Genomic DNA, 72089 nt, shown 5'->3' on the forward strand with positions numbered 1-72089 from the left:
GGAAACTTCGCTGTTTCAATACACAGGATGCCTTGCCCGAATCGCCCCATTGCTAACCAGAAAACAGACCGACGGGTCAATACAACCAGAAGCAGCCGACGAAAGAGGCGTAAAAAAAAAAAAAAGCAGCTGATAAACAGCATACCACTGATCGGCGGGTCGCGACCAGGCGGCTGAGGGGCGCGGCTTTGCAGTGCCCCGCCGGAAGCGCCGTGCCGTGCGGCAGGCGGTGCAGCAGCTGCAAGGCGGAAGTGCAGCGGTCGGTGGCAGTTGGCATTTAAAGGTTCCGAGGCGGTAAAAGGGAGGTGAACGGCGGCAGGGCTGGTATAGCTTCTGTTGCCGTCTCGGCTCCGCCTCGATAGCGACTGCGCTTCCCGGCCGCCGCAGCAGCCCCGGGGCGGAACGGGGAGATGGTTTCCAGGGCCGTGGATCGGATGCTGATTGTTGTATCCGTGCTGGAAGGTAAGCGGAGGAGTTCGCGGGCTCCCAACTGCTTGTCGATGCTTCCGTCCTGGACGGAAAACTGGGGGGGCGGGAGGGGGGCAGTTCAGTGCCCGAGGATGCGTTTTATGTTATGGAATGAGCGGGCTGAGCCTCGCTGCATTTAGTGAACTGCTCAATTAATAACTTGGTGGGTGTGCATCTCTTGAAGCAGGATAGACTACCCCAGGTTTGTTTCTGGGGTACTTACCCAAAACATTATTTAAAATAATACGTAAAATAATATTTAAAATAAGTGACGTGGCCAGCAGGGCCAGGGCAGTGATCATCCCCCTGTACTACACTGGTGAGCCCGCACCTCAAGTCCTGTGTTCAGCTCTGGGCCCCTCACTACAAGAAAGTCACTGAGGTGCTGGAGCGGGTCCAGAGAAGGGCAACAGAGCTGGTGCAGGGCCTGGAACATAAGTGTGATGAGGAACGGCTGAGGGACCTGGGGAGGTTTAGTCTGGAGAAGAGAAGGCTCAGGGGGACTTTATCTACAACTGCCTGAAAGGAGGTTGTAGTGAGGTGGGAGTTGGTCTCTTCTCCCAAGTAACGGGTGATAGGACAAGAGGTGATGGCATCAAGCTGCACCAGGAGAGTGAAGTAAAAATACCTTCACTGAAAGAGTAATCCAGTATTGGAAGAGTCTGCCCAGGGTGCAGCCACTGTTGCTGGAAGTGTTCACAAACTGTGTGGATGAGGCCCTTAGTGACATGGTTTAGTGGTGATCTTGGTAGTTGCTGGGCTAATGGACTTGATGATCTGAAATGTCTTTTCAAACCTACCTGATTCTATGCTTCTATGAAAGCCTTCTCCCTTTTCTATACTACCGAACTCACCTGGCCTGTGTTGCTGTTTGACCTGGTGGATGCAGGCAGCTGCTCCCACCATAACTTTGCGATCAAGCCCAAGTGCAGGCAGAGACATCTGTGCTGTGCGGCCCTCCGGCCCCAACTGCGAGCAGCAGCAGCACAGCCTTGGTGCTCCCTGGCTGGCCGGATGCAAATGCAGTCAGGCAGCATACCTCAGGACAGTTTAGCATTGGGGTCAAAACGATGGAGTCCAGCCCATGTGTTGTGGTAATCCAAATCAGTTCATGTCCTCCTTTTACTTATTTCTAAGTAGTACTCTGGTGTCTCTAATCCCGTATTAGCAGTCTACTGTAAGCTTTTTAGTGTGTAGCTAGTCATGCTTCATATTGTATTTCTACTTACTGAGGTGTAATTAGTGTGCTAGTCTGTGAGGTTTGTTTTTTGGATTTCTTTTGGAGGGGTTTATTTTTTCCCCCTATGTTTTGGGTTGTTTGGTTTTTTTAGGGCCTGAGTGCTTTCTCCTTGTCAAGTAAATCCTCTCTGTTCATTTAGGTAGTTTGCCAAGGCAGGTTTAAAATATGATACTGTTCTCAAACATGTACATAGGCCACACTGATATGTATAAATTTTAAGTATTCATTTTGTCATTTAAATTATTAATCAGAACGTGAGAGGATACTAAGCGCAGGACAAATCCAGCACAACTTCAGTCACTCTCTTAATCTAGTGCTTCTTTTTCACAACAGCTGGAAAACCACCTCTCACTGCTTTCATTAGATGGTATTTTGTTGCGTTAGTGTGGGGCAGAGATAAAATCTGCAGTAGAGGAAAAATATTTGGTCTGTCTCTCACCTGTTCACTTGGCCTAAATCCAGTCACAATTTCTGAGAATTAAATCCTAGCAGTTGCCTAGTTTCTTACTCTCTTTGTTCTTTGCTAATTCCTTGTCTTGCTGTTTCTGTATGCTTCGCAAATATTCTGGTTTATGTGCTAGTGTGTTGGGTTTGGTGTCTCTTTTTTTTATTTTTTTGTTCCTACATAGTAGGAAGATTTTTTTATTTTTTTTTTTAATATAAAGAACAGAACTTTAGAGTAAGTGCAGGGAAGATGATGAAGGAAATAGGTTTTTATGTCATTGGTTTATGGCATAAATCTCAGCTGTTACTTCTTTTTTGGTGATGGCACATGGCAGTTACTCTCTTACAGGCCGCTATTTTCCAAAACGACCCAAGCACCTGCTTATAGTTGAGGCAAAGTTTAATGGTGAACAGTTGGCTACTGATCCTGTAGAGCACACGGATCAGCCAGAATTTGCTACAGAACTGGCTTGGGAACTTGACAGAAAAGCACTTCATCAGCACAGGTAATATTAGTCTTCAGTCTAATTCGGAAATAAAACTTAATTTTCTTTTCATTACAGCTACTGAAATACAGTTTTTCTGTTACTGTCATCTGAATTCTCTTTTTCTTTTTAGCTGTGCCCTGACCTACCATAATGTTGCCACAAGAAACAAAAGTAGTATGTAGCAAAATGAGTGATATAAGGGTATGTTTTACATTAATGAAAAAACCCAAGAGCTTATAGCAAATTAATAATTTTATAGTTAGCTTTGAATTCAAGTTTCTTATGTATATGGTGACAAAGAATTAACTTCAAGCCTGAAATGCCTATTTTTAAATGCTTCTGAAAATGTGAAAAATTTAATAAGTTTTCTATAACTCTTATTTAGACTGACAGATTTTAATATTACCTTTGTATTTTCGAAGAATTTAATAAAAGCCATGTGATATTTGAGGAAAGAAACGCCTAATGTACCTTGTGCTAGATAACTTATCTATGTCTCTAAGTATTGTTTGGTGCTGCCACAAAGATCTTTTGCATAAATCCTGTTTTTAAGATACCTTTACAAGTAGAATTCCACTTTCAGGTGAGGTGCAGTGCTTATTTTTCGTATGTGGGTGATCTTGCATTTATTTGTCACTAATGACTTTAATAGCACTTGGGGCTTGGTGAGACTCCAGTATACTTGTCTTACAAAATCAATCCACTTAATTTTGTCACTTAATGATGAAATTTAGACCTTTGGTATCAATTCACGTTCTGACCTACAGAAACTAGCTATTTAACAAATTTTGTGTCATTGGTACGCTTGAAACTTTAATTTGTGAACAGATAACTTTTACATTTTGGATTTCAACTGAGTTGTTGTTTCAGGCTGCAGCGTACACCTATCAAACTCCAGTGTTGTGTGTTGGATCCTGTATCTTCAACTAAGGATAACATAGGCTATATTATACTTGATTTAAGGGCTGTACAGGATAAGAAACAGGTATGTTATGGGGTCTAAAGCTTTAAAAGCTTACGTTTTGACACTGGTACCATTACAGATAGTAGAATTTCAATTAAGGCACAGGCAAAAATTGAGTTGTATTTCGGGGTATGACTCCTAAGTGATCATGCACTTCTCTTCTTGTTGTGTTTTGTTTTTTTTTTTTAATAGGCCTCGATGGAAGATAGAATCATGGAATCATAGAATGGTTAGGGTTGCAAAGGACCTTAATATCATCTAGTTCCCACCCCCTGCCATGGGCAGGGACACCTCACACTAAACCATCTCACCCAAGGCTTCGTACAACCTGGTCTTGGGTACTACCAGGGACGGAGCATTCACAACCTCCCTTGGCAGCCCATTCCAGTGCCTTGCCAAGCTAACATGAAATAATTTCCTCCTTAAATCCAATCTAAACTTCCCCTGTTTAAGCTTTAACCCATTACTCCTTGTCCTGTCACTACACTCCCTAATGAAGAGTCCCTCCCCAGCATCCCTATAGGCCCCCTTCAGATACTGGAAGGCTGCTATGAGGTCTCCACGCAGCCTTCTCTTCTCCAGCCTGAACAGCCCCAACTTTCTCAGCCTATCTTCATATGGGAGGTGCTCCAGTCCCCTGATCATCCTCGTGGCCCTTCTCTGGACTTGTTCCAACAGTTCCATGTCTTTTTTATGTTGAGGACACCAGAACTGCACACAATACTCCAGGTGAGGTCTTACAAGAGCAGAGTAGAGGGGCAGGACCACCTCCTTCGACCTGCTGATCACGTTCCTTTTGATGCAACCCAGGATACTGTCGGCTTTCCGGGATGCAGGCACATGCTGCCGGCTCATGTTCATTTTCTCATTGACCAGCACCTCCAAGTCCTTCACAGGGCAGCTCTGAATCTCTTCTTTGCCCAACCTGTAGCTGTGCCTGGGATTGCTCCAACCCAGGTGTAAGACCTTGCACTTGTCATGGTTAAACTTCATGAGGTTGGCATCAGCCCAGCTCACAAGCGTGTCAAGGTCCCTCTGGATGGCATTCCTTCCTTCCAGCGTGTCAACCGAGCCACACAGCTTGGTGTCATCGGCAAACTTGCTGAGGGCGCACTCAATCCCACTGTCCATGTCAGCAACAAAAGATGTTGAACAAGACCGGTCCCAGCACCGATCCCTGAGGGACACCACTCGTTACTGGTCTCCACCTGAACGTTGAGCCATTGACCACAACTCTTTGTGTGCGGCCATCCAGTCAGTTCTTTGTCCACTGAGTGGTCCATCCATCAAATTGATGTCTCTCCAATTTAGAGACAAGGATGTCGTGTGGGACAGTGTCGAACGCTTTGCACAAGTCCAGGTAGATGACATCAACTGCTCTACCCCTGTCCATCAGTTCGTAGCCCCATCATAGAAGGCCACCAAATTGGTGATGCAGGATTTCCCCTTAGTGAAGCCATGCTGGCTGTCACCAAGCACCTTGTTTTTCATGTGGTTTAGCATGCCTTCTAGAAGAATCTGCTTGAAGATTTTGCCAGGCACAGAGGTGAGACTGACTGCTCTGTAATTCCCTGGGTCATCCATTTTCCCCTTCTTGAAATGGGGGTTATATTTCCCTTCTTCCAGTCATTGGGAACTTCACCTGACTGCCATGATTTTTCAAATATGAAGGGCAGTGGCTTAGCAACTTCATTTGCCAGCTCCTTGAGGACCCGTGGATGGATTTCATCAGGACCCATGGACCTGTGCACGTTCAGATTTTTAAGATGGTCTTGAACCAAATCTTCTCCTCCAGTGGGCCCAAGGTCTTCATTCTCACAGTCCCTGCATCTGCCTTCCAAGACTTGGGTGGTGAGGTCAGAGCCATTGCCAGTGAAGTCGGAGGCAGAGAAGTCATTCGGAATCTCAGCCTTCTCCAAATACTATGTAGCCAGTTCTCCCGAGAGCTTCCAGAGGAGCCTACATTGTCCCTAGTCTGTTTTTTATTTGCTATGTACCTGGAGAATCCCTTCCTGTTAACATCCCTAGCCAAGTTTAATTCTAACTGGGCCTTGGCTTTCCTAACCTGCTCCCTAGCTTCCCGGACAACATCCCTATACTCTTCCCACGCCACCTGTCCTTGCTTCCACATTTTTTAAGCCTCTTTTTTCATTTGAATTTTCCTCAGCAGCTCCTTATCCATCCAAGGTCTCCTGGCCCTCCTGCTGCACTTCCTTCTAGTTGGGTCGTAACACTCCTGAGCTTGTTGCAGCTGATCCTTGACTGTCAACCAAGAGTCTTGTGCCCCCTGCCCTCTAAGGCTATATCCCATGGAACCTTACTAAGCAGGTTCCTGAAGAGACCAAAGTCTGCTCTTTTGAAGTCCAGTGCAGTGAGCTTGCTGCACACTTTTCTCACTGTCCTGAGGACCTTGAATTCGACCCTCTCGTGATCGCTGCATCCAAGGCTGACCTGAAGTGTCACGTTTCCAACGAGCCCTTCCCTGTTGGTGAGCATGAGGTCAAGCATGGCACCTCTCCTTGTTGGTTCCTCTATTACTTGCAGAAGGAAGTTGTCTTCCACACAATTGAGGAACCTCCTGGATTGCTTGTGCTGGGCCGTACCGTCATTCCAACAGATGTCAGGGTGTTTGAAGTCCCCCATGAGAGCAAGGGCCTGTGGGTGTAAGGCTTTTCCTGTCTATAGAGTGCTTCATCCACAGATTCTCCTTGATCAGGTGGTCTGTAACAGATCCCCACAGTAATGTCTCCCATCGCTCTTTTCCCTTTAACCCTGACCCACAAACTCTCTGTTAACTGCTCACCAGTCCCCAGACAGAGTTCGATAATCTTCAACCTATCCCTGACATAAAGGATAACTCCCACTCTGTGCCTGCCAGGCCTTTCTTTTCTAAAGAGCCTGTAACCTTCCATTCCAGCACTCCAGTCATAGGAGCCATCCCACCATGTTTCTGTGATGCCTGTTATATCATGCACCCATAGACGTGCACACATCTCTAATTCCTCTTGTTTGTTCTCCATGCTACAGGTGTTTGTATAGAGGCATCTGAGCTGAGCTCCAAATGAAGCCGGCTCATTGGCTGGAGTGGCTGTAATATCTCTGCATTGCTCTGAGCATTTATTATAGGTGCTGGCAACTGACTGGGTGTGTTGGGATTGAATGATGCCCCCCCCCCCAACACATCTAGTTTAAAGTTTTCATGACCAGTCTGGCAAGCCTCCTACCAAAACTGCTCTTTCCCTATCAGACCAGCTCCACTAGCCTGCGCTAGACCTTGCCTACAAACTTGGGTCCAGTGTTGCAAGACACCCAAACCCCTGACTATGACACCACCCTTTTAACCATTTATTAACCTGGCTAATCCTCCTAGCTTTTTTTTAGGTCCTCCCCTGTATCCTGGAGAATAGACAAAAAGACTATCTGAGCTCCAGAGCCCTTTACCACCTCTCCCAGTGCTCTGTAGTCCTTCTTTACGCTCCCCAGGCTACTACTATCTATATCCCTAGCACCCACATGTATCACCAGAAGTGGGTAATAGTCCGTGGGGCTTACTAGAGCAGGCAGCCTCCCTGCAACGTCCCTGATCTGTGTCCCTGGTAGGCAACACACCTTCCTTGAGACCAGGTCAGCCCGAGAGATGAGTGCTTCTGTCCTTTCAAAGTAGAGTTCCCTACTACTACAGCCAGCCACTTTTTCTGGCATCACCAGTAGAGATCTTCTTTACAAGTGCATCAGCCGTCTGTTTCTGGTGCAGGTGAGTTTCCTCATTAGCCTCTTGCAGGACAGCAAAGGAGTTCTGCGTGGGAACAACAGATTTAGGAGGAAGCCCCTTGCTTTTAATTGTCCAAATTTTCTCCCTTGTTTTGTTGGGGTTTTTTTTTGTCACTAATTCCCAGCTTCCCAGGTTAACAGCCTCCTTCTTTCCTCCATGAGCTACAGGGGAAGCTTGAGGACTCTGCACAGTTTGGGCAGGGAGCAAGCATTCCTGCTTCCTCTCATCTACCCTGACATCTTGCAGCCTGTTAATAGCATCCTGCAGCTCAGCCACCTGCTGCAGGAGGACCTCCACCAGGGAGCACCGAGTGCAGCCCTGCCCATTGTGCGCCTTTCCCTCACAAGACCAGTGCAGGCGCTTTCTGCGCTCCGAGCTCTGCACTGCAGCCTCCCCTGTTATCTGCTGTGTCTGGGATATGTTAGGCAATCAGAAGTTCTAGTCCCTTAGCACAGCATAGTATAAGCGTAATATATAAGTTCAATCAAAAGTGCTTGATCAAAGCATTACTGTGATACAAGTCATAACAGTGTCCTATTTTGTCCTTCATAAGATTCCTGGTGTCCTTAAGGCTTTGTGTTCCATATAAATTATTGTGCACTTTTCAGCTGAGAACCTGAAGTTTTATAGCATGCTTTTTCTTGCTAACTTGTTTACTGTACTAATTTGTGCAAAAGTATGTTCATCTAGTCTTCCAGACATCACTCTGTAGAATCTTTTAGTATAATATTGTACTCAAAATAGGCCAAACTTTTCGAAATAAAAGCTAAGGCATATTTCTGTAGATCATAGAACAGTTTGAGAGGGACCTTAAAGACCTTAAAGATCATCTAGTTCCAACCTCCCTGTGATGGGCAGGGACACCTTCCAGTAGACCATGTCACCCAAGGTTCTGTCCAGCCTGGCCTTGAACACTGCCAGGGATTTGGATACCCACAGCTTCTCTGCGTAATCTGTGCCAGTGCCTCACCACCATCACAGGGAAGAGCTTCCTAATATCCAATATAAGTCTGCCATCTAAGCTTTTCCCCATTGTCCTGTCACTACATGCCCTTGCATAAAGTTCTCTTCCACATTTCTTTTAGGCCCCTTTAGGTACTCAAAGGCTGCTCTGAAGTCTCCCCTGAGCCTTCTCTCCAGGCTGAGTAGCCCCAGTTCTCTCAACCTGTCTTCCCCCACTAGGCCCACATTTTCCCTAGGTTTTTTGGTTTTGTTTCTGGTTTTGGGTTTTTTTGAGGGGTGTTTTTTTTCTGTGTTTTTGTTTGTTTTGTTGTTTTTCTTTTTTACTTGTGGTTTTTTTAGCGGGGGTTTTTGTTTTGTTGTTGTTGGATTTTTTGTTGTTGGTGGTGGTTTTTTGTTTTTTTTTTTGTGGGTTTTTTTGTAATCACCAACATACCTACAGAAGCTTTTCCTGTTGCCCTTAATGTTCCTGGCCTGATTTAATCCTGTCAGGGCTTTAACTTTCCTAACCTGATCCCTTGCTGCTCTGACTATTTCTCTCTGTTCCTTCTAGCTTACCTGTACTCTGTAGGCTTCCTTTTTGTATTGGATTTTGTACAGGATTTCCTTGTTCATCCACAGAGGCCTCTTTGCTTCATCTTTGTCAGCATGCATTGCTCCTGAGCTTGGAGAGGTGATTCTAGAATAAACTTCTTGAGTTTGGAGAAGGTGATCTTTGAATATTGACCAGCTTACTTGGGCCCCTCTTCCCCCCAGGGCTTTATCCCCTGGTACTCCACCAAGCAGATCCCTCAAGAGACCAGTCAGTTCTCCTGAACTCCAGGTTAGCAAGCTCGCTGCACACTCTCCTTGCTCTAAAGATCTCAAATTCCACTGCTTCATGGTCATTGCAGCCAAGGCCGCCCTTGAGCTTCACGTGCCCCACCAGCCCCTCCTAGGGGTCTATCGTCTTAAGTAGCTAAGCCCATGTCTGAGGTATCAGTCCTGTAACAACCTGTTGGTTGGCCAGCTCTGACTGGCCCATTCCAACCCCTTCCCTTTGACCAGGAGGATTGATGGAAAAAACCCTGCCTGTGCTCCAGAGTCCCTTACTGCTGCTCCCAGGGCTGTAATCTTTCTTGATACTCCTCAGACTGCGCTTACTTGTACCACTGGTGTCCACATGAAACAGCAGCAGCGGATAATGGTCAGTCTACTATGTGAGGCTTGGCAGTCTCGGTTACATCCCTGATGTGAGCCCCTGGTAAGCAGCACATCTCTCTAAGGAGCATGTGAGGTCAGCAGATGAGTGCACCTGAACCTCTCAGGAGAGAGTTACCTACTACTATCAGGCACTGCCTTTCCTTAGTTGTGCTGGCTGTTACACAGGGAGTAGATAGAGCTGCCATATTCAGTTCCAGCGTATCTCCTGGTGTGATGGGTCTTACATCTTCAGTCTGCAGAATGACAAAGTGGTTCTGCAAGGGCACATCAAGCACTGGGAGAAGTCTTGTCCTCCTGCAGGTCCTTGCCATTGCAAGCATCCGTTCTTCTGCATTATTGTCCCCTTCTCCCTTCTATGTGTGCTGGTGGACAGTTTTTGGCTATAGGTCCGCTGCAGCCTACACTTGGAATCAGCTGTCCAACTCCTTGTTGCCCTTCCCTGATGTTACACAGCCTCCACCTGCTGCAGGAGGTCCTCTACCTCAGCACACTGTCTGCAGGCGGGTCTACTGCCTGTCCCTGCCCCAAAAGAAAGGGCAGGGAACTTCCTGCAGCCACAGGTCTGCACTGTAGCCTCTCCCTGTAGCAGCTCTGCCTGGGTGGAATCATCACCCACTACCAGGGTAGATGGTGCAGACCCCTGAACTGGTGCTGCAGCCTTTACTCTATGATGGGTGCCCACCATTACTGCCTTGAGGGGCAGATGAGTGCCCTTTAGCTGTGCAGATGGACACGGACTGGTGCCCAGTTGATGGGTTATGTGGACTTGAAGTCTCTGCAGTTGGCAGGTTGAATGTCCCTTTTCCAAAGAGGTGTCATCCGTGCACACCTTCCTGTGCAGACTGTCACACCACGCCCTGGCTGATGCACCATGCTCTCTTTGCAGCAAATGAAGTAGTGATGTAGTAGAAAAGCTAGAGTAATTTTTCCTGTGACAGTAGCATATTATTTTAATGTTTTTAAAGTACTTTTTGTTTTTAATCATGTAGGCACCCAAATGGTATCCTCTGCTTAGTAACAAGTACACTAAATTTAAATCTGAAATACAAGTAGGTGTTGTGTTGGAGACTGATTCAAAAGCACTGGTTGATGGTTTTAAAGCAAAGGAGGCATCTCCTAGAGAAGGGAAAGGTAAGTAACATAATATCACTCACTTTGAATTAAAAATATTCTCACTTTTGGATTCCCTTGTACATGCCTCTTGGGTAATTAATTAAGCGTGTCAAAAATATATCAGAACTCAGATACTAATGGTAGTAGGTGTCCTTATGTGCTGTGCTTTTCAGTCAATTTTTTAACTGGGATTTTTTGCATGCAAGTTAATAGTTTAAAAAAAGGAAAAAAAAATACAAAACCAAACCCGCAGAAAAGAGAAAATGAAAAAGAAAAAAAACAAACCAAAAAGCAACTCAAACCAGACTTACCTCCCCCTTATCCCCTGCCCAAAAAGCTTATATAGATAACTTCCAAAGGCTTGAGCCTCTGATGCAACTAGTGGATTTTCTACTACTTGTTTTGTGCTCTTGCCTTGAGGGTAAGTTTTTCCTAGTGCTAAATTCATCATGTGCTTATCATGATCCCTGGCTTTGTAAAAAACTCCCTTAGTTAGCTTACTTCCTCCTTTCAGGTTCACACCAAAGCACAGGGAATTTTGCATACTGTAAAAGAGCAAGGAATTGTTATAAATGATGTGTTAATCTGCATTTCCCTTGTGATCTTTCTGCCCACAATCTCTCCTCAAGACACTGGCAGAAAGTACAAAAAATCCCTTATACTTTCATCTAGCACTGACTTCTGCCTCATGCTTTCTGTGGAATAATTGATTCAAACAAGTTTGCCAGCTTTTCTGTTTCTTTTGCTATCTCAAGGTTATTTAGTGCCATATTTAGGTATTGGAGGAAAACTGATGTGCAGATTTTTTCACAGGCTTAATGTTACAAGTACTGGGTGTGTCAACACTAGACTACCCGGTCCTAGTGTACACAGATAGTTAAGGAGATGGTTTCCTTTGTATTTTTAATTTTTTTTTTTTTTTTCGCTTCACTGAGCTCAGCAGTCTAAAATTTCTAGTGTTTGAAATGGAACCTTTAGGTTAACTAGCCAAAGTGCTGTGTGATTATTACTGTTTGGTGTAATCTGAGATGCCTTGAATATACTGAATTACTAGCACTATAAACTAGTTTACCAGAATACAGTCAGTGTTTATGCACTGAAGTCTTCAATTGAAAAATCTTTAAATTAAACCTTCTACAGGTGTATGGAATGAGACATACTTTCAACAATTGAACAGGTTGCCTTATGCAGTTACTTTATTCCCTTTCATGAGTAAAATAAAGAAACAGCATGGTCACTGTAATGTTATTCACTGGAACAGTAAAAAAATATGCAGGGGCATTCTGTGTTCAAAATAACATCTGTGCGCACCAAATAAATTTTTTTTTCTTTTTTTCTTTTCTATTTTTTTAGCTATACTTATGTATACTTAGGGATTTCTTTGTGTTGAAATGCCTTGGAAGCATCAAGACCTTCTATTTGTAATTTTTCTTTTCACATGTACAATATCTAAAAATAAAATGATATGTAAGATTCTGCAGCAAGTTACTTAATTTGTTTCTTCTCTCTTAGCATCTGCCCTTCTTTCTGGGCTAGACCCTAAAAGTATTGTACCAGTCTTGAATGAAGAAGAAGGTTGTCATCAAATTGGACCAGAGGAACATTGCAGAGACTACTTTGTCTTGTCTGTGACCATTGTGTTTGCCACACAGTTGGAACAGGTTTGTTTTGTTGCTTTTAAGTTTTGTTTTATAGTTTTTAAGTAGTACTATCTCATGCTGGTATTTTTGCCATTACATGCTTTTTTCTAGTTAGAAGATTTGTATTTTAAGTTTCTGTACTAAGTAGCTTTGTCCCATGTTGAATCAATATACATGAGTTTGGAGTTTTAAACTTTTATGTAGCGCATGTGAAATTACAGATAAAAGATCAGAATGCTTTTGGAGAACTAAAATGGCATTTTCTTTAAATCATAAACTTCAATGAAATGCATACATTTATATTAGAATATAGTATTAAAAGTATGCTTATGGGTAATATCAGTCTTCAGTGTGGTAGCCACGTGCTGAAGTTCAACGAAGAAGAAGTACCTTTCAGATCTGTAAGATACATGAAACAGTAGAGCTTATATGTTGCCTAAGGAAGGACTTACTAGGTAGAATTAAGGGCCATGCTGATGTGATTATTTCAGCTTTAGGCTTCAGCTGCTGTGTTCATGCTGGACTGTACCACACCCATACACATTGTCTGATTTAAAAATATAGGTATGCCCAAATTACTGTGAAAGTCATGACTCCAAGCTGGTGTGATTTTAATTGATCTGTAACTTACAGTATATGAAAAACTCTCCTCAGTCTTGTCATATTTTTACATAGAAAGTATTTTCCATGGCAGAATTATAAGGCCTTGTAAAGTCAACTTATTAAGTCTGGGGTAGCTTGTTCCTTTCTAGGCATTGAATTCCCAGGTGCAGTGGCTACAGGATGAAGTAGCTGTTTCTGGCTCTTCCAGTCTTTTATTCAATCACATAAGCTATTACATAACTCAGTATCTAATCTGCATTGTTTATTTATACTATAAAGATACTGTGAAGGCACTGCTGATTTCTGAATATTTGTGCAGTACTTGGCATTATTGACTATATGTCAGTTACAGCCCTTAGTGCTGATAAATCTTAAAGGTAGCTCAGACTGGGGCATTTTGCAAGTTACTGGTATACTTGTACAGTAAGATATTTTTCTCTTCAGTTTGATTATTAATATTAAAGTTTTCATTTTGTGTGTGTAGTGCAAGCTAGGATTTAGTTCAGCTACTTTATAGGTTAAGATCACTTTCAGCTCTTTAATTTCCAAGCTAATTCCAAGGATTACTGTAACAGCACTTTAATTAAGGCGGTATCTCCTTTTCTGCATCTTTTTTTAGTTAGTTCCTACTACTATGAAGCTTCCAGAGAGACAGCCGGAGTTTTTTTTCTACTATTCATTACTGGGAAATGATGTCACAAATGAACCTTTCACTGATTTAATTAATCCAAACTTTGAGCCAGAAAGAGCCTCAGTTCGAATACGTAGTACCGTTGATGTCCTTCAAGTTTATTTTTGTGCACAGTCAAAATTGCAGGTAAGCTATTTCTTCTCAGATGGGAATGAAAATAATGAAAATGGACTATGGCTCAGGCTGGAACCAGAAAACATTTTTCTTTCCAGATCTAGATTGTATTACAGTATTTTTGCTCAAATATAAGTTGATTGGCTTGCTGATATGAAGGAAACCCAAGCAGCACCTAGATGGAGAGCTGTCTCTTCAGTACAGTTGCTATACTAAGATGGGTTGCACAATGTGATAAAAGGTATTGCTGAAACTTGATATTCCCAAAGTGATGTTCTCGAGAGCACATAGCTCTGGGACTTGTTCTGCAATCAGACCACCTGCAGCCCACAGTCCTGCTTTGTGCTGCCTGTGATAACCTCACCCATACCAGTTGCTCAGGTCACTTTTTTTAAGCTCTAAAATCACTGTGTCTTCAGCACCCTTTTGAATAACAAGGGAGGTCTGGCTTTTTTTCCCCACTCATTAACCAAATACTATTTTTACATACACGACAGCCATATTTGGGCTGTTACAGGATATTGCTTATCTTTAGTTATGCCTTTAAATGGGGGACATGGTGTAGTTTTGAAGTTGGCAGTACTAGGTTTACAGTTGTACTCATTGATCTTAAGAGTACTTTACAATCTAAATTATTCTGATGCATAATATTAGATAGTATAGAGAGTGTTTATGGCAATCTGTGTCTGGCTTATACTTAACTCATTACAAAATGAGATTGATTGAGGGTAGTATAGTTTCTAATAACATAGCTGATAAGTAAGACAGTGTTAGTTATACAAAGTAAGTCTTGGATCTAGACCCCTTTAAAGTTGCTTTTCTTTAAACTTGTACAGACTATTCTAGTTCATTATCCAAGTTTAAGAATATTCCTCTTTAAATCTTCTTTCAGGTTATTCTGTGATTTTTTTTACCTCAACTTTAAATATTTTTCTAATTACAGTTTTTGGAAGAAACATGGACTGATGTGTTTGAAATTTAAACTTAGTCTATGGTCTTGAAAGAAAGTATTTAATGTAACATGTATGTATGTACACATGCAGAGAACTGTGTGTTTTCGTCATATTAAAGAATGACTTTTTAAACAAATTGTCATGAGGTCAGATCCATGTCTTGATTTACAGTTTTCTTTCCCCAGCTTCTCACCCAGCTATTTAAAATTTAGGATATAGGAGCAGAGCATGGTATTCTGATCCTTAATATTTAATATATTTTTCCAGACCTTATTTGTAAAAGGTTCTAGCTGCCAGACTCGGGGGTGGGGGGTGGGATGGGGGTGTTATATGTAGTCTATGTGTATGTGTATACCCACCTCGGTATGTATGTTTTCAGCTGAAATCTTTTAGCATTAAAGTCTTCATTAAGTGTTATAAAAATTAAGGATGAGATTACAGTGTTCTCATCTGCTAAAACAGAACTGATATGTAAGTTTCAAACAGTAACTTTCACTGAGGAAAATACCTTAGATTGTGGGGTTTTTTTAAGATTGTCTTCTACTTACGTGTATAAATACTACTTCATGGAAGGAAGAAAGAGTTGACTCAAGTTTTGAAAAAGGAATAATGCTTCTTACTAGGGATTAAGAACACAGTTACTCAAAATCCTTGCTCTTTAGGTGGTGTCTAAATATATACACAAAGGCTGAGCTTTGCAGTCATGCATTTTAAATGTCAGTGTTTCAGGGACAAGAATCTGTGTTGTGTTTAGAAGCTACAGACTACTTAATTCCTTTTCCAAAAAGGATGACATGACAGGTCCTTAGAAGGGCAATGCTGTAACCTGCTACGGTGCTAGCACTGGGCAGTTCCTACCTTCTCAATATTGAAAGTTCATAGCTGTTGCTGCACTTCTCAAAACACTTGTTCTCAGCATACAGGGACTGGACTAGGGATACTCATTGTAATGTGCTGCACTTTTGCTACCTTTAGTAGAGGGTGATCAAACAGTTCTAGTGGAAAGGGACATGCGGTTACATTCAAACACCTTTGTATGTATGCAGATCCATCTTTGCTGCGGGGACCAGTCTCTTGGAAACACTGAAATACCCCTGTCTGGGTTACTGAAGAAGGGAAATGCAGAGATCAATCAACATCCTGTGACAATAGAAGGAGCATTTGTCCTTGTTCCACCAAACAGAGCTAAACAGAAACTGCCACAGTTGCCTTTGGATATGGCTCCTACTGTTGGGGTATCTGTAATTCTGCAAAGGGAGAGCTTGAGTGCCCAGGTATAGCTTACACATTTTTTGTTTGTTTAGACAGTGTTGTACATTTTCGTGTTTAAGAAAAAATAATTGACTAATTTAAAGTCATATTTGACAGTTAAGTATGTAAAAGAACCTGAAAGAATAAGTTGCTTTATATGAATATTCCTTCCATTGTTTCATTTTTCTGTGTCAGGAAAATAATTTCAAACTGTAAAAATGTTGTAGATGAAATTTTTCAGTGCAAGCCATGGTCAGTAAGAAAACTGTATTACTTCATTCAGCCTGTGATTCCCTTAAATGCTCCAACTGGACCTAATCAGCCACAGGAGAAAGTGCTGTCAGCTGTTAAAGGGAAAACAGAGGCCCTGCAGCAGAGATCCCAGAATGCTCCATCTCAGGTTAGCCACTCTTCTTCAACACAAGATGAAGCAACAGAAAGCGAAGTGGAAAGTCTTAAGTTTCAAAAAGGCGTGACAGTCAAGAAAAAGGGTATGTAGTATATAACTTCTTTTTTTTTTTTATCCAGGTATCAAGTGTGGTCTTGGATCATGTACTATGCGTTTGTGGTGACAAATTTCAGGCATATGGGAACCACTTGCCTTAAAAAAAACAACAACACAAACGAACAAACAAAAACAAACAGGAGGGAAATAAATGTTGCAATTTGAATATGGCAGTTTTTGAAAACATTTGGAAGAGCCAGATTAGAGATTGGGTGGCATGTAGGTAGTCAGTGGTGTGGATGGTTATCAGCATGAAAAATAACATAAATACTTGGAATTCCCTGAATTTGAGAATGGGAAGGTTCAGTACAATACTCATGAAGAAACTGACTTGCATGAGGAGATGAAATTGTCTAATGTTCACATTTAATAAGTAGAAAGGCAGGGGGAATGTGGTATTTTTAAGATTTCTAAGGAATTTACTATGTGGATAATTGTGAAAACAAACATTCATACTGCACAGATTCTTGGACGTAACCAAGCACTGAAGTTTTTGTGTGTTTTTGCATTATGCTTTCACAGGGACTTGGTATCCCACATAGCCTTCTAAGACTTCCCTTGTTTTGTTTTTGGTTTGAGGACTGGTCTGGAGAGATGTCAGAAAGGATTAGAAGAAAGAATGCTATCATGATAGAGTAAAGCTCATAAGAAAGAATGTTACTGAATGTGAATCTTAAGAGGTGGTTTATGAATAAAGCCAAATTACTGTTTTTCTAATCATATTTGTATTACTGTTTGGTTGTTTTTTTGGGTTTTTGTTTTTGTTTTTGTTTTTTTTTTTGTTTTTTTTTTTGAGGTTGATCCTAAAAACACCATGTTCTGTAGAGGAAAATCTGTGTCCCAGAGCATGCTCTCAAGATTTGTCTTCTGATTAAGCCAAGTTTTCTTTTAATCCTAACTTACCTAAGCAAAAATTGAGTCCTTTACATGAATGTATCAAGAAAATGTGTTGTGAACCCAGCAGCTAGTTTGAATTTGCAGTTAAGAAATCCAGGATCATGCTTTTTTATGAATAGCAATCATTTTATAACTGTCTGTTTTGGTAAGGTGTAAACCATGTAATTTCACATTTATCTTTCAGGGCTGGTGGCTGAGTCCTGTCAAGTGGTTAACAAACAGTGTACTGAAGAGCTTCCAGTTTTCAAATCACCGAACAGACCAAACTCACCTCTATTGTCAGATCTGCAAAATCCCAGTAATGGAAAACATTGCATTTAGTACATAGAAGGAAATTTTAATATAGTAGCAACTTAAATGAATTTTTGTATGCATATGTAGCCTATGTATGTTGTCATATGGCAGCCTTGAACTCCTGTTCAGCCATATCATTATGCCAAGCACTTCAGTGGCACTACCTAAATCACTGAAAATTACTTTATTCCTATGTTGTGCTGACTAGCTGATGTTGAAATGTTATTGCATTTTCCTTTTTTGTATTGTTACTGTTAATGCAAGTAAACATGCAGGGAAAAAATAAAGTCAATGCTAGGAGTGATGTATTTCTTTTAAAATGGCCAAACTGGAAACATTTTAAATAATTATGAAGACTCTTAGAACAGCTAGCACTTAACAAAAGGCGACTGAGCTCTACCACGTTTTTCCTTTCATTCTCTGCTTTACTAATTGAAACCTTTTTGGAGGATACATTTAGCAACTCTTTGTAAAACTTATAGTTTCCCTTTTACCCTTTGAAAGCAGTATCAGGTGCCACTGTAAGGACTTGAGAAGCCTGGATGCAATTGGACAGTCACTAACCATAGCTTCTACTTCCTAAGTTATAAAATAGATGTCACTGAGGGTGGGTTCTTGTCAAAGGGCGTAAGCAGATATGCTTTACAGACCAAGTTAGAACATTTTAGTTTATTTCAGTAGCTAAACCTCAGCTTGGGAGCCAGTTGATTCTGCCTCACATGAACACTGCTAATTGACCTAATCCTCTGTCTTTTTCAGTCCTAAACTAAAGAGGTTAATTAATCCAAAGCAAACTAAGTTAAAACAAATGATTTTTATTTTTTTTTTATAAGCCCACTTCTTCTGCATGCCCTCAGGTTGGCTAGGAGCAATTATGTAAAATGTTGACAACCAGAATCTTGTAGCATCCTGCAGAATTTAATGTGTTGGATATTACTCTAAACTTCAGTGGGATAGACTTGCATAGCTTTAAAAATTAGAACAAGGAAAAATACTATGGAATCTTTTCAGAAGATTTAAAATATATTGGGGTTTTGGTTTTTTTGGTTTTGTTTTGTAAGCAGTAACTTACAAATAGAGTGGCTATTTTTCATAGTATTAGCTTATATTGCAAAGAATTGAAATCTGTTGGAAAAGCAACCTATCTGTACTTGCATTTAAAATATGAGACTTAGCTTTAATATATTTTGTTATTTTGATCAGAAGAAATAACTAAAAATACACACAAATTCTCCTCTGTGTTTTCAGCTGATAATGGTCCAGTAGCTGCATCTCAGCCTATCCCTGTGGGTGCATCCAGTTCTTCTGAGCCTTCAGCACAGAAAATTGTTATTCCTGCAGCCTCTCACCATTTTTGCTTTTCAATAGATCTGCGAAGTATACGTGGTCTGGAAGTTGGTTTTCCAGTAAATTGCATTTTAAGGTATGATTTATTTTTGTTGATCTTACTCTTTTTAATAACAGTATCTTTATTTTTCAATACAAAGCCTTCATAATCTGAATGATTTTTGGAGTATGCTGCCTGATGCCTTTCATCTTTAGGTAGCTGATTTTCAGTATCAGATTCCTTGGTATGGTCATCTGACTCATCACTAAACTTCTGAGCATTACAGCATTAAAGATAGAGCATTACAGCGTTAAAGATAGTATGTAACACTTCACCTGCATTGTAGTTTGCATTAAATCTCACTTGAATATCTGAGTTCAGACAATAGAGATCATCAATCAGTCGTTAGAGGAAAAACAAAAATTAGTTGGCTCTTTACTTTCTGGCTGCCTTTCTAGGTGGCTGAGTGAGTAATTTCAGTAGCTTTCCATAGCTCCACCAAGAACTCCTTGTAGTAAGAGACAGATCACCTGGTTTGTGTGTGACAGTGAATCTAAAGGAAGAACATTCTAACCTTAAAGTGAAGAACCAGTGAAATAAATGCATTATCATTCTGAGATGTAGTATTGGGGGTTTTTGATAGTCTTTGAGTAGAAGGAGCAAATATTAGTAGGAAGAAGTAGCATCTTTGTTGTATTTGTTTGTGGGGTTACAAAAAAGACAAGCTTTTTGGATATATGAGGTTTGTGACTGAAGCAAAAGTAGAAAACTACCAGTGCTAGTTTTGAACAAATGCTTAGAGAGACTAATTTGTTACTGATGTCAACATGAAATGAAAGTATGGGAGCACTTTTGCAGAGTAAGCAGACATTAGCCAGGAGGTGAGTGCAAAGTTGGATGAATAAGAACTAAAAAGATGAAGGACCAATTAAAAGTAAGGGTATTGAACCCAGTATCTATATGCAGGTGCGGTTTGGTTGGTTTATTAATATTGCTAGAAAAGATAGAAACTTTCTTTTAACAACTCTTAAGGACAACCTAAATTCTTAGTTTAGGTTGTCCTTAGAGTTTAAGATAAGGAGTTTGTAGATATAGGTATGGGTTTGTAGCTTAAAAAAAAAAATAAAATCCTACTCATGGAATATTAGTGTATTGGTGGCATCTGTGAATTCAGTGGCTCATAGCACTTTTTGCAGTTTGCCTTCTAATTTCTATTTTGACCCTTTTGGTGCACATGATGAAGCATATTCTGTAAGTGGTGATTCAATTTGACAGTGTTGAATTTCTGGCTATGCATCTATATTTGCTTTGCATCTATTGTTCTGACAAGAGTTTGGTTCAATACAGTTTTAACTGTTTATTGGGAAATCTGTTAATGTTTATGATTCTTGAAGTTTTGTTTGAATTGGTGAAATGGTGAGGTTGGGTTGTACTAATTTAAAACAACTTATCTTAATGGTTAAAACATCATGAATGGTTTTATGTATAAGCTATATTATTAAGTAGTATGTGTAAAAGTACATACAGCGGATGGAATTTTGTCACATAACATTAGAATAATTTGTTTCAGAACAGTGGCAGCAAATAAATTCTGTTTCATGCCCTTTAATTTTTACAGTCAGTGGTGAACATGGCAGGAAACTAAAGAAGAGAAACATCCAAACATGTAAATGCTAAGAAAAGTTGCAGGGTAAATAACCACATTTTTGCAAGATATTGGGAGCATTATTTCATACAGGTCTAAACTAGCTCTTTAAACAGTTCTGCATGAACAGCTGAAGTGTGGAATTTTATAGGTGGCAGCATTTGATGCAGCATTTATTTTTTATAATAAGTTGGCTGACAGCTAGCATGATCAATTTAAGCAAAGTGAAGTTTGAGAGGTTCCTGGCCTCCCCTTTATCATAATAGTTTATCAGACTAAATAGTTGCAGGCCACATCATAAATAATACTCGTAAAATGATTTGACTTTCCTCAGTGATTTAAACTGAGAATTAAAACCTTAATTCCTCAATGTTACTGAAATTTTCAAATGGTTCTGAAACTCTGTGTCTGTGTGTGTGTGTGTGTGTGTGTGTGTGTGTGTGTGTGTGTGTGTGTGTATACTCAGTTATCAGTTACTGCGTGTTGAACCAGTCTTAGTTGTAAATACAGTTGCAGATGTTTTAAGTAGCAATCTACACCTGAAAATAATATTTCTTTCTTATTTTTCTCTGCTCACTTTATATAATAATTGCAGAATTTTAGTAGATTAATTGACATGGTTGTGAACAAACAGGTTATTAAAGCTCTTTTTTTTGGTCAAAATAACAATGAATATAGATGAAGCTGGATCAGTGCTGAAGTAAATGAAAAGGTGAATATTTGAAAACCAAATTTTGTTGTTACAAATTTGTGTAAATTTTGCTAACTTTTGTACAAGTTGATCTTTAGTAAAATGTCTAAACTGGTTTTCTTATATAATTATAAATTATTATTTCATTATTTTTGTTATTGTTTTTATTAGGTACTCATATCCATTCTTTGGCAGTGCAGCGCCTATTATGACAAGCCCACCTGTAGAAGTTAGGAAAAACATGGAAGTCTTTCTTCCACAATCCTACTGTGCTTTTGATTTTGCAACTATACCTCATCAGCTTCAAGATACGTTCTTGAGGTGATAACTTAATTTCTTTTTATTTTAATCACACTTATCTTATTTTTTGTTGTAAATACATTCATGTTCAAGTGTTTTACTTAGGATCAGAAATTTGGGAATTTAGTAAGGAATCCAAGTGCTAATGCAGGTGAATATTTTAATATGTTGCTCTTCCAGTTTCTCAATTGCTTACACTTAAAGTCAGGGACTAAAATTCTTGCACTTATCTCTTGAGTACTTATGCAGGGATCATTGCTTACAGAAACAAGTGCTGTAAGTTGTTAAATTAAACACTGATAGTGTAGTTTTAACAAAGTGTTGCTTCAAATAGGATAGGTAAGATTTATTAATTTTTGTTTTTAAGGCATAATGAATATCCAATGTTCCTGAAAATACAGCAGGTACCCAGGAAGCTGAGTACATTGTGGTACCATTTTCCCAGTAGTCCTACCAGCTTTTGATAACTGATTAAGATGTAGAATAAAGAATCATCAAATTAGTTGTATTTTGAAAGATGAGGTGGAGGAGATGTATTCTGAGTGGCAGTGACTAAAATGTGTTTATAAATGAAGATGATCTAGGTCTGTTAAGATTATTCAGCCAATCACTTTCACTGTATCATTGTCTCTTCTGATAACTGGAAAAAGAAATAATAAGCTGACGAAAGTAAGTGATAGAGAAGATAAAGTCAGTCATTTTTTTCCTCTGAATGAGGGGCAGTAAATCAATCTCTCTCTTTTTTTTTTTTTTTTTTTTTTTTTGACAACTGGACCATCACTGATTCGGTAAATTACTTTTAGAACACGAAGTCCTTTTCCCAAGTTAATAGGAATGTTTTCTCTTCTGTGTTGGTGCCTCACACTAAGAATCATTTCTGTGTTTCAGGCTACCTCTGTTGGTCGAGTTGTGGCACAAGGATAAAACAGCTAAAGACTTACTTCTAGGGATGGCGAGACTTCAGCTTTCAAATGTTTTGGCTTCGGAAAAAACCCGGTTCTTGGGTGGTAATGGTGAACAGTGCTGGCGTCAGACTTACAATGAAACAGTCAGTGTCACAGCAGCACAAGGGTATAACTATTTAAGAAACCCTACTTTGTAGCGAGTTTTGAAGAATTGTTTGCTTAGTGTTTACTTAAATATGGGCAAACTGCATTATAGGGTGCAGGGTGGGAACAGGTGTCCAAGTGATTAAAAGTTAAATTGCCACAGGCATATTTGTGCTACCCCAAACTATTACCAAAGTCATCATAATAGACCTTTATATAATCATGATCTTCTGTTAGATTTAGAGATTAAAAAAATACTTGGAAAAAATGTCAGTGAGGCACCTTCCTGAGGAAATTAAATATTTAACAATTGCAAAACACTGCTGATATCCCAGAAAATAGTTATGACTGATTATCCATAGTATGCTTTTAGATGCTACTGATGCTATTGACTTCAGTGAAAGTTAGAAGAACAGGTATATTCATAGAGTAGAAGAGGTTTTCTGTTTCAGTGTTATACTCTGTGATAGCAGCAGGGGCTTGAGCCTGTGTGTACATCAGAATGAGCAGTGCTATTTATTAATGTTTTATCTGAAGATAAATGTTCCTTTACCTAGAGGAGCATTGATCCTTTTTATGTATCTGAAGAAATGTATTGATAGTTACTTCTCTCCCATCTCCTTATTGGAGATGTAAAGTGTGCTAGTAATCAGTGTCTAAACCTAATCTTTTTCTGTGTGATAATAGACCTTGATTATGCCTTTAGAAATAAATGTAATTGCTATTAAGATTGAGATTAGGTTTAAACCTCTAATCCTCCAGGTAATTAAACATACTTGATGCGCAGGAAACTTCAGGTTACTGACACAGAGACTCATATACCATCTCCCTCTCAACTGGTAAAAAATTGATATCTGATTTTGTTTTAACTTTTCTGTGTGAAAGCCAGCATGGCCTGATTCTGTGAAGAGTTACTTTATGATCTCACTGTACATGAAGGCTTACACTTTCATGAAGAAGTTTGCTGAAATGAAATCTGGTTTTGCACAAAACTTAACCACTAGATGGCATTCTCAGAGTGTCATCAGGTGTCTGCATTTTGGTGTGCTGATAACACTGCTAGCTTTGCTCTTCTTGGTGTATTCTTCTTTTTATACTGATATATTAAACTGACTCTATTACTCAGATTTCTGAGGTCCACTACGTTGAATCTTCTTTTCTTTTTTAAACACTGACAGAAAGTTGTAAGAATCTGATGCAGTAATTTTTGTTAAATTACATGAAATACAAATGTTTCTGGTGGGTTTTCTCCCTTGCAAATAGCTGTGTAAAGGACTGCACTTTTGTAAAAATATTTTAGTATTGTTTTTCTATATTTGCTGGAAGAGAATTGATGTGAAAACTACAGCCATGTTTAGTTCCTGCAGCCTTGTTGCAGGTTGCTTGATAAGTAATGCTGCCGCTTCTGTGATTTAGGTGGCTGTGCAATTGCCTTTGCCTCATTACGTAGTTATACCTGAAGTGATAGTTTTGTTTCTGACCAAGTACAGGTCTGTACTGCTGTGTACTTTCATGTTAGACTAGTGATAACTTTCAGTTACATGATTTGTGCATATTTCTTAATATAATTCTGTGCAGAAAAATACCTTTGGTTGCTACATTTGATCAGTGATTAGCGGTGAGGCAGCCAGAGATAAACTGTTCTACTTAAGCAGAAATTGTGACTAATTTGAAATTAGTTTATTAAAAATACCTGTTATTTAGACATTTTTTCACTGTACAGAAGCAGGTAGTACTTAACTTATAAGTGTATTCAAAGTTGTCAGTTCTGTGTGCTGAAGCTTTCAGAAATGAGCTTTTTAGTAAGTCTGAGGATGGCTTACCACACATAATGTGCTAAATGACTTAATTATACTGTGGATAGTAGAAAGTTACTGATAACATTTTAAGAATTCATTGAGTGTCTTGAACAAAGCTCAATATACTTGTTAGACTTAAGACTACAGGTACAGTTTAGGATCATTCCCCTGTTACAGGAATGTAATCAACATAATCGACATCAACATAATCAGCAATTATAGTAAGCTGTTAGTTAAATGGGTTTCTAATGAGAAGTTATCTGTTGAAGTCAGAAAGCTTACTGAAGATGTATAAATCCCTGAGTTAAAACAATATACATGGGAGAGCATGTTTGTGCTGTCACATAGGTGAACATTTAGAGTCTCTCAGCTTACATGGAACCTATTAGCACTTCAGCTTTTGGGGTTTGTGTGTTGACTTGTAATTCATTTTCTGTATTTTTAAGACAGTTTTTATTAACACTCTACTGCTATTTATAGGTCAGGCAGCAAAATAGCAGACCTTTCATATGCTATCACTTTGGAAGACCACGGGCTTGTGAAAATGCAAGAAGTTCTGGTGTCAGATTCTTCTCAAGTAAATTTTACATAAATCTTTCCCCCCCACCTTGTATGCTTCTTTGAGAAGTTGGGTTTCCAGTTAAAAATCCAATGTTACTGTATCAGTGTGTAGGTGCTGGTCAGCAATGGCATGTCCCTCACGTTCAGCCTCGTTGTGCCCAAGAAAATCCTCCACAACCTCGAGAAACTCTTGAATACAAAGCTGCACTAGAGTTGGAAATGTGGAAGGGAATGCAAGAGGACATTTTTGAAAATCAGGTTTTTATTATTTATTTCCTAAACTGCATGACTGCCAGAGAAGCTTTAACAGAATTGATGAGAGGGATATTTCTTAAACTTTGCCACTGTTTCAAATAAGAGCTAACTTTTCTTCATGCAGAATGTTAAAACTTCAGATGTATACAAATACATTCCATACTTTTAATGCAGAAGGTTAATTCTCTTCTGTATAAGTGATTGAAGTAGGTACTAGGCAGTAAAATGCAGAACACTCTTCACAATTTCCCCTTACTCCTTATGAATTATAGTAGATACTTCACATTCAGATTACTGGTGTTAATTATTAACGCTGCATTTCTTTATTCTCAGTCTAAAACCATTTCTGCATTTCTACTCCTGAAATCATTCCAGGTGTTTTTAGAGGCACATGCTTCTTTTTAAAAGATATTGAGAATCTAGTGTCTATTTTTTAGGGTATTTTTCTTGAACTTGGGCTTTTTAACTTAAAGGTAAGATATATCTTTCACTATCAAAATCATACCTTGTTACATAAGTAAGTGTACAAAACTTTGCTTTTAACTGTTTTGCTTCAAGGCTTAGTTCTGCTAGTACTCCTTCCGTTGAAGTTGCATATCCAACAGTTCTGATTTAGCTTTCTGGTTTGGGGGTTTTGTTCTCCCTCTTTCTCTCTCTCGTTTGTTTTTTTGTTTTTTTTGTTTTTTTTTTAAGCTTAAAAAGAAGGAAATGGTCCATATGCAAGTACTTGCAGAAGAATGGAAGAAAAGAGAGAGAGAGAGAGAGGCGTTAGTGAAGAAGAAGGTAAGGAAACTCATACTTGCCGATTGTCTCATTATAAATATCTATATATCATAGAATCATAGAATAGTTAGGGTTGGAAAGGACCTTAAGCTCATCTAGTTCCAACCCCCCTGCCATGGGCAGGGACACCTCGCTCTAAACCGTATCACCAAAGGCTTCGTCCAACCTGGCCTTGGACACTGCCAGGGATGGAGCATTCACAACCTTCCTGGGCAACCTATTCCAGTGCCTTACCACCCTAACAGGAAATAATTTCCTCCTTATATCCAATCTAAACTTCCCCTGTTTAAGTTTTAACCCATTACCCCTTGTCCTATCACTACAGTCCCTAATGAAGAGTCCCTCCCCAGCATCGCTGTATGCCCCCTTCAGATACTGGAAGGCTGCTATGAGGTCTCCATGCAGCCTTCTCTTCTCCAGGCTGAACAGCCCCAGCTTTCTCAGCCTATCTTCATATGGGAGGTGCTCCAGTTCCCTGATCATTCTTGTGACTCTCCTCTGGACTTGTTCCAACAGCTCGATGTCCTTTTTATGTTGAGGACACCAGAACTGCCCACAGTATTCCAAGTGAGGTCTCACGAGAGCAGACTAAAGGGGCAGAATATATAGATATGTATCTATATGGATATATATATCTATATATAAATATTTAAATATAAATATAAAATTTAACAAGATGCTCTGTAATTATAATATAGAACAAAGGGTCTGTGATTACTCTTCACGCCTGCTGGTATGCTTGCATCTAGTCAACAACAGTGCAAAAAATTGCAAATAGCCCTTTATCCTACTTGCCCTTTTACACCTTTAAGTTAGGTTGCTTTCACTGGGGGCTTTTTAACTTTGTCTTTCACTTGTATGATCAAAAAGCACTTCTAAACCCAGCTGTGCATGGAAACTGGTTAACCTTTATTGTATAAAGGCTGTCCATTGTGATTTCTTCATTAAAAGCCATGTAAATCTGTAAACAAATTGTTAGTATTTTATACTGTAGCAAGAGTAAATATTTTCCTGCCTAAACCATTATTTATATCACAAGGAGAAAAAACACTTGTTTGATTTGGTTGTTTTGTTTGTTTGGGTTTTTTTCCTTTAGGTAGCAGAATATACTGGTTTGGAAGAACAACTTCAGAAAACCTTGAGAGATCTAGATAAGCGAGAACGGCAGCTTTTTAGTGCTGAATCAGAGGTAAAAAGTGTTTTGGCATTTAAAAAAATGCATTTGCATGAGCTATTTCTGAAAGTTTTGTTGAATTTTCATATTGATAATTGTGACCTGTGTATGTATAAGAACTGAAAGAAGACACATTCATACCAATACACATAGGAGCACTAATAATTTAATCCAAGTTTTATTACAACTGTACTTTTTTACTCAAATGGCAATTCAGTGAATTTAAATGGGTTGCTAGAATTACAGAACTGTAAATTTTCTCCACTTAACAGATTTAGAGTGTCAACAGAGACACATAATGTTACTGTATCTCAATTTTAAGTTTAGTACTGTCAGGTGAACATTGTACATGTATACAAGAATTCTTTACTTCAAACAGTTTTGCTAGATTAACCACTGAAATTGAAGGTGACAAGGAGACGTGAGAGAAACTGACATTGCCAAGGTTTTATTACCCAGCAGTTTGATAAGACTTCCTATTTTATACTACTTTTTTTGTAGTGAAGGTCCAAAGAAGATGTGGGAGAAACCAGTAGCTATCATTGTTTCTAGATCTCACTGAACTTCCCCAAAATGTGGAAATGGGGTACAAGTACCCAGGGAAACTAGTTGTAGGAAAAGAGAGAGGAAGGAAGAAAAGAAGAAACTGTCTGGTTTTGTACTTCATAACAGACTCACAGTTCTGCTGTGATTTAGCAGTCCAACAAACCCTCTCCTCCTTTAGCCCAGATTAATTCTTTTGATCATATCTATCCCTCCTGCGCTTGTGAACAAAGTTAAGAAAGCTCCCAAACCATGGGCTGGCTTATTGAGCCTTTGTCATGTTCAGTACTCAGGTTTCCTGTACCCCTAAAGGTGCAGTTTTGCTGTAAAATAGTGTCTTAATTTCCTTTAACATCTGTGCAAAAAATCTGGTGATTGGGTTTGGCTGAATGCAGTTCAGTCTGAGTAAAAGCATTTATTTTGAGTCTCATATGTGTTTATTTCAAAACTTGCTTTAAATTTAGCGAAATTCTGACCTGAGGGTTTAGAGATAATAAAAATCAGTGGATTCCAAGAATGTCTAGGCAACATGATGTAGGGTTAATTCAGCAATTAATACAGTTTGAAAAATGGGTCTTTTGGAGAGGTTTATAATCAGCTAGCAGTTATCTGGGACAGTAACATTGTTCTAGGAAGTTCAGACATGTCAAGGACTGTTTTCCTGTTTAGCTCAGTGAAGAATTTTCTCAATACACTCCGTTTGAATAGTGCAGTGACCTAAAGTCATCTTGGTTGTAGTTGTGACTTTATCACTTCTGCAATGAAGGTGTATATTTAGCTTTTTAGTTTGTAGTAGAAAGGTGGATATATAACTTGCCTTTAGCAATCCTGTGTAGAAAGTACAGTAGAGATACAGATAGCTTCATTTTACAATAGTCAAGCAAGAATGTATTGTAATTTGCAGGTCATTAGTTAAACCGAAAGCTAATAAAAGAATATATAGCAAACAGTAGATATAGATAACAATGGAATTTCTATTGTTTAATTTCTAAAAAGGACAGCAATTTTTGTCATGAATAGTAGTAACAGTTGTAAGAAAGGCTCTTAAAATAAAGCTCATGCAAGTATGGGTTAATAAAAATATATCTCACTTTTAAGCTTCAAACACTAAAGAAAGACTTGCAAGCAGAGCATGAACGAAAGCTACAGGAACTACAGGATTCTGTGCGGCGAGCCAAAGAAGAATGTACACACCAGGTTGAGCTAGAAAGGTCGAAAATCAAACAGCTGGAAGAAGACAAGCTTCGCTTACAGCAGCAGGTAAGTACACTTGAATTTCTGCCTTAACATTTACTTATTTAAATAAGCATTTTTTAAAATAAGCTTACTAAATTGAGCAATGGGTTTGGGGCAAGTGTTTTCTGGCAGCTTTGTTATAAATATTTTGTCTGTTTGGTGAGCTGTGTACTGGGACCCATATCTGTCAGTCTTACTCAGTTTGCAGTGCAGTGGTTATCATTTTTTTATAACACTGAAAATCAAACAGCAATTACAAGCATACATTACATGTATACTGCTGTTCAGGTTCTATGTTTCAGTAACTTAGTACATTGTTAGCAATTAGCATATAGCAAAACGTGTAGGTAGCTTGACTTTGGAGTTTGTTTTATTGTCCCATTGCAAAGGAGTATTTCTATTATGCTTATTGGGGAGGGGTGTGTGTGGGAATTATGTTGTTACTATGATCTTCTGTTCTGAAAGTAGTAGTTTAATGGAAGTGGGGAACTTTAGACCACATTCTTTTGTCCTGTAAACTAGCTTTTACACTAACTACGAGGCTAGTCTAACTGATTTTCTTGCCTGTTAAAGCATACTGTAAAATTTTAAAAGTCAATACAGGCTTTTTTGAGCAGTTTTAATATTAGACATTATGTTGTTAAGTAAGTTAAGTTTTAGTAATGCACAAATGTTTTTCAAAGTACTTAGTTTATGTAAATTAATTACCTGCTATGGTGATTTTTTCTTTTCTGATACGTGAGAGTGATAATTCCACAAACAGCTTTGAGTAGTTGAAGAACTGTATCATCTAAAGGCATATTTTTATATTAGGAAGAGTTGTGCTGGGGTTTTGTGGGGTTTTTCGTTGGGTTTGGGTTTTTTGTTTGGTTTTGGTTTGGTTTTTCTTTGTGTTTTTGGTTTTTTTTTTATTAAACACGAATATTAACTTACTACTATTCATGTCAGCATATGTTAACCACAGTATAATGATCTATTTAAATACAGCTAATACAAAAATGCTGCTGATATATAGGCTGCTAGTCTTGGCTGTGCTACTGAGCTATCATTGAACTGAGATGAGCAGTTTCAAACTGCAGAATGCAGTCCTCTTCAAAGTAATAAGTGGATCACTTCTGCATCATAGATGTGTTGTTGGCAGCTATCAATGCCGTATCAGTCCAGGCAAGATGTATTGCCAATAGTTCTTCAGGCTGAAAGCGTCCAGATACCACCACCTATGAGTCATCTTCCAAATTCATTCTTTTGACTCCTATTTGTTTTAGCTAGGTTGCAATACAGTCACAATCATCTTATATTTTCCTATTCAAAACAGACATACTGTATCAGATCAAAGATGCAGTTAGCTCAACACTCTGTTGCAGCAGTGATGACATTTAGAGGGCAAGAAAATAAGAAATTGGACAATGAGAAAATAGAGTTTTGGTATATCAGCAATACCGTCAAGAGTTACATGTGCCTTCAGCCAGTAGCAGCATTTCATAATTACTAGCTGTCAGTGAAAGCATTCTTCATGAACTCATGCAATCCCTTTTAAAAAGTATTTCTATTTTTAGCATTGCAATATCCTGTGGCAGAGAGTTCTAAAATTTAATTATGTGTTGTATATTTAAAAACTTATTTTTGTACATTTTAATCTCATTGCTTAAGAATCATTTAGTGCTTGTGCTACATACTGTTCCTGGTTGCTTAGGTGCCTGTCATGCTGTTTCTCTTCCAAACACAGGTCCCACTGTGTTTTGCTTTTGTATGAAGACCATTCCTTCCAGCTGATCATCATGTTTGTTTTCCTCTGTGCTGTTCCTATTATTTTGAATCTCTTTCATGCTTCAGTGTAAGGAGATGTGTCAGTACACAGTTTTCACACATGAACTGTAGACTTCCCTAAGTGTCTAACTTATTTTGAAGTAATACACATAGTACTCTACTATGCAGGAGGAGATCCTTGAGGCATCCATCTTGAACGTTGCTCTTACTTCCTGAATAAGGAAGTTGTTCTTTGTGTGATTTGTGCAGTTCCCTAATGGAGAGGGACCTGAGGTCTCATAAGAAATACAATTTTTGAGTGTTTTCAGAACCAAACAAGAAATTAAACATTATGGTAGAAGCCCTAGGGAAAGCCAGCATTTTTCATAGCTAAAAAAGTTACTTACTGTCTTTTTGATTGGCATCATGTCTGTTTGCTTTAAAAAGCAATAGGTAAAAATGGAAAGATGGCAAAGGACAATATACTTTTGAAGCTGGCTATTGTGGTTGTAGGTGTAAAGTAACCGCTGTGGCATACATTTTTATATTTTTCTTTAGGAGGCACCTTTCTTACATCAATCTTGTAAGAATAAGAAATGCAAAAGGTGAAACTTTGGAGGAAAAAAGGAAGTGCCCCAATAAGGAGATCCAAAGAATCAAAATATATATGTGCTAATGGAAGTAGGTTTTGAAACAGAAATGAATTCTCTGAAACATTTTTGCTCAGTATTCTAAGCTGTTGGATACATTTCATGAAAATACTTGAATTAACTTACTTGAACATAAATACAAAGGCAGCATATGGGACCATATTTTATGATGAAATGCACCACTTCCATCAGCTGTTTTAAGGTATTCATAGTTGAGTAAGATTTGACAGAAGAAGAATGTAAGCTACTCCTAGAAAACATCTTATAAAACATTTATAACATATTTTAATATGGTATAATGAAAAAAGCTGCTAAACATTTGATTTGCTATATTTCTTTTTAGCAAAATTATTCTGATTTGGTATCATTTATCAAGTTAACCATTTTAAGATGAAAAGCAAACCACTCTCTTTATAAAATTATCATGGAACTCTGGAAGTACACAGTGAGGGCAGAGGTACATAGCATTAAGTAATTAGTCTCTGAAGTCTTTCTACTTCATCCTTTCTTCTAAATCATTTGGCTGTGCAAAGTATTAGTTATTTCCTCTTCCAGACTTTCCTAAAAAAGTTATGCTGGGGAAACTGAGTAATAAAACTTCATATAGTGGATAACGTAACTGCTAGCTTTCTTTAAGAGATTGTGTAAATTTGAGTAGTTAGGCTTTCTGTATTTCTTCAGCAAGATGTTACAGAAATGTGAACAGTCACATTTATAAATCTTGATCTTCTGTATGTGAGGACAGCCTTTTTTTTTTCTTTCCGGTAGTGAGCAAAGATCCTCTTTTAAAATTCTTCCTATTGCTATATGCCTTCATCATGAAAGCATTAATTGTGAATGTGTAGCTTTCCCTGTCTGTTTTATGTCAGATAATTGACAACAAGATGTTTGTCTGAGGGACTAATGAGTAACTAAGTTCTGTAACCTAATATTTTATGAGTAGGTTTTTCTGCTAACTTGCTTTATATCTTGGTATCTTTAATGTAGGTCAGTGAAGCAGAAAATAAGCATAAAATTCTGGAGAAGGAGTTCCAACAATACAAAGAACAGCAAAGTAGTAAACCAGAAATTAAGCTACAATCGGAAATAAATCTTCTCACTTTAGAAAAGGTATTTTTAATTTTTCTAGTCTTTAAAACTGTCACAATGGTCCATGTTAAAAAATCCTGCATGATACACTGGTTAATTTGTCAACTTTGGTTTATTTTTTTCCAAATGATTTCTTCAGACTTTAAGTATTCAGACGCAAATAAGGCCAACAGTGACCTTATTTCTATACAGGAAGCAGTAGAGAGAGAGGTTAAGGCACAAAAAAACCTAACCTAAATATTTAAATTGTTGCTATCATGATTTATGCTGGGGACTCCTAGTATTCTGTTGGTAAAACTAAATAAAAATGAACATTTTCTTGTGAGGCTTAATTTAGACTGGTATTCCATTATGTACATTGGGGTTTTTTTTAGTATTTCTGAAAAGGTTGTTAGCTACCAGTGGAATGGAGTCACTGTCATAAGCCTTTAGTAGAAGATATTTGCTTAATTAGAACCACAGGTTTTTTTCTGCTCAGAATTGAGTAAAATTGTTGACTGAATAAGCTGGAAAAAAGTTGCACCAGACTTCTTTGCACAAAATGCACTTTGTTATATGGACAGTCTGTCTGTTACTGTATGCTTGAATAACTTCTAATATTGCAGGCAAATGATTCAGAATGTATTTATCTCCATAGAACTTTTAAACTCTTAGCTAAAATATTTTTAGATTCTCTACTTTTGTTAAAGACAAAAGTTAAGCTGTAAGTTCTTCACAAATTTAATGGTGAATAATTTTGTCTGATTAAAAGAAAATATCACTGCCTCAGAGTTAATTAAAAATGGTTCACTCTTCAGGTTACTGTTTTGTGTGCTTCATAACTGGTTTTGTTTGCTTTAATACGAGGGGGTTTTTTGTTGGTTTTTTTAATGGAATGCATTGATTTTTTTAATTTTTTTTTTAGTGTTTAACATTTTTTAAAGGTTTATTTAGATAGTAAGATCAAAGGTTTACACCAGATGCATAGATTTTAAAGAACAATTTACACAGATATCTGTTTCAAAGAAAAGAATGTAGCAAATATCTTCCATCAGCTGCAGGAAAGAAAAAAACGACTACACACCTTTTAAAGGCAAGATTTATTGATCAATGTTTCTGCTAAATTAATGTTTATAATCTTACCTTAAAAAAAAAAAAAAAGAGGGGGGTTTGCTAAATTGAGAGGCTTAAAATTTAGATCAGCAGATTTAGTGCTAAAAACTAATTTTTTCTTTTTGTATAGACAGCTATCCAATAAAAATAAGGCTATATTTTAAACAAGAAAATGTTCATGTGCCATAATATTTATGTTATATTGTATAACAGCTTTAGAAGATGTTGTATGTTGCAGTACATAAACACTTTTCTTAAGCCAGACCCTCTGTATATATACAACTTTCAGTGATTGTTACTGCTGTTATTGCTTCAGCTGATACGATTTTAATTGCTTTTAGGTTGAACTTGAAAGAAAGTTAGAGTCAGCTACGAAGTCAAAGCTCCACTACAAACAACAATGGACAAGGGCTTTGAAAGAACTTGCAAGGTTAAAACAGGTATGCAGGTTTTCCTTTGTTGTACGAGACAACCAAGTTAATTACCAAGGTTGTAATGTGAGACAACCACAAAATGCAGTATTTGAAGCAACTTATAATTACTGTTAACTCCTGGCAGTTTTCATTTTATTAGTGTTTGTCTTTACAAAATCGATGCTCTGAGCTACACTTTAATACAAAAATGAGAACAGAAAAATTGATTCTAGCTTGACGTTGCACTCAGGAAAAATCAAGCCTCAGACCTGCAAAGAAGGTTCTCATAGCTAAAAAGCAAGCATGCCCCAACCATCTTGGTCAGTTACAGTCCTAACTATTCTGTGTTTTAACTGTAAAATGAGTAAAGACTAAAGATGAGAAACAAAGCTTTTAGAAACAATGGTTCAAGGCTTCCTGAATACTGTAAAATGAAACTGGAAGTGAAACTTCTTCCTGCTTTTAGAAATTCTAATCTCATACTAATGTGGCATGCCGTTTGCTGCTGTGTTTTAACAGAGCTTGGGTGTGTGTATACATATGACTTGAAATACTCAGCTCAAACCAGGAATAGCAGCTTAATCCTCACTGAATCCATGTGCCTCTGGGTTGTTTTTTTTTTTTTGTTATTGCCTGTCTTTCATGAATTGTAGTAAACATTAGCTAAACAGTATGTGTAAGAATGGCAAGCATTTTCCTTGGCCTTGACAAGCAAATTAGTAAATCATTAATCCCAGTTGATGAGCAAACCTTGACACAGACATAAAGCTTAAGAAATCAAGTTTTAGGAAAAGGTCTTTGTAACCTGTATTCACACCTACATTCTGCTTTAGGAAATGTTGGTTGTTTTGGTTTGGGGTTTGGGTTTTTGGGGGTTTAGTTGGGGTTTTTTTGTTTTTGTTTTTTTTTTTTTTTGTTTGTTTGTTTGTTTTTTGTTGTTGCCGATTTTGTGTGGGGGTTTTGGTGGTTTTTTTGGTTGTTTTTATTGTTTGGGTTGGTTTTGATTTGTTTTTTTTTAAAGGATTATAGTTCCTACCTTATTCCTATTGCTGTTCAGTTTTTGAATAGTAAGACTCTAAGCTCATACTCTCCTATTTGAGAATTACCTTCTATAATCTATATTTCTCTTTGAAGAGAGTGAATGTGTTGTATAATCACTAATTAAAACCTCATCTTTATTTGCTGTCTTCAAGTTGGTCCTTTTTTGCCTGGTTTTAAAAGGAATCATGAATTCTCATCTCCAATTTCTGAAACATCCATGCTTGATGAGATGATAGAAAGAAAAATATAAATCTTATGTCCTGATTAAGATTTTTTTTTATTTTCTGCATCCGTGAAATGCCCACACTATGTTTTTATTGCCATATTAAAAAATTCCTATAGAATAAAAGAAAAAAATGTTGCTTGCCAGAGTAACACTAGTGTATATCCGTATCAGGTTTTTATTTGTTATAAATTTCATCACCGCAGACCTGACAATCTGAATTTAGTAATATATTAGAATGTTTTAGGTGACCCTTTAGCTGAAAGTCCGAACAATAAAATAAGTTGGCATGTACAGTGAATTACACTACCTAAAACTTTTCTACTACAGAACAAACCCTTTCAAAGTAGTTTCTTCTGGTTTTTATACTCCTGTGCTTGATCTTATACTTAGTCTATTGATAAAGGATTTAAGTGACTTTAAAGAGCCAATTAAATTTGAAGCAGAGCTGACCAAAAACCATTTACTGTGTTTTAAATATAAATTTGGAAACTGTTGCTTCATGAATTCTAGATTTGCTTTAGTTCAGATGATTTGTGCAATTGTTTGACCAATTTCTTGTTTAAATTGGATTAGTACCATGTTAATTTTGTATTGCCTCTGGTGAATAGCCACAGGGCTGTAAGCTGTGCCAGTAATTTGTCACACCAAAGCTCTCTAGAGAACTATACAAAACATTTGTGTAGTGAGGATTAGACGTTGAAAGCCGTATCTTAGATTGTTAATAAATGTTAATGACAAAACCCAGCTGGTAAGTCTTGGAAATGAGATCTAATGCTTTGTGCCCATTGCCAAAAAAATGTTTAAACAGAGATTTCCATTACTCAAAGGTGACCTAGTACAGACAATTTGTGAATTAAAGAAGCATAATCTACAGGCTAAGCATTCAGTGAAATGCTCTTCTGATTTGCAACCATAAAAGTCAATGTTTCCTTAATTAAAAAGTTTCCTTTTACTTTGGAACTAGTTCTTAGCACACATCTGTGATGGTTTTATACTTTGCAGAATATGAGCTATGCAGTACATAACTTAGGAAAATATGGGACCATTAATAGAAAATGCTCTCAACTTCTCCACATCAGGATTTTGAATGCTAAACACAGGGCCAGTGGTAATCAGAAAAAGATCTAAAATACATGAGAACACACATACATCAAGCTTACCTGTGCTTAACAAAATACAGAAGCTAGTTGAATTTAAACAAAGTTTGTATAGCTGAGTAAAATAGACTTCACCCAGCTTATTTTTCCTCCATCCCTGTTACTCATTGCAAGTCTGTATTATTATACTCTGTCCAGGTTTAGGAAGAGAAAAATATCAAAAAGTTAGCTGTGTAGTCACCTAGGTAGACTTAACCATTTCCAGATTCCTTCAGAATTTGCTGACTGGGAGATCTCAATGCTACACGAATGAGACTTCCATAATTTTTTATGCATGTGAGCATTACTTCCGAGAGGAATGAAACCGTTCACATAAAATTGCATAATTATCTCTTTACAGAGATCTCAGTTGTTAAATTCAGTACCTAAGTGCAAGAAACAGTGTAACAAAAGAAAAATAAAAGCTGGGAGAAATGTCATTTTCATCAGTTGACATCTTTGCTATAATGTAGAAAACCAAAATCTCAAAATATACATGCATACATTATGCACTGTTATAGGAGAAACACTGGTTGTAAGCCTTTTAATGTTTGTGCCCTAGACATCTGAAAAACTAGCACTGATGCATTTGTTTAAAACAACATAGACCATATTGGCTGGCTGACATTCACTCTGTCTTGTCCAGTGCCTTGGTTATCCACTCAGTAATTAATTTGATTAATTTATAAGTAATTTAGCCATGGATAGGATGTAAATCTTTGCGTTTAAAAAAAAAAGAAGTGGTGAGGGGAGGATGCAAAAAATCTTGGAGGTCCAAGTCTTGGTTAAAAACTGTGTCTTGAAACCATCCAGGCCCTCCTACTGACTTGTCAGCTCTGGGTTATTTTCAGAAAACTTTACTTGAGTCCCTTAGCTTCAGTCGTAAGTTTTTCCCACAGACTTGCATGGTATGTGTGAGTGGGAGAGTGAATAGTGGCTGCTATTTAGCCATTGTTTAGTCTAGTGTATGTATGTTTACATCTCCTTTTTGGATTTATAGGCAGCTATGGCAAAATAACGATTGTGCTTCCTTGATTGAAGAGCCTCTTAACTAGAGCACCTGGCAGCACACAGGGATTCTTTTATAATCCAATTATAATTGAATTATTTTTTTTTTCATTGCTGGTTAATTTTTGTTTAATGCTGGTATTCCTGTAGTACCATAGGTTTCAAAAGTTCCACTGTGCAAGCTCCTAAAATACTACTCTACATCTCAAGCACTACATCAGAGATGCAAACTAATTAAGAAAATAAGTAAAACATTGAGTAAATGATAATTAGTATGTGACTTTATTTGTACTGGATTATTTTGTTTATGCGTATATAAGAGGAGGGTGGCAAATACCAAATTAATAAATGAAAGGAATACTGGTAATAAGTTTTATTGAGGGGAGAAAATGAGTAAAAGGAATAGTGTAACTAGAAGTGCTTAGAGAAAGTAGTCGAGGAGAAGGTATCTTGGTCAACTAAGAGCATATTGCAGAAATAATTGTCAGAGTAATTTGCATGTGATACCTTTAGTTGATCTATGGCTGCCTCAGTGTGGGATAGTTGCTGATGATAATTAGGTGGTAATGCAAGAGTAAAGTTTCTGGTGAGTCTTATCCCTACAAAGCTGCATTTAGTTCAACAGCTCATGATTCAAAGTGTTCCCTTACCTGAAATTTACAAATAGAAAATTCTAAAAGTTTAAAATTACGATAGTGCTCACTGAGGTTTAGAACAACCTGACTGGCTACAATAAGCAGTTGAAAGTAATCTTAAATGTTCCTCATTTAGGAAATAATATAGGATCATATTCTGTTTGGAAATGTAGAGTGTGTTAGTAAGTCTTGACTGAGAATTTTAAGCATATGAGTGTGTATTAACATTTGTGCACTGAGGTACACTTAAATACTTTAATTATTACTTAGTTTTTAAATATACACAGAATAACATGAAGATGTTACAGGTAGGTGTAAAAATGTTGGACTGTATTAGTACTTTAAACATGCAGAAGTTTTATTTTTTTTCACTTTAGAAGATGGCATAGTAAACTCTGCTGTATTTCAAGTACTACTACGCAGCAGAGTTCAGTTCCCTCTCTGGTTTAAAAAAAACCCCAAGACCAACCAAACAAAAAACTGCCCAGAAAGTGCTTGTGGCCAAGTGAATACTTTAACTGTGATTAGAAAAAATTGATCTAATATCTGAATGTACTCTGATAAGGTGGCACCAGTTTCATCATTATGATGAATAAGAAATCCTTCCTTCTCTCTCGTAACAAAACTCATTCTTTTTAATGTCCCTCAATTATATCATAACAAAACTATACAAATTAATTCATAATCAGCATTCATCACGTCTGATCAAACAACTCTCTTGCCATCTTCTTGTATTGGTGGATTATTAGTAAATGGGTTTCTGTTGTTCTGCTATGAATGGTATACATGGAGCAAGTTTGATGTTATGCACCCTGCAAATTGTTATGACAGACTTTTAAAGGAGTCAAAGACTAATGTTGGGAAAGACACTTGAGAATAAGAGTACAAAGTGTGCAACTGAAATTACATGCAGGATCCATCATAAACAAATCTGCAAAATCCCTCCTCACTTTCTTTCATGTCTTCCCCCCCCACCCCTAAGTGGGACTGCCTTAAAATGAATGCTAGGGAAATCTTGCCTCAGAAAAATGTTGATTTCTATTAGTGAATTTAATATTATTGGGCTTAAATGTTACTCTTCAGAGTCATGGCATGGCATGCTACAGATATTCTTGACCTGCACTACTACAGGACTAAAATTAATCTTGTCTCTTCCCTCCCCCCTCCCAAATAAGGAAATGCCAAATATTTGTCCTGTTTACATTACAGTTGTATTAGTAAATCAAGTTAAATTTCTAATCATGTTTATCTGAAAGGAAGTCCTACCCAGAGTTCAGTTGTAAAAAAATGTACTGAAAAGAGTTTTTCTCTATAGAGAAAAGGAAAATTTAACACTTTACATTTAAACTTCCGTGAAAATCTATGGGTATTATCCTAAGCAATGAGCACGCTTACTAGTGACACTGATACATTTTTGTTTGCTTCGGTTTTGGTTTGGTTTGGGTTTGGATTTATTTTATTTTTTATTTTTTTTTGCACAGACATTTTACTCACAGAAAAACATCAAAAGGATCAGGAAATGAACGAAGGGTTCTTCAGGAAAGCTTTGTTTTTCCTACATCACTCCCTGGCTTTTGCATCATCCTCTCTTTTGTCATTTTCTTGGTTTTACTGAACATCACTAAAGATGTTTCTTTATCAGGTATCTTTGTGGTTCTGAAACTAACTAGTTCAGTGAGGGCATGAAGGACCAAAGTAGTAAATGAGAACCCTTCTCATAAGTAGGAAAGTGTTAGGAATATTGTGCCTTATTCCTGGTCTGTTTGAGCTTCGGACTTTGTTCTGTTAACCTTCAGTATATGTACTTCTAATGTATACTCTTTCTTTGAGTTTCAAATGCTCTTTTCGTGATTGAATTGCCATTGTTAGCATGTGGCTAAACAGCAGAAAACCTCTGGATCACTGAGTAACTTATCTGAATCAAATAGTAACCTATCAACTTGTCATGAAACTTGTAGTTTGCCATGCTTCTTATGCTGAGCACACAGTTATGTCTTTCCTCTGAAGCTGCAATTGTAGGAACACTCAAAGTCTTTCTTACAGATCTGAGTAACACTACGCAAACTGAAGGACTGGATTAGAAGACTTCTATTCAGTGATCAACTATTTGATCTGTGTATATTACGTGTCTCATTATAATGTGTTACCAGTAGGGAGGGATGTCCTTTTCTGCAGGCACGTTAGAAGTCTTGCTGTGCAGCAAGTGCCACTCGGTTTTGTGTTAGTTTTCCTGTATTGAGTTTTCAGGTAATGTTTGCCCAATGTGGCTTCAAAAAAAATTCTTTTATAGAATTAATACAGAAATTTGATACTTACATTAATACCCCTGCTGCTCATGACAGTAGCCCTAGTTTAAAATAACCTGAACTGCAGAACAAGATTTTCTTCTCTGAAATTAATCCTTTCCTTACCATCTGCAGCAATGCATTGGACTGAAGCTAATCAAATCTACAAATCAGCATAAGTAGAAGGGCTAGAAATAAGAGAAAATTGAAGCTAAATATGCAAAAGTTTTAGGTTTTTTTTTTTTTCTTTTTTTTTACATAATCTAAGAGGAAGATGTTGGCTTTATTCTCTTAGATGTTTGGCTGTTGTTTTTTTTTGCTACAGATGAGGCAGTTTGCTTCTGGATTGCGGATAATTTGAGATAATCAGATTTGCTGTCTATGTATTTACTTGTACTATAGCTGAATTTGTACTGGTTTTACACCAACCTATTTAAAACTAGATCATGTCAGCATTTTTTCTTACTATCCACAGTTAGGAAAGCAAACAATGCAAGATAAGTACAACTATCAAAAGAGTTAAGATAATTCCAATAATCTTTATAGCCCATTAAATACTTGAAATTTGGCTTTACTGTCTGCATAGTGTTGCTTATCCAGGTGCTTGGAAGCCAGAGAATAATATTATGATATTTGCTGGGATTTTTTAAAAAAACCTGCAAACATTCTCTGTCTTTGTTAAAGTAACGCTTGATCTGTGGCATTTTTAAAAATGCAAATACCTGTCTTCATTCAAAACATTTTGGGATTATGAGACTGTAACATGTTTGCTGTATTGCTTGAGTGATTAATTTCCACTGGTTTAATAACTTGAATTATGACTCTAGTGGGAATTTACCTAGTTTTGACTTTCAGCTAGTGCTTTTCATTGAGTGGGAAAAAAAACAAACTAGCCAATATGATATGAAATATCAATCTAGCCCATACAGAGGCCAGCAGCAGATGCACAAGACGTAGAAAGCCAGCTTGGATATCTTTGAATATCCTCCAGCTGCCCTCCTTCAATTTATAAAGAACAGCACAAGCCAACAGTTGCATTCAGGCTGTCATGTTAAACAGATGTCAGTGAATATAGTCGAAATTTATTTTTATTTTTCAAACTAATTCATATGTCCCCATCATGTCTCACTCTCACATCCACTTTATGCCACTGAATAATTTTGCATTGGCAGCCAACTGTTTATTCCAGAATGACTTCCTTATTATGGATATATTAAAGAGTACATTATTGTGGAGTCTAGTTCTGCTTTCTCGCTGTTGTGGAAATGATTAAGTGCTATCTGGTCTTCTAAACCCTGTGAGTAATTTGAGGGGATTTTCCCTGTGACACTGTTTTGTGTTTGGTTGTAGGTGGTTTCTTTGGTTTGGTGTTTTGGTGGGTTTATTTTTGGTTGGGTTTTTTTTTTTTTTCAGGTAGAAGTGACTTTTCAACAAAAGCTGAATTAATTCTTCCTGGTGTAACCGTTCATCCTGTTAGTTTTGATTTAGTTATGGTTTCAACTTGGCCACTGTGGAAGTAAATCCTGCTGGTAGTTTCTGGGTATTCCTAAGACCTCTGTTTGAAAAAGAAATAAAATAAAATGTGGGAAATAACTATTTCTGTGGTGTGAACACCAACTGTAGTGATAGATTACACCCCCAGTTAGTCTTGTGACTTTGTGTTTGAATTTCACTAGAATTACAGAAAAATCTTGGATAAATCTTAGCCAGCTGTAGTGACTTGTTAATATTTGCTATATGTATTTGTAAATTCCTGCTCTAATACCTGTTCTACTTCAATCTGAAACTGTTCTTCAAACCTCTCCTACATAAAAAAGGGTGCCTCACAAATGGGGAATGTTCTTCTGCAGTGAACTCTTCATGAGGAAGGAAGGATTATGGCCTTATCTTCCCCATGTGATTATTTTATGTTTTGATCATCTATCAGCTGTAGACTCTTTTGGCATGATTTCTTCTAGTTCTATTATTAGTATGTATCCCTTTAACAAGTTGTTCTTCTGGCTTTCTGTCTCATCTTACTGCAGTTCTACCAGTTTGCCTGTCTGCTATGTTGGGTTTAGTGTAAGAAATATACTATATTTAGTATTAGTCATTTGGAGTTACGTACATGCTATGGTTTCTTGTCAAGTACTTCTCTGTTTTATTTCCTGCTAATATTAACAAGAGTCTTTGTTAATACCAATTCCTTGTGAAATTCAGATTTTCTTAGCACTTACTGATCATCAGCAGGGAGTGCTTAAGATGCTGGGGGACTGAGATACAGGGAACTGCCTGACTAGACTCTTCCAAATATTATTAGATTGACTGCATAATGAATATCTTCACTTATCAAATTAAATTATAAATTTTTTAGCCGTACATTAAGTATGAAACTGATTGTATTAACTGTCAAATATTTCAGATGAAAGCAGTGTCAAAATTACAAAGGTAACCTTGTACTTCACAACATGTCTAGATCCAGGATGTTTGTGTAACATCCTGCCTTATTTTCTAACTACAGGAAGAAATGTCATTTTACCTTAGGTCTTCTGTCTCACTTGAGTAAGACTGTCTCAAGGTCATAAGGAAAATGACCAGAAGGGAAACAAGTGTAGAGGGGACCATACTTCTTACTTAGATACTTTAATGTCATGAAGTGGTAGTGGACTCAAACCCTAGTTTTGTTACAGTGTTTGCTTAGAGCTTGAAAATATAGATCAAAGTAAACTTTTAGAATGAATAGATTGATTGGATTTAATCTGCAGAATAAGTTACCTGAAGTTTCACACAGAGCTAGACAAACATAAAAGGAATCCTCCCCAGAGTTTTGTTTTCAAGGCTTATTTTTTTAACCACAAATTGCAGTTTCAAAAAGTAGTGCTTGAAGGTTTGACACTAGGCACTGGTGGGGCTGATGATGGAAGTTTCCTGCAGTGATTTAGCATTTTCTGGTTTTTGTTTCTGAAATGTAATTTAAAATTACAATTTTAGGAATTAATCTAAGGATTAATAAAAGAATAAATCTAAGCACCTTGAGCATTTCTAAAAGTGTAAACTTTGTTTACTGGTTTAAGCCAGAGTGTGTAAAAGTGTTTGTAACATTTTTGCTGGTTTCTTAATGGGAAGGTATCTGTGACAGGACTTAGATGATCCAGACTGGACATGTTTAACTGCAATTGTGGTAGTCACTTGTGTTAGCTCTTGATGCCTACAATGCAGTAAGATGCTGTTTAACTCCTGCATTTTTAATACTGCTGAAGTATTGCTTGTGTTGCTGTAATTAACATTTCTATATGTAATCACATAGTCAACTGAGTTATGTCTTCACCCCCTTTGTTAGCGTGAACAAGAAAATGCAATGGCTCACCTTAAGAAACAGCAACAGGAGTTGGAGCACATGAGGTTGCGCTACTTGGCAGCAGAAGAAAAAGAGCTGGGGAAACCAGATCGTCAAGAGTTGGAAGATATCAGAAATGAACTTAACAGGTATAAAAGCATTTGTAAGGTTTGGGATTTGTTGGGGTTTGGTTTGGTCTTTTTGACCCCTCCCCTCTCTTTTCTTGCTATGTGCCTTGAAATGGGAGATGGCTGAGAAGCTAGGGATCAGGTCAGGAAAGCTAAGGCCCAGTTAGAACTGAGTGGCAAGTGATGTCAAAGATAACAGCAAGGGGTTCTATAGATACGTTGCAAACAAAAGACAGACTAGGGATAATGTGAACTCTCTATGGAAGCTAACAGGAGAACTGGCTGCCTTGGATTTGGAGAAGGCTGAGGTTCTCAATGACTTTTTTGCCTCAGTCTTCACCAACAAGTGCTCTGACCACACCACCCAAGTCTTGGAAGGCAGGTGCAGGGAATGTGAGAACGAAGACCTTAGACCTGCTGTAAGAGAGAGTCAGGTTCAAGATCATCTTAGGAACCTGAACATGCACAAGTCCATGGGACCTGATGAAATCCATCCACAGGTCCTGAAGGAGCTGGCAAATGAAGTTGCTAAGCCACTGCCCATCATGTTTGAAAACTATGGCATTCAGGTGAAGTTCCCAACAACAGGGAAAAAGGGACAAAACCCCCCATTTTCAAGAAGGAGAATATGAAAGACCTGGGGAATTACAGACCAGTCAGTCTCTCCTCTACCTGGCAAAATCTTGGAGCCAGTTCACCTGGAAAGCATGCTAAAGCACATGAAAAACAATAAGGTGGTTGGTGACAGCCAACATGGCTTCACTAAGGGGAAATCATGCCTGACAAATTTGATGGCCTTCTGTGATGGGGCTACAGAAATGATGGACAGGGGCAGAGCAGCTGACGTCATCTACCTGGACTTATGCAAAGCATTTGACACTGCCCTGCACGACATCGTTGTCTCTAGGCTGGAGAGACATCAATTTGATAGGTGGACCACTCGGTGGATAAAGAACTGGCTGGATGGCTGCATGCAGAGAGTTGCGGTCAACGACTCAATATCCAATTGGAGAGCAGTTAACAAGTGGTGTCCCTCAGGGATCAGCACTGGGACCGATCTTGAACATCTTTGTTGGTGACATGGAGAGGGCACGTTCAGCAAGTTTGCTGATGACACCAAGCTGTGTGGTTCAACTGGTACACTGGAAGTAAGGGATGGGATCTAGAGGGACCTTGACATGCTCATGAAGTTCAACAATACCGGGTGCAAGGTCCTACACCTGAGTCGGATCAATCCTAGGCACAGCTACAGGCTGGGCAGAGAAGAGGTTCAGAGCAGCCCTATGGAGAAGGACTTGGAGTGTTGGTCAATGAGGAACTGAACATGAGCTGGCTTCAGTGTGCGCTTGCAGCCCAGAAACCAACTCTATACTGAGCTGCATCAAAAGGAGTGTGATTAGCAAGTTGAAGGAGACGATCCTGCCCCCTACTCTGCTCTCGTGAGACCCCACTTACAGTACTATGTACAGTTCTGTTGTCCTTAACATAAGAAGGACATGGAGCTTCTAGAAGTCCATAGGAAGACCATGAAGTTCATAAGGGGGCTGGAGAACCTCCTTTGTGAAGAGAAGCTAAGAAATCTGGGGCAGATCAGCCTGGAGGAGAGAAGGCTGTGTGGTGACCTCGTAGCTGTCTTCTAGTATCTGAAGGGGGCTACAAGAGTGCTGGAAAGGACTCTTCATTAGGAACTGACTGTAGTGATAGGACAAGAGGTAATGGTTTCAAACTGAAACAAGGGAAGTTCAGGGTAGGTAGTTCTTTACTGTGAGGGTGGTGAGGCACTGCAACAGGTTGCCGAAAGAAGTGGTAAATGCTCCATCCCTGACAGTGTTCAAGGCCAGGTTAGGTGGAGTTTTGGGTGACGTAGTCTAGAGTTTGTAGTGTTCCTGCCCATGGCAGCAGTGCTGGAACTAGATGAACTTAAGGTCCTTTCCAGCCCTAACCATACTATGATTCTGTTAAATCAAGGTAATAATTGGCTGTCAGTCCAGTGAAAGAACACAGTTTAATGCCCCTTAGGTAAAGATTTCACATTTATAAAATGTAACAGTACTGCAGTATAGAAAATGCATGCTTAAGGACACTGTACGTGTTTTTTATGTTAGTCATAGTTGTACAGCATCAGGCTTTTTTCTGTTTTAAACCTTCAGTTCTATGGATAATTGCTTCATTAAGAAAACAAAGTGTTCGTATTTTTAACACATTAAAATTGTAAATCTACCTAATGTTGTCCTCTGAAAACTTGTCTGCAGTAGTTCTTGTACATTGAACCCTGCTTGAATTATCAAAATGGGAGTCTTGATAGCAAGTATTTGTTACACATGCATGTAGAAAAGGTATTATTAGAATTTAATTATGAAAACATATTGTTAGAATTTAAGTATTATATTAAGATTTCTTTTACTTATGGTTGTTTTTCCCAAGTGAGAGGGTAATTTGTTGCCTCTCGTAGATTTCTTTATTTTACTAAGTAGATAAATAACCTACAGACTTAATATGAACATAATCAGAGAGGGTTTTAATACAGCTCATCCTTTGATTCTTTCCATTTTATCAACATCAGGCTAAAGCAACAAGAAGAAGAAAGAAAACAGTTGCAAGATATTAGAGCTAATTCTGCTGATAGAGTTTCTAATTCTGGAAAAGTAAATGAGAACATGGATGATTATCTCTCTCGTCTAATAGAAGAGAGGGATACCCTCTTGAGAACAGGAGTATATAATCATGAAGACCATATTGTGAGTGAACTTGATCGTCAAATCAGAGAAGCTGTTGCAAAAAGGAACATCACTAAATAAAAACAAAAGTTGATAAAAAGAACCAAAATTTGAGGAGAGTGATTTTTATAAACCTGTATTACCTTACAAATACATAAGGTGATGCTTAATTTTGCACATTATCGTTAAGTCTTTCTGAAGAGGATGTAAATATTTGCAAAACGGGAAGTTAAGCACAGTTTTAAGTTTTATGGTGGTGACAACTGTTTTTTAATGTTTTTATACTCATATGTATGCATATGTAAATATATTTTTGTGGTTTCTTCTGAAATGTTTTCTACCTCTTTTTGCATCACCATGGCTATGTTTATTTGTAATATTTTTAATATGCATTCTAAGATTGTTGGTCCATATTGTCATAATTTCATTCAATTTTTTAAAAGATTTCTTCAGCTGTACTAGAGAAAAGTAACATCAGCTGTTTTCCATGACAGAACTCTTAATTCTGATGCTAAGTGCAGCACCAGTCAAATGTCACTTTTTTATTAAATCACAAAATAATCAGTTTTTGCTTCTCTAGCTGTAAGAACTAACATGACTACGTTTTTTAGTAAGTAAGAGACAAGACTGGGGGCATGTCTCTGAAACTTTATGAAACTGAAACTGAATCAATTACTAAGTATCTTGTTTGATTGTACAGGGTGAAAATCCTAGCAGTTTTGCACTTAGACCTATATGGGTGAACCCAGGAGTTCAGAAATGTGCATGCATTCTTACATCCATCCCTAATGAAGAAAGATACTTGAGGCACTACTTCAGTGAATTTATACACTTTGAATTCTGAACTCATACATAAATAAGAGCTTTTCTAAGTAAAGATATTTTCCTTAATCAAGATCTAACCACTTTGCACTTACTTAACATATATTTCAAAGCATTATCTCATTACCACTTAAATTATATATAAGGTTTTGTTTGATTATGTAAGTATGAACAGAGAGCAGTCTCAAGGTGTTCAATTCTGCAGAAAAGGTTAGTTTGTTAGCATAATCACAGTTGAAAACATTTTGGTTTCCAGCTTTCATTCTATTTCAGTAATTTTAAAGTCATTTGTGCGGATCTCACTAATATCATTACTTTACAACATTGTGCTTTCAAAAGGCATTTTTGTCTGTTCTGTAGGCACAAATGTTTCTCTATTAGAATGCCAATACTGAAAACATCTTAGGATTTGTTACTTTGAGAATGAACAAAGATACCAATGGAAAAAATCCCTTTATTTTTTACAAAAAATGAGTGAGCTTCCATAGATGTGGCTGTATTCATGTGACCTTTCTGTTTTGTATGGCATTCATTGTAAATTCTTTTTTTAATCTTGTATCTGGTTTTGCCTCTAGGTATATTGGTTTTCCTCCTCCTTACTATGGGCATATCTCCTGTTAAATAAACTGTTTGTTCCTTTGGAGAAGTTTTAAACAAGCTGTATAAACACAGAGATCATATTCTGTGAGGAATTATTACTTTTCAATACCAAATTTCGTAAGAAATGCTTTTCTAATACTTTGCGTGCTCCTGTATTTTTCAAATCAGTGTGCTTAAAGAGATCCCTCTCCACTAGCAAAGCAAATAACACTTTCATAAATCCAATACAAATCCTTAAAAAAATAATTTTACAACTTTTCTATGGCTTAGTCATATCACTGATACATGTTCATATGTAATTACTGCAGATTAATTGGGGAGCTTCTATTTTGACAGGAGACTTGCCCATGCTGATTTTCTTCAAATGCATGCTCACTTGCTGGAAGTGTAGTTTCTTCTTCAAACGCTGGAGGGTGCCTTAGACTTGAAGATCATGCTTTGTGTTGACTGAATTTTTGTAATTGGTGATTTTACGAAATGGTATCCTAGGACTTTTCAGGTGTGTTAATTTAGAAAATAAAATTGAAAATTTTAATAAATATTAAGGATTTTATGTCTCGTTTGTGACTACGTATTTGAACAGAAAGTTTTGTTTCCTGTTTATGGTAATGTGACAGTCTTTAGTGTTTGAATTAATGATATTTACAAGTTTACTTTCAATGTTATTTTCACTTTTTAATTCCTAATTGAGTTTCTTCCATGGCTTGCAAAGAAAACAGCAGTCTTGTTGCTGTGGGGTTTAAAAAGAGACTACTTTGGGGAATTTTCTTTGTAGTAAATCAAAGTATTGGGTAAAATAAAAGGTAGAACGCTTTATAAACCTGCTCTATAAGCCTAATTAAAGCTATTTGGATCCATTTTGTCATTTGGAAGATCACTACTTACAAGGTAAGAAGCATGAATTTTGTGATTCTTAAAAAAACTTATTTAGCAGTTCTGATTTGTAATATAGTTATTAATCTTTGTGATCTTGTTTGTATTAGAGTAAGAAAAAAATGATACTTTAAGATTTATATTTTAGTTTAATTTTTCCAGCACCATTTTTCTGTGCTTCTTGAAGTACTCAAGAAACAAAATCTATATTTGTAGTAGATACCTATAGCACAGATATGCTTGATATTTTTTAAAGGTTCCGTTTGCCTTTTTATTGCTTCAAAACAATATTAAAGGTTGTAGCTATTCAATGAAAGAAACAAATACAATTTTTTTATAAAAAATCTCTTAGAATTTTTATCTTCATCTCTCTTAATGGCAAAAAGGAATGCCATTTAAAACAGATAGATGGAACCAGGACTGAACTTGTAACTCACCTAGCATAAAAAGACTGCTGGAGATGATTCCCATGTTTATGGGTTCGGACCTGGTTCCATGCGCCTCAGAAAAGTGGGTGGGAAGAGGAGCAACATCTCAGCCCTCGTGGCATTCTGGCAAACGACTGTTGATTATAGAGCACCCAGGTTTCACTAAGGAAGTTGAAGGAATTATTTCAAAATAAGTACTCCTACCAATGTTTCTGTGAACACAAATACTCACAAAAATTAGTAAATGGGAGGTATGGGGTGGGCTGAAGGGTGTTCTGTGCAAAATCAGTTCCAGTTTTCATCTGCTTTAAAGTTCAGGACCAGAACTTGCCGTTGGCTTTGGCTAAGGAAACTTCTGTTATATCCTGTATTTGTCCAATCTAGTCATTTAAAGGAGAAGCATTAGCCCCTGTAAAAGTGAGAGCAGTTAGAAACACTGTTCTTTTTTACGATAATTTTCAGGCAGAATATCCTCTCCTGTCTCCATATGTGCTAATGGTTCTTACATTGGGAAGGTATTTGTTATTACCAATCTTTACTATCAAAGAGCTGCGTCAAATTATTTAGTAAAGGTTGAAAATTGAGGCAGAGAAACTGAAAGCTTTATGTTTATACACCTTGATATGGAGTATTAGCTAAGATTTTAAGAACTGTTACAAATAAATAGACCTTTTTTCCCTATTAATTGTTACACTGTTTATCAGAAAAAAATTCTCTTAAATTCTTAGGCAGTGGAATTCATTATGGAAAAAATATGAAAAATTATTTTAGCAAGCAGTTGGCACTGGTTTGCTTTGAAACTGGTTTATTTAAGTACATTACTGTTCTTTCCAGTATATTGGCTTTTGGGTAAAAGGTATAATCACTGTTTCTACAATACTTTAGCAGGTATTCAATACTTTCAACACTAATACACTTTCAAAACTGCTGTTGTGGAAAAGAAAGCAGTCTTATGTCTGGCACTGAGCTTCTAGTATTCAATCCATAGTTCTCCTTCATGCAGCTTGAATGCTTCTCCGTCCCAGCCACAGAGATAAACCTTAATGCACAACTAAAGACGGAAATCCTTTATCATATCTTCTAAGTGCTACTGAGGTATTTATACCAGCTATTACATATTTACACAATTATTTATTTTGCTACTACTGTGCCTAAATGATCATGACCTGTGTCAAGCACTAGCCTCGGTATTGTTAAAGACAGAACTGAAGAAAGGCGGCTGCATACTTAGATCTCATTTCATTTGTTTCTCCAGGGGGTTGTACTGGTAGTGTTTTCATTAGAAATGTTTTTACAGATGTCGGCTATCCAGATATGAAGTCTTTGTGGTAGAGAAGCAGTCAGGAGTTTGGCATTCAGAACAGAAAGAAAAAAAAAGTCAACTTTGAGAGACTAATTTATAGAAAAATAATTTACTGACTTTCTGATGTATAAATGTACAGTAACCCCATGGTGGCTTTAATGCAGAGTAGTTGAATTCTTGGAAGTACAATTCTTTTCTGTTCTTAACTTGAAGAAATGCTACAGCCTATCATTCCCCATAACCGAAGACTAAAATAGTCCCCATTAATAATGCTTCTGGAAAAGTGACACCCCCTTCTTTGTAGTCCAGTTGTGTTTTTTTTTCCCAAGTGAAATACCTGTAGTAGTTTGACAGCATTTTAAACAATTTATGTATTACTACAAAAAGTTCTAACAATATACGAGAGAGTAGATGACTGTAAAAGTGTAGTGTTACTGAGTGTTTGACCAGAGGGTTTCGATGCAGTTACCAAGACATAACTGCATTGGCAAAATAATATGGCATCAAAATTTAGAGTGGGTTTACGGGGGCAGATGGAGTTCCACAATTACTGTATGTGCACAGAGCTTCAACTGTGTTATGAAAAGACCTGTAAAAATTGTCAGAGGACAAGGGGCAGGGGCACCACACATTCTAGACCATGTCACCCAAGACTCTGTCTATATTGGCCTTGAACACTGCCAGGGATGGAGCATTTACCACTTCCTTGGGCAGCCTGTTCCAGTGCCTCATCACCCTCACAGTAAAGAACTTCTTACGTCTAACCTAAACTTCCCCTGTTTAAGTTTCAACCCATTACCCCTTGTCCTGTCACTACAGTCCCTGATGAAGAGTCCCTCTCCAGTACCCTTGTAGGCCCCCTTCACAAACTGGAAGGCTGCCATGAGACCATCACGTGGCCTTCTCCAGGATGAATGTTTTGTAAAGTTTAGGTTTTGGAGGTACTTGCTTAACGGGTTAGTGTAAGTGAGGGGATTTTTTTTGTTTTTCACCTCTGGAGATACAGAAAATAATTTTGGTGATCACGTTTTGAGATGTTGGTTGTACTGGACACTGGACCATTGATAATGTTCACCTGAAAAGGCAGTCTTTGGCAACAAGACTAATTCCGTGGTACACAAGCTCATGCAGATGAGGGCTGAAAGGCACCATAAGCTTTATAATCAGACACACCCTGCGAAGGTTGAGTCCTGTTCATACCAGGCATGAAGCTGACATGATGCATCCTATCCAAATAAATAAGACAGCTTAATAGTTAGTTCTTTGAGCCAGCACTTTAAGCCAATGCTGGGGCTGTGCTTTGATGAATATCAATACATATTTGATGTAAACCCCAGAGCCTACCCTCTCCAGGAACCGTGGGGTAAAGGATGTGCTGTTTGAATTGTGTGATACTTGTAGAACAATGACTTGTAGAGCAATTACTTTTTTATGACAGTTTTTCTGAATGTGGAATCACATGATGTTTTAAGTACTCTTGCTTTTTTATTTATCCTGACTTTTCTAATAATAACCCAATTATTGCACTGAAGAAGTTGTGCTAAAATGTGTTACCCAAAGTAAATAAAAACATAAGCCAGGGTGTCAAAAAGCAAGAGTACACCACTTCTGCAGGGAGCTGGTAGGTATATATGTCTATGGGTATATCTCTATGAGGGCACTGCTATTTGTGGAAAAACTGCACACCTCAGCAACACGCTTGTGCGCCTTTAGAGTGAGTTCTGTCTGTCTCATCACAGCTTGCAGAACCAATGCTTGGTTGAGGGTCTTTTTTTTAAACTCCATTACTGGATCTTTTTACTGCCTATATACAGCAAATTGTTAAAATGGTCTTGGAGTTTTACCTGAGAATAAACATTTTTATGCTACTGATTCCTATTTCATTTACATATACCTGATGAATGCAGGTAGCTTGTCGTAGCCTAAGCAGAAATAGGCAGGTTTAGCAAGAGGACATCTTCAAAGACATTATCTCTCTGCAACTGTAAGAGAAAAGCAATGCTTTGCCATCCTGATCAAAAACTTGTGTTGCAATACTTGGTGCAACATGGCCAAATCTTTCCTGTATTACTCATGAAGAAGCTGTCACTGGTAGGCAGAGGGTTGGGCACAAAGTCTGTGGTTTCTCTGCCCATCTTGGTTATAGGGGTGTTGAGTGATCTCGAACAGGGATCTGGGCCTCCACTTCCTATCAGCAAAATGGGAATAACGTGGGAAAAGCTTTTCTGTCTATGTGGTTCACAAATGGCTTTAAACTCAGACTATCTGTATTGGATACAGTCCTCTTAATGCTCTGAAAGGGGTATTTAGTAGCTTCTACTCTTCAGCAAATGGGTACAACCTGTTTATTTTGGTCTTTTTTAGTAGACAAATCTGTATCTTCTTTCTTCTGGCTAATTACCAATTCCTATGACTGCTGTAAGAAAAAATTGAAAATATTTCAATCCTTATGTATAACTCTCTAATTTGCAGGGGAATTAAGGGAATCTAAGCATACCATTTTCCAATAAAGGCTAGGTTAATCTTGTTGATAATCATTAAATAATAGAAAAAAGCAGAAAAAAAGGCAAAATATATGGTATGGGGCAGTACTGTTTACTTTGGCTCTCTGGTAGTAAGATAAAGGTGATTCCTCATTATGTGGATGTTTTGATGAATAGCTAGCTGTTGTGGTTTAGGCCTGTGTCCCGAACCCAGGACACTAGCTAATGCTTGGTTGTTACAGTTTGGAAAAGAAAAAGTAAAGCATTGTTTGCTATATCTTGTCTATTGAGCAAATAAGTAATTGCAAGGGTTTTAGTGAAAACTTTTTATGGGAAAATCATTTCATAACTTATTAGTATTGAAATAATAATAAAAGCAAATCCTTAGTATCCTAATGAACGTGACAGACGCTGTTGGAAATGAGTTTTGAAAGTGGGAGGACAACTCTTAGCAATATAACTCTGACATGTTGTAAAACCAGCTGGCCACTGCTGAGCAGATTACCCATGCCCCCATGCCAGATGTGATTGTGCCCATGAGGCGATCACAAGTTCTCCATCCAGTTTTGGAGCTCAGGAAACAACCAAGGGGATGCCGGGCCACAGAGGGGAGAAGGAGGAGGAAGCAGTGGTTTTGCTCCACAGCACTTGCCATCACAGGGAAGAAACCCACTTGCTGCCGCTCACAAAAGCGAAACCTCTCTGTGTATACCATCAAATTCCCAGGGTTTTTTTGCCAGAGTGAACTCTTACCTCCTTTCCCCCTTTTTTTGACTTTTCCTGTTACCACATGTACACCTAATGAAGCGAACCACAGATTTCCAAATAAACAAATTGGGTGATTTCTTTACAACTAAGAATAATTAAAAAGGACAATTAAATATGCAGAGAAATTACATGTTACTTTATATACTTCATAATGAAAACAATCTAATCAACATCTACAGAAAATTAGTTTTGTGGGGTTTTTTTAAAAGATAGCTTTTATGCACACTCAAGGAATCGTTCACAAAGAGCTGAGGGTTTTTTCTTTTTGCCCTTCCTTTCATGCTCACTGAATAAGTAATTCACAACATCTGCCCATTACTCCTGGAAATATCCCACCACTATAAAAGGAAAGCATCTGAGCTAAAATAAATGCTTGTGGAATTAAAATTAAAAAAAAAAAAAAAAAAAAAGACTGCCCATGTCTTTATTTTCCTTGCTGTTTATTTTACCACTCAAGTTTCAGATAAAAATGCATTTCATGCTTTATGGAATGCAATCTGTTACAGAGCATGGAGAACATACTAGCTTGTGTACCACAAAATAACAAGCTTGTATGAGTACAAGCGGGGCTGCTGTTTACACTGCCAGATTCAAACTTTTAGTTAGATAATTTTTGGCAGAGAAAGTGCCTAGGCTGTTACTTATATGCCCGTTAATCCTGACTTAGAAAAAAAATAAAAGTCCATTTAGAGCTTCTAAAATCAGAGCTTAATTTTTATACTGTGGTAAGAGATGATTTAGGGCATGTCACATTAAAAACTGTAATTCTTTAAATCTTTCTTCTATGTCAGACTTTAGGTCTTTAAATGCTGACGCTGTTTTTACACAAAAATTTAAGAATGAATACTGAGTTGGAATAAAAAAAATCTTTAAGTGGGCTTCGCTCAAAATTTGTAATAGTTAAGATCACAGAAGAAAACAGGCATTTAGTGTTACCTGCTTTTGTAATAGAAGAACAAGGGCTACAATGAAGAATAGCAGTATGAAGTAAACAGCCTACCCGTATGTGGTTTGAACATATATATACGTATATATTTAAATACTCTGAGGAAAGAAGGATCATGGTAAACGGAATCCACCCAGGTTTTCTTAAGGCTGAGAGACTTGCATTATCCTACAGAACTTTCTTAATTTTCTTCTGTAGCACAGAGCAGTATTTTGGTGGTACAGCATCCAGATTACATGATGTCATTTTAGTAAGAAGAAACAATGCTGTCTTTGGAAACATGAGAGGCAATGTGTAACCTAGTTCACAATATCCATTTCTGATTCTCTTACCCTTACAAAATAAAAACCAACCAAAATCCCAATGTCATTTGGAGGCTTCCTTATGGAGATTTCTGAAATTTTAATTTATTGATCTAAATCTTGTAAATACATATTTTTAAAACATCACAACCTCAACTCCCTTTTCTAGCTCCATTTTTGTTATCACAGTATCTATTTTAATGGCTATTAAGCTGCAATGTCCGTACCTTATCTTTGTCAGTTAATGCATCTAATTCCACCATCCCAGAGGGAATAAACCTGAAGCTAAAGCCTGCAATATATTAAAGAATCAAGAACGCTTATGCAGAACAAACAGAGGATTTAGCTTGGATAAACAGCAGAGAGCTCAGTGTCTTTTATGTCCAAAGCTCAGGACTGGAAGAAGAAAATGACTATAAATCATCCCTGTGAAACAACATAGCATAAATGTTGTATGTTTATTTAAAACTTTATACAATCATGTATCTAGGCTATAGCTCAGTTTCAAAAAGTGCTCTGCTGTAATGAGGTACTGAGACTAGCAGTGAGCAAGAGTAAAATGATATATAGTATTCAACCAGAATTTGCTTATGGGAAGAATGGAAAGCACTTAAGCTGACATCAAGTATCTATAGCTAGTAAGATCAAGCGGAAGGCTAATGCAATAATAACAAAAACCTTGATAAATTTTTTTCCTGTTTCTCTTCAAAATATCACATTTTTTGTAGCGTGACTTTGTTTTGAGAGCTGAGCAGCCAGCAATTTATGTCTTAATTCTCACACTTGAATAAAGGCTGATTTGTTGTAAGTATCTGAGGTATGACATGTTGCTCCACCAGACTTAAATTAAAAAACAGGCTAAACCTTTGTTTGGGCTTGCATTCCTGGGAGGAAAGCTCTTTAAAATTCGCTGCTAGGTTTTTTTCTTATAGCAAGCACTCCTGTGAATTCATAGCTAGCAGTTGCTCATTTTTTTACTTAGGGGAATTGAAGAGCCACTGATGATATATTTACTACCTAAGGAGACAGGCAAAAAAAGAAAATGCAGCCTTTGCTGCAGAAGGAGAACTTCCCCCCAGGTACTTTGCACCCTGTACCAGAGGGGAGTCTGAAGTCACGCAGAAGGTAGTCAGCATTTGGCCCCAGCAGCACCAAAACACCCACCAGGTGCTGTGGCGAGGTTAAGCCGTGATGTCCGGATTGCAAAGGTGCTCAGTCAGGACAGATTTCATTGTCTGTGGACACTGTCTTGCTCCCAGCAATTCACACCATGGCATTTTTTACCTGGCATTTCAATGTTTCTCAGGCTGATCATCCTCTGGGGAAATGCATGCTGTGGAACAGGAGATCTCACCCAAGCTGAGAAAGTCTCTTCAGCAGTGGCAGCTTCTGCTGTGTCTGCAGGAACCTTCACAGCTGCTGCATTCAAAGATTTTCAACAGCACTTGACAAGTCTACCATTATTTTGACCATGTATTGACTTACAGAGCTGATCTGGTGGCAAGTTAAAGCCTGAGATGCCCTGCCTTACCAAAAGCAGTATTATTTCAGTTTGCAGGAACTCAGATTTGATTGTGGTTCAAGAACTAATAGTTAAAAAGATAGGAAGTCCAGCCACACCACTTGCATTTTTTATTTATTTTTAGTTTATTTCCCATGAAGACAAGGTCTTGTAGAGATGGGGCTGACTGAAGCACTGTATCTGTTAACAAGAACATCAGAGGTGAAACCTTCTTTCTGTTTCCCCTCCACAGTTGACAGCACTGTGTAAAACAGTGCTATAAAGAGCCCAGGCTCATAAATACTTCCATGCCTATGCAGCTCTGGATATTTTCAAGCAAATATATTTATTCTGTCAATAATAATAAAAAATATGACATATTCAATAATTCATAATGGTTTCAGAGCTGCTAGAGGTTAGTACAGCTCACTTTGCTTTAGATAACGTATAAATGTAGGTTATTTCAATGACAGACTGAAATTATGTTCTAGTGAATACTTATTTTAGCTTTAATTTTATTATTATTAACCCAGTATGTTCTAGCAAAGAAAATGATGCATGCTATTGTCTTCCTCAAGCTGCCCTCCAGGGTGCAAGTTACACAGTCTGTGAGAAGCATTTCATGGAAGCAAAGACTTAAATGTTTCTCCATGCCTTGGACACCAGAGCAAACTCCAGGCATTTTTCTTGGTAGCTGAAACCATTTTGTCAGTTCGGCCTCTGGGTGTAAACAAACACCTCTACAAGGAACAGGGTGTGCTGGGGTTTTGCTGTCCCCATCGGAGCTGCTGCCCAAATCCCACACTGGCCTCTGCAAAATACACTCCAGATGCCTAGATAGGCCCAGCCCAGCTGGAGCTTCCCTGTCAGCTGAGACACCTGAGGTAGGGGTGGGAGGGAAGGGGCTGCCCCCTGGGGCTGGTGGGGTAGAGCCCCATCCCTGCTCCCTAGGCACTGCCACCATCAGATTCCACCAACCCTTTTCCAGGGGTGGTTCACCTGGTTCTGGTCTGCCTTTTGCCTGTACATGGCACGTTCTGAAGCAGGAACATCAGAGGCAGAAACAACATCAGGAATCTTGAAAACAGTTTAAATTGCCTCTAAATTGCCTCTGGAGTTCCCCCTCAGAATATGGAGGGACTGAAGCATCTTCTGGAGAGCAAAAGCCAGGCAGCGAAAGCCTGGGGGAAGGGGCAGGAGGCAGGAGGAGGATGACGGGCCCCTACATCAAAAAACTGGGCCCATATTCCTGAGGCAGGCTTGATACCTTCTCTTTTTCCCTAGCTGAAATACCAAATTCAAGAGATACTTTTAAGCATATACTTGTATGCCAACAATATCAACATTTTTAAGTGAGCACTGTTGTCATGATTCTTGAACGCTGAAGAAAGTCTTTAATATACACGTAGAAAAACATCCAGGGAGCAAGTTCGATAGGATAGCTTTTCTAGCCTGTTGTTGTTCAAAGTCAGTTTTAACAAGCTAATAGGCTTTGAGTTTAGTAACAAAGTGTTTATACTGAATAGGGAGCATGTATTCTATAATTCTTCAATATGTAATCACTTTATTAGTTAAATTTTGTGCATGCTACCATGGGAATCCATAAATTCAGGCCTGGTTAAAAATGAACCTTGCTATAACACCAATAAAACATGGCAACAAATACTTGAAAGCTTGAACTCTGTTTTAAGATACACGAAAGCCGGGTGGACCCTATGTGGAGTCAGCTCCTCGGCAGAGATGGGTGACAGCAGAGCATGCCCCAGGCCACCCAACCCTGGATGGAGTGAGTTGCTGCACTACAGGGTCCTGGGTCTTTGCAGCAATGGGCATCCTCCCGTTCCACATCCTTCTGCTCGCCCCGACACCCTGGCTCCCCATGCAGGCACAGAGAGCACCCTCTCGCTTTAATCACTTAAGAAGTTACTTATGATATGCAACTAAATATTTAGTTGTGCAGAGGACAGCTTGTCACAGACAGCTTTGTTGCTAATGTATACAAATGCTGGTATGGCGCTGGCTTCCTCCCTGCATACACAGAGCTACACACACTGACCACAGCCTGAATAAGCTGATTTATTTGTTTCAGTTATTTGATAAGTGCATCATACCTCAAACCCTAGGAAACCACTTTAGGAGGATTGTAAGTTTTATGATGTGAAAAGATTACCCTGAGTGTGCTGAACAAAGTTTATACTGGGAGACTGTGCAGGAGATGAGGCATTCACAGATGCTGGGGAAAGAGGGCTTGATAGGAAAGGGATTTTCTTTGTTGCTGCACCTCCTGTTGGATTTTTCTCTCTCTCTCTCTCTTTCCTTCCATCACAAGAGTGGCCCCAGTGAGGCTGAGAGTTTTTAACCTTGTGACTCTCCTCTGCCTTCCACTCAAGAATGGGAGTTTCAGGATCTGCACTTTTTAAAATAAAGGAGCAATCAGTTTACTGGCAAATGAAGGGGAAGGGAGGGGAGAGGCTCGGGGTCGTCTGCAAAGGGGGCTCCTCCTGAAGTGGGGGTCTGGGGAAAGCAGCTCAGCCCAGCTTCACCCTGGATGGAGCTCTGTGAGCACATCACCTGAATCAGGCCTCCCCAGGGAGGCTGGTGCAAGCAGGGCACCTGCTGAGTGGCTGCATGCTCGCCCGGTCTTTGGGGGGCTGCTCCATCACCCTGCCCCAGTCACGGACCTGCCTCTACCAGCCCCAGTACTGCTGGGGGTCCAGAGGACTTAGATTGCAGAGCTAGAGCCGTGGCTTTGCCCATGGCCTTGAAGAACACTGCTGTCCTCATGGGCATGTGGCTTTGCTGGGCTTGACGCTTGTGTCATGACATGGCCGAGACAAGAAAGTAATTCAGCCTTTTTACCCTTATTGTTTAATGTTTGACACGCTCTCAGGGATTAATTGTGAATAAGGAGGAGGGTTTAAATTGAACAAAATACCTGATGTATATTTCCACCCTTCCTTTTTAAAGGAATGGGCTTACACAGTGAATGTTTAATACTGTACTCTAATAACGTTCTCACATTAACAGGGCAGTGGGGAGGTAACAGGGAAAAGAAAGCAGCATCAAGTGGAGGCAGCGCGCAGTCTTACAGAGGTCTGCTGGTCTCAGAGGGCTTTGCTGAGGTGCTGTGGCAGCACCCAGGGAGAGTACCTGAGGGTTTTGCTTTCCCACAAAGTGCTCCAGCTCCTGCCTGACCCCGTCCCATCCTTTGCAGCCACAACACAGCAGGGTCTCAAGCCTCAGGACCCCTTCGCCCTGTCCTTTGCCTTCCCCCACCACGCTGCCCCACAGAGCTCCATTAAATAATGCACTCACACCGGCACCGCGGGGCCCGCAGTACTCTGCTGTTACCAGGAAGGCATTTATATTATATTCTGTCTCCTGCGTCTTTCATAAGGGAGTTTTTATGTGTCACCAGAAAATACTGGATAATACACTTTATTAGCCTCATGATACTGTAGCACATCAATACTTGTCGAGGCCTGATGAGATCATGCTATGATTGTTAATCAGAGTGAAGGAAAGAGGTAGAAGAGTGGGAAATACCTTTAGGAAAGAATCAATTAGAGAGAACAGTGCTGCAGGTAAGTAGGCAATATGTTTTTCAATATGAAACAGCAGGCAGCCGATCAGCCCATTGCTAAAGTTTAAACCTAACTTTCATGTACTATCAAATATGCCTTTTTTCAAGGACAGAAGAAATCCTGCGTTAGCAGAACAGGCTTGTGATCAGTGAGTGGATCTTTCAACCACTATCAGCTTCCTTAAGACCCGTTGTTTAGGAAAGCACTTAGGTGCACAGCTGGCTTTAAACATTACAGAGTGTGGCTGGGACAGTCTCATTTATTCTTTGTTTAGCTAAAAGGATTTGGCTTTAAGAAATGGCCTGGCATGGCTCAATATTGATTACTCACAGGGAAAGGTGCTCCTGCCTTGGGTTTTTTCTCCTCAGTGAGGAGCGATTTGCTGTGGAGAGAAATAATTAGTTTTGACTTCGTTGCATCTTCTCCTTAAAATCTCAGCACAGGGGCTGCCCCTGCTGTCAAAACAATGCTGAGAATCACATGGGCAAGCTGAGGGATGCAGCAAGACCAGTGCCACCACACAGCAATCTCCAGTATGCACCTGGCTCCAGCTAGCGTTTCATTTTCAGAGCCCACTACTTGCCTTGTGCTGATAGTGCACAGCTCCTGTCTGCTGTATTTTCACATCCAGTGCAGGGTCTGAGGAGGGTAAGCTTTTCCTGACAGAGAAGCAGAGGTCGAGTGGTTAATGTCTTTTTCTTGTACTGTAGCAGAAGTCTGTAGCTGGAGTGCAAATGTCTCATCCCCCGACAGATGCTTGTCCAAGTTCCTAGAGGACCCTTTAGACTAAGGTCAGTGGGAAAAGCCTGAGATACTTTGGTGACACACTGGGTGAAAACTGTATGTTCTACAGAGCTCGTTTTGCACACCAAGCTGAGCATGAAACTACATGTTCAGTGGTTTACATCCCCCACAGTAATGCAGACCAGGCTGAGGACAGATGCCAGGCTGTTTGTCCTGTGCTACCAACCTAGGTGGCATTTTGTCTAGTTTAAGAAGCACGAATACCTACACAGGGTTAAGAAGTACAGATACCTGTACTTTAGACTGTCCTTGCTGGTTTGGTGCCACATGGAGAATTTCAGGAAAAAAAATGAGAAAAGATTGGAATAAGACCATGTTAACTCATACTGGGAGGATGCTTGCACACATCTCCCTATATACATCCAAGGATACATACAAATAGACTTCATTTTGCATGGCTGGGACCAGCACCCAGCTTTATAAGTGCAATGTTCAATCTTTCAATAAGAAAAAACCTAGAAATCCTATTGCATTGTTCTCAGTACAGCAAGGTCCCCCTCTACTACTTTGTGTTCTAAGAACATCATGTTGGGAAACAAATGGGTGCTGAACAGGGTGCTGAACAGGCCTAGCAGAACAAGTGCAGAGGAGAGAAAGAAGCCATACACAATAATACCCAATGACACAATAGCTCTGAATGATTTGCCCCCAGAGTTATTTTAAAAAATTCATATAGAAAACTCTTGATCTGAGCAATGTCAGCACTTGTGAGAGATTCCCTAGCGACTTTTGCCACAAGGTACTTCATCCACAGTTAATAAGCTCTCTATCTTCACGACACGGTGAATGTGCTCTTACAAATGTTAGACACAGCACCAAAGCTGGGGCTTTCATTAGAGGGGACGAGTAGGTTTTGAAAAATACATTTCCCCCCACTTATGCGAAATGCATAAGCTCAGTGAGTACAGAGAGAAGCAGGAAATCTCAGAAAGATTTCAAGTGAAAAAAAAATGTAAATTTTTAAGTAAAAAACCCAGAAAGCAGTAATCACAAATTGGTAGGTGCTGTTACGAGCAAAACATAATCAGTTCCACTAAAAAAGCACTTGTCTGTATTGCTGTGTGAAGGAATAGAAATAAATGTATCTCAATGAAATGCAAATACGTTTCCCTGTGACCTCTAGGAGCTGCTTATGCTGATGGGTATCTCCCATTTCTGTTCTGCTCTGAATGAACTAGGACAATACATTTAACTATAGCAACCTGTTTCCAGGGCTTTCCTGAAACAGAGGTAGAGCCAAAACCACTCCTGTGCAAGTCCTGATGTAAGTGATGACTGCACTGGGTATGGGGACAACAAAGCTGTTTAAAAGCATTAATTTACTACCCATTGATCAGCGCAATTCCTACAGGCCCCATGAAATTGGATATCAGATACAAGAACAAAGCTGAGAAATCAAACACAAATCTGCTTTGCTCAGGGCAAAATCCTGTGTTCATAGTTTACTTCTATTCCTTGTAGGACTATTCCACTTTAACAGTGCATCTGATAAAGACGAAAAAAAAAAAAGGCACTAAATATGCCAGTTTTGGTGGAATATTTGAGTCCAGAAGGGACCATTAAACCATGCAACCTCACTTTTGTCTATCAGAGGGCTTTACATTTCATCCAGCTATGCCTGGATGGGGTCCAGCAGCCTCTTTGGCAGGAGAGCACTTGCATTGGCTACAGCACGTCTTTCAGAATGACTCTCAAGCTTAATTTGAGGACGTCGGTTTGGGCACGAAGCATGCTGCCTGCGCACATGCAGATCCTCCATATCCCTGCCAGACTGATCAGAAAAGAGACTCTCTTCTGACAGGGCCAGGTCCTGAAGCAGACAGCAAGAGGCAGAAAATTTTTCTAAACCCATTTGCAAACAATTTTCACTAAACACTTCCGTAAACCTTCTGGGCTCTGTAATTCAACACTGTCTTTGAGCTCCAGCCTTTTGCTGGCAGTGTATCCTGGCTTGATCTCATGCTTCCAATGGTGGAGGCCAAGTTTTGAAAATTAAATTGTTGGGTTGACTATGGGTTAGATACAGTCTTGATCCAAACACAGCAGTTCTTGAATCTGTTTGTACTGATTGACAGTGAAAACAGTCTTTCAATGGCTCTTTGCAGTTTTTCTTCTTTTTCTATCAAAAAAAGAAATTAAATCAGTTCCTTAAAATTGCTTTGCTTTCTAAGGAATTCTGGAATCCTTATGGACATATGTGGCTCTGGCTATTCTAAGATTCCAGAGCTTTTAGGTAATTCCCCCATCCCCCCTCCCTCCAATTAGTTTCATGGCAAATGGGTATTTCATTTGAATAGGGTAAAAGATGATAGAAAAAAATGAAACTGTACAATGGTCATAAAGAAATATGATTACCTGCAACAAGCATGCTAGATGCATACTTTAAAATTCTCTTAAATCAGATAATGAAAAAAGTAAGGAGGAGGGACTTCCTCCATGTTTGTAGGAAGCTATTCCTTCTAATCAGGGCTGTGAGAGCCATGACACAGTTTTGTTATACAAAACTGGAAATATTTTTTGTCACGGGCAAGAGAACCTGGTGAGGTGGGGTTTTAGTTTAGTTTACTTTTTGATACAGAGGAATCTTCAGACAGTTTTGTTTTACCATCTCTGGATCTCTTGTGACACCTCCTTCAGGTGCCTCCATGTATTCTGTCATTGCTACGTAGCGACATTCACTTTTCATTTTGCCCTACTCTCAGACAAGAGGTCACCAGTTTTCTCCCAGCTCTTGAGGCTGCTGAGTCTACTGACACCAAATTCATCAAGTGGGACTTCCCATGCCCTTAAAATAAATGCAGATAAGAAGCAAATGACGAAAGATTTGTCACCTGTGTTGTGGGGTAAAGAATAATTTAAGACAAATTAAAAACATATGTATATAAAAATAAGCATATTTCTAAGGTTTTGGGGTTTTTTTGGTTTGTTGCTTTTTTTTTCTACTGGCTTGTGTCACTCCTTTCATTTTTTGCCTGATTTTAGTTTGAAGCTGACTTATGAAACTATGTAGCATCAGGGACTCATAACTTTTTATACTTCTGGGAACTTGCAGGGGCACTCAACGTGTTCCCACAATAAGGTGGTCAAAGTGTTTGCTGGTGAGACATCACATGGCAACTTTGAGATGCCTATCACTCATCATGCCAGTTTTCTATTTTTTTTTTTTGACAATTCATTATATCTCTTGGGAAAGTTACTGTACCCTAAAAAAAGTGGTGTGGGGATAGAATGAGATTATTTGGGCTGGTCTTCATGTTTTGACCACTTTCCCCACCAAAGAAACTCATCACAGCTCTCCACAGTCAATCATCTTCATCTGTCAGACAACTGCTGCTCTGCTTTGCACTCATTTAAACCAGGATATGTTTATATTTCTTATTAATTTGTCAGCTTCCATTTGGGAAGCATTTTTGCACAAGCAGTGGAGGTCAGTAGGTAAACCTAAATCTTTGCAGAGACTACACTGGGATCGTGCTGGCAGGAGCTGACTGAAGGTGTCACAGGGACAGAATGCAAGTATGTACACAAATGTACAATTCACACCCTCCTCACGCATGCCTTCTCTCTTCCGCTTTGCAGAAAACACATGCCTACATGGGCACATTGCATGTGCAATGCAAGAATGATGCTAAAGTTAAGTTCAAGTTCCACATATGAATAAAACTAATGGTCCTATTTAAATACAACAAAAACATGTAGAGTTGCATTGCCAGGTTGTGCAAGGTCACACTTCAATATGTCAGCTGTAGAGATTTCTGAGGAGCCTGTTTTCTTGAGTAATAGCAGTTGGATACTGGCACTTATCTGAAGAATGAGACTGCTATAGGTTTCTGTAAATCAAACTTTAGCCAAAGAACATTTCCTTTATATCTGTTTTCCACTTCAGCACTTTGACTATGGCACACATGCTGGGCTAAATCCTGCTTACATAAGTAGTCCACTCAAATTGATGCTGGCATGAGTGGCACTGTGTAAATATAGAAGATAGGTTGAGTGCAAGGAGGGTTTTCTGCTTTCTGCACATGAATATTGGTGCTGTTGTGCCTGGGCACACCAGTCCCACATGAGGGGTGAGCAAATTTTTGGGATGGGTCTTACTAATCACAAATTTCTCTGACAGATAGGCTTAAGCTGTGCAGGGTTAATGTCAAACTGAGCTGGTGGGAGGTGACATAAAGCTGAAGGACTAAAGTGTAGAAAGCAGTGGGTCCACAGTTACCACCTTTTGAGGTTTTATTAGCTTTCCTACACCCTCCGGTGATGCACGCCATTAACAGATAGCCTTGTGGTTCACAGTTGCCTGGGGTGACCACTGAAAGCTCTTCCAGGTGCTTTGGAGATAACTGGAAGGGCTTTTTTTCCCTTAAACATTGCACTCTCAGTTGTCAGTACCAGGCAGAAAAGGCTCCTACCCACCAGTTTCTTGTTAACTCACGTGAAACCAGCTCAGCCTCCTCCAGTTTGGGGAATACTGGGACACGTTGAACACATCCACTTTGGGAAGCCCCATCCTGTACAGACCTACTGAAAGCAGAAGTACATGGCAGTGGGAGGTGGTGTGGCAGGGTCTGACACAAGCCCCCGCAGCTGCGGCGTTGCACGGGGCAAGGAAACCAGCTCCTGGCATTACTCTGCTGCCGGGCACAGCACTCAATGCCTGCACCGCCGCACATGGGGCTGCCTATAGTGATTGCCCAGCTGCCCTGCCCAAGGGCTAATGGGAAACATGGGCGTCTGTAAAGTGGCTTTTTACAGATTGTATTAAACACTATTATTCACAGGAAGCCTTAGAAAAATCTAATGCTATGTTCACTTCTAAGATAAAATAGATGTAAAGTCTTTTTTTAAATCATTTTAATGCGATCATTTGTTGGGCCTTAGGGTAAAATTACATTTCACAGCTCCCTTGTTCCCATGCTATGGTAAAAAAGAGATTGATGTCTGAAATTTCAACTGTATTTGTCTTACAAATTTGCCCGTCTCCCTGGAGAATAATTGTCTCATATCATTTGAAGGCTGGTAATTCCTTTGGAATGACCTCTGTGTTATAATTACAGCAAGAGTACTAGCATGTAGCTAGGCAAAGTGAAAGTTAATGTTCTTGGTTTCTAGCTTTGTTATTTTTATTAAACTGTTCCCCTTTAAAAGAAATACCTGGAGATATGGACTCTTACTCAAGAGGGCTTTTTGCAGATAACACAAAATATCTTTTTTCCTTCAAAACACTTATGTGCATTAACAATTATCTGAAGGCTGCAATGTATTCTTTAAGTCATTGTGCATTTCTGAAATATATTAGTTGAATTAGAGATTTTAACATGTCATTTTCCTCAGGATTATTTATTTTATTCCACTTCAAATGTTTTTAAATTTTCTGAATATATATTCAGCCATGGCCTGCTTCGTTTTTCTATCATGATATAGGATTGAACTGAGAATAACCTAAATATACCTTTTCCTTAGGAAAGAAAATCCTGTGAAGCTTGGAAGAAATCTAAAGAAAATAGTGAGCAGATGAAAAGATACAGAAAATTAGAAGTGCACTTGCAGAAGTAACGAAAAAGGTGATGCAATTTGACATACCACTTTGTCCTATTTGTGCTGGTCTCTGTAGACCAGGGGAAAATGATTCCCAGCCTTCAGTCTGAGCAGTGCCAGCGGCTGCATGAGCTGGGCAGGCAGGGGGATGCAGAATTACTGTTACCATGCATGATATTGACCTACATGCTCAAATCCTGTCTGCCTCAGCAAAGTGATAAATACCTCAAAATATGTATTATAGGGTCTATTCTATTCTTGATTTCCAAGGTCAATTTGCTATACTAACCTCTGTTAATGTTGGTGGGAATTTATTTTATAAATCTTCAGCACACCCAGAAAGCACATGGGAGTTAATCTGGCGTGATTCTTCTCCCAGTGGCATGACCAGCATCTTACTTCCTTCAGCTTCAGTTCTTAGGCACATTTTTGTGTAATGTATGAAGGTAAAAGTACAGTTTGGAGTCGGGTAGGATCACATGCTTAATTTAAAAAGTAAGCACAGCCTCTGCTTAATACATTTACTGTATTGTAGTTCTAAAATAGGAACATGTATCAGTTGTTATAATAATAAACTGAGATTTTATTGGTATTTTTTAGCCCCTGCCCACTGTGAAACTTCAATATCTCATAGTGGACATACATACATTATTCATTTATGGTTAAGTTTTCATATGTATCATTGCCTTAGACGAGCCCAGTTAAAACACTGTCACTGTTCTGAAAATCAGAGCTCTCAAACATTAGACTTGCCCATCTTCAGTATTAAATGATAGCTATCTCTAACTGTTAAATAATGACTAAAAAAAAGGTAGTAATCCATCTATTTTTGCTTTGCACTTTCTTGAACAATGACAGCTGAACACTTGTTCGGTGTCCTTGAACAGTGTCTTCCTTCATTCAGTGAGCAAAAATTCAGAATTGAGACTTCTGAAACTGGCTGATGGATCTTCAGGAGTAGCCCACACAACCCTATGCTTTTAGGTAGCAAGAAAGTCTTGATACATGTTTCGGCAGCTGAGTTCATCCTTATTCTTTTCTGTGTATTTTCTGCTGATCTTAGAGGGTTATGCCTAGTTTCCAATTTAATAAAAGCAATATAAGATTTTACATTTTTTTGGCTAATTTAAAGCATACATGGTTTTTGTTAACTTAGGACAGGAGTGGCTTAAATTTGTGTCATAAATGGCCTAGAACATTCACAAACATATAGGCAAGAAGTCACTAAAAATAAAGCTTCCCAAAGTCCTTTTAGTTAAATGACTTGATATATTTCTAAAGTAGTCTTGCATGGAGGCAGTCTGGTGACAGAACTAGAGGAAAATGAGAAACTTTGTTAAAGCATAATGAAAATTAATGTTTTGGCCATTGCACTTGATGGATATGTTGGAAAAATAGTTAAAGTGCTTGCTGTGTTAATGTCAGCTGACATAACAATTGTTTCCAGAGAACCAGACTTCTGAATCCTTGTATAAAGCACTGGGGAACTTGAACAACACAAAAGAATGTGAGGTTTGGAGGGAATGGGGGCAGGGGAAGGAAAGAAAAACATTATATAAGTTTAGCTACTTCCAGTTCGTTTTTCCCTATTGAAATAACGAACATAAGGGTGTCTCAGCAGCAACTCAAGCCAAGTTTGGAGAGAGCTTCAAGACTGCTGTCTTGAGCATAAAAACCATCCCATGCACTTATCAAACCTCACCAAAAGTCTTTAATCTACACTTATAGTCCTACATCAAAATGAAAACTGTTTTATAGGGTGAAAGGTAGTAAAAACCTTGGGAAATAAAAAAACAAATCCCTTAACTAGCTGAAGGCTTCTCCCTTCACTGAGCTCAGAGGAGCTGAAAGCAGTTCAGAGAGGCTGGCACTGTGCTTGCCCAGCAGGGAGGCTAAAAGGCAGCCCTGACCTTTTTCTCCAGCACCATCCTGCTGCTGTCCTGTTAGGTGGAGACGGGCAAGGTGAGGAGTATCCCTCAGCAGTTACAGCCTCAATGCCAAACACCCAATTACCCTGAAGTTTTTAGTCCTTTTCTGTGATGGAGTGCCCCTCAGCACGCTGGCACCAGCCATGCCCCAGAGGCCCCCGACTGCTCCCAGAAATATCACACCCTTTGTAAACTCCTTTCTGTAAGGAAATGTGTATTTTTTTTCTAAGTAAGTGCATCATATAGTTCAAGATGTTATAGAACAACTTTATTTGATCTGGATCAACTGGTGTTTGAGCTGGCAACAGCCCACAGTGGTCCTCTGCCATAGTTATCATGTTGCATGCACTCATTAACCTCCCTGTATAAAATTATGGACAGAATATGCATGACATTACCAGGTTTTCACAAGTACAAAGCCCAGAAGAACCCAGAAATCACACACACACAAAAAACGAAAAAGCCCACAACACTGGGTAATTGAAAGACACATCTAGCTATTACTGTGTCAACAACAGAAAGCAGTAACTTTTCATTGTGAGAAACGATGCGTTCATTCTTACACCACACATGCAGAGAAACATCCTAATGTTTTTGCATGGACTGGAGATTTATTAGTGGAAAATGCAGGAAAATATATCATCTCTCTTTCTTCTTCCCCCTACACATTTTGCTGAAGCCACGTAGGAGCCTCCATGTCATTTCTTTGGAACTGTTTGTATATCACGGCAGTGGGGGGATCTCAAACACACATTCTGGGCAAAGAGGAGCTTTATAACTCTTGCATCAACTCAAGCATTCAGCTTTTGTGATCCAGCACAGCTGAGAAGGGGGTTTTGATAGGATGACCCTTGGTTCCCACCCACTACTTGAGCTGTAATGTCCAAGATTGTTCTTCCAGTTTTTTGGAGTGGCCCCCAAAGGCAGCTGTGAATCACTGTGAAGTAGAAAATATTCTTACTGCATGTATTTTTAAAAGACCTGACCCAGTGAGGGCAAGTCTTTCATTATAGACTTCAAGTTTAGGTTTTAAAGTTTTCCTTGTCCTCAGACATGGGAACCCTGTAGGCTGCTACACTCCCAGTGTACATGCTGCTTGCATATGATGTCCTTCCATCTGTTTTGAACTACCCAATTTCATTCTTGAAATTGCTTAAACAGATACAGCCTTTATTTCACAGGGTAACGGCTCTGATTAGTCCTAACTGTATATATGTTGCTTTGACCATGGAAGTTGTTAGCCATTTCTAAGCCCCATAGGAAAGCTCATCTTAGAGGGTTTCACCTGCCCAGTCTCTAGCGTGTCCATATTCCCCTACATGGGAAATGTGATGAAAACGTGAGTCCGTTTCCTTGCATGGGAAACAGACTGCAGGAAGACCAAACTCTACAGCAGCCTTGCAGTGATTCCACTTACCAAGTGCAAAAGATCATCCTGTCTGACAAAGGCTCTGCTGAACATCATGCTGCCCACATCTTTTCCTGCTCTGTGTTCTCTCAGAGAGGTGGCAGTGGCTGTGACATTGTTAGATTCTGAGGCTGCAAGTTCCCCAGGCTGCCGTCAGAGACTCTCCGGAGGGAGAAGTTCCTGAACAATTTAGAAATTACAGACCAGATCATAAAGCTATCATAAAGCTTTCATCAGTCAATAAAATAGGCTTTTCATTTCATAAAAAATTACTCAAACATTTTTGTCTTATAAAAAGAATATTGATGCTGAAACCCTGAAATGTTTGTCTGAATTTTTATCCTCTCTGCTTCTCTTTTCATTTCCTGTTTTTCTTTTCTTTGTATGTGGTGAGCCATTTCATGAGAGCTTTACTGGTTTTTGATCCGCTTATGGGTGAGGTGCCTCAAATAGCACCTCCATGTTGCCCATCCCCAATTTCCACCAGGCAGCTGTGACCTCTTAGAAGCTGTGAGAAGGACATCTTCATCAGACCTCTGCTTCCTTGAAAGGAGAGGAAGAACATGACATTGGGTGGGGAGAAAAATGGCACTTCAAACCCCTCTAAGCAGTTTCAAGGCCTCTAGAAAGACCACCATGAATTGTTCATACCCTGAATGGTCTTGTTGCTGGCTTTGCAAGATGAAAAACATCCTTTCTGTGAAGAGCTTGTGCCCATGTCATCACAAGGTGCTCCAGCCAGTGCACAGAGTAGGGACTGTAATTTCCTGTTTCAATTAGTTTTAATTTCCCAAATGGAAAACAGAAGCCAATTGCCACTCCTGGCTGAGCCCCACATTGACTTGTGCTACAGCCTGATGGTTTCACTGCTGAGGCTGTAGCCCCAGGACCGAGCACAGCATGCATGCATTATGACTGTCTTATTGCATGAAGGTGTTATTCAAGAAGTATTTAGCTACATTTTCCCAAAGTTTGTATGCTGGCTAAGCTCTTTGCAATTTAAATCTTTGTTTATATCTGCCAGTGTTTATATCTGCCTGTGTTATATCTGGTGGTCTGACATTCAGAGGTTGCAGACATTCGAAGATTAATCCAGTAAACAATTTCAGATATTTTCCTCAAAGTGGTACTGCATAGGTAAGGCAGAGACCATCTCATATGATCTGATGGCTTTTATATACTCATTTAACATCAGTAGACACATGACTATCTCACCCAAAAATGCTACTCTGAGTTTTACTCAAATATTTTGGGACTATCTGTTGAGAAGATACCTGGAGAAATCCGTAGAGATCCATGAACACAAAAAAAAAAAAAAAAGAAAAAAAAAAAAGAAAAGTGAAAAAAAGAGAGAGACCAATTCATCACATAAGTTATTCACAATGAATAATTTGGCCCACTCCATCTCTATCTCCACACTGGCAATACTGCATAGCAACTGACAGCTCTGGGGTGATGACAGTCAGGAAATCAGCTCTCTACAGCACTGTCTTCTTCCCATGACTCAAACTTTTACAATTTAATAGTGAGGGATTTTAAATTATTGCTGGGCAGTTGAGTGAAAGTTGCTGTAGCTGTTTTCAAAATGTTGTAAGTAAAAATTGATGTGATTTTGAAAATGGAAAACTATTGTATGAAACTCTTTAGCACCGAGAGAGCTTCTTGGACTATGGCCATAAGCTGCATTTGTTCAAGTCAATTTTGCATTAATCAGTGTGCTTTGAAGATTATGTCTTATGTTTTTTTATTTAGTGGGTCATATATTTTAAAAAGTGCCTTTAAGTGTTTTGATGAAACACATTAAAAATCCACGGTAATGCCTAGGTGGCTGACAGTGTTAATATATAGCAGGTACACTTGCCTTTGCAGTTTAAATAATCTGGAGGAGATGCTTTATTACTTATGTTTAAATTTTATCACCAAAGATCCATAATATCTGAAAATCAAATTTATGGTACTTGTCTCCCATACCTCCAAAAATATTATTGAATGTTTTCCAGCCACTCAACCATAAAATTAGACTTTTAAACAAAGTTTTCCAACTTGAAATTATATAAATGATCTGCTGTCTTTTTGCCCCACCAAGAGAGTATGAAAATTAGCTGAGGCAATCTTTCTGCTACCTATAGAGACCACAAAGAGTACTCTAACCATTAGCAAAAATGTGAAAGTCAGGCTGTAGCAGATTCCAAATTTCCAAATCTTCACAAGTCTGACTTTTTTTTCTGTGGCGTGTTCAAACATTTTTGGTCACTAGATACCACTGGACTTCTCACAGCAACAAGATTTAATCTGAACTTTATAGTTTTTGCAAAGAAATCTTGCTGTCATGGACAGCTCTGCTGTCAGCAGAAAC

At 38.6% G+C, this 72089-nt stretch overlaps 1 protein-coding gene across 4 annotated transcripts; it reads left to right on the forward strand.

Moving 5' to 3' along the window:
* Positions 1–359: 359 nt before the first annotated feature.
* On the forward strand, positions 360–48406 carry CEP120 (centrosomal protein 120). 4 transcript variants are annotated; one of them, XM_061346036.1, is made up of 21 exons: positions 362–462; positions 2502–2658; positions 3511–3625; positions 10529–10670; positions 12165–12313; positions 13515–13712; positions 15700–15927; positions 16188–16395; positions 17491–17604; positions 18849–19023; positions 21435–21584; positions 22452–22634; positions 24892–24988; positions 25078–25230; positions 25921–26010; positions 27107–27199; positions 28826–28987; positions 32347–32469; positions 33882–33980; positions 43604–43749; positions 46292–48406. In XM_061346036.1, the coding sequence occupies exons 1-21, from the start codon at positions 411–413 to the stop codon at positions 46524–46526; spliced, it is 3069 nt and encodes a 1022-aa protein (XP_061202020.1). In that variant the 5' UTR covers positions 362–410; the 3' UTR covers positions 46527–48406. The 4 variants fall into 4 exon arrangements, with proteins under 4 accessions (XP_061202024.1, XP_061202023.1, XP_061202022.1 ...); XM_061346039.1 differs by lacking the exon at positions 32347–32469 and having other exon boundaries at positions 361–462; XM_061346038.1 differs by lacking the exon at positions 17491–17604 and having other exon boundaries at positions 361–462.
* The last annotated feature ends 23683 nt before the right edge of the window (positions 48407–72089 follow it).

This window comes from Neopsephotus bourkii, unplaced genomic scaffold (assembly GCF_033783945.1).
Source record: "Neopsephotus bourkii isolate Nb327-2 ecotype Australia unplaced genomic scaffold, CSIRO-AGI_Nbou_v1 NB_256, whole genome shotgun sequence".
Taxonomy (NCBI): Eukaryota; Metazoa; Chordata; class Aves; order Psittaciformes; family Psittacidae; genus Neopsephotus; species Neopsephotus bourkii.

Excerpts from the sequence above, each read along its gene's own strand:
- CEP120 (XM_061346036.1), top strand. The coding sequence starts at position 411 with ATGGTTTCCAGGGCCGTGGATCGGATGCTGATTGTTGTATCCGTGCTG. Across the intron at positions 12,314-13,514 it reads TTGCCACACAGTTGGAACAG|TTAGTTCCTACTACTATGAA; the intron begins GTTTGTTTTGTT and ends ATCTTTTTTTAG. Across the intron at positions 22,635-24,891 it reads AGTGTCACAGCAGCACAAGG|GTCAGGCAGCAAAATAGCAG; the intron begins GTATAACTATTT and ends TGCTATTTATAG.